The sequence below is a fragment of the Danio aesculapii genome, chromosome 4 (genome assembly GCF_903798145.1).
Source record: "Danio aesculapii chromosome 4, fDanAes4.1, whole genome shotgun sequence".
In the NCBI taxonomy this organism is placed as follows: domain Eukaryota; kingdom Metazoa; phylum Chordata; class Actinopteri; order Cypriniformes; family Danionidae; genus Danio; species Danio aesculapii.
Genome location: NC_079438.1, coordinates 53162920 through 53235008, shown reverse-complemented (window position 1 = coordinate 53235008; position 72089 = coordinate 53162920). Strand labels below are relative to the sequence as shown.

General features: G+C 37.5%; 1 protein-coding gene across 1 annotated transcript; it reads left to right on the top strand.

Moving 5' to 3' along the window:
• The first annotated feature begins 20636 nt into the window (after positions 1-20636).
• Positions 20637-33071, top strand: LOC130223278 (leucine-rich repeat neuronal protein 3). Its single transcript, XM_056456061.1, has 2 exons — positions 20637-20931; positions 29471-33071. The coding sequence occupies exon 2, from the start codon at positions 29813-29815 to the stop codon at positions 31931-31933; it is 2121 nt and encodes a 706-aa protein (XP_056312036.1). The 5' UTR covers positions 20637-20931; positions 29471-29812; the 3' UTR covers positions 31934-33071.
• The last annotated feature ends 39018 nt before the right edge of the window (positions 33072-72089 follow it).

Sequence of the window (72089 nt, the reverse complement as noted above, 5' to 3'; positions counted from 1 at the left end):
TTACGTCTACTGGCAAAAACGACTGGCACACACGTGTACGCTCCAACACACTTTAGTTTTTTTGAATTGTAGGTACATTACATAGGTCTCCACTTTTTTATACTGTACAAACTGTACATACCATTTGCTTCAGTCAAAAAAACGAGTATTGCCTGCTGATTAAATATTAAAATATCTAAACCTAGATATTCACAGAGCTAATGATAAACATTAGGTTGTTTCTTCATGCAAAAAAATAAAATAGATTTGTAGATTGAATTCAAATTTATCTGCTGTATTTTAAAGGTTTACTGAATGTGGGTCACACAAAAAGGGAATGGTTTACACAGAATGCTAAGACAACAGGAGGGTTGATATAGATTCCTGCTCATATTGGCCCTCATTACACCTAGTAGTGATCCAATTACAAGTGGTCAGCCAACCGACGCATTACCATCACCTATTAACCTGTCATAGTCATTTCTTTTGTGACCACATGTATTCCAATATTGTCAAAACCACTTTGTCTCATTTTGTCACAATTCTGAGAGAGCGCTCAATGCAAAAAACACAGTGTATGAAGTTTATAGTAGAGCATAATGATATTTTATAGTTAGCATTTTCACATGGCGTTAGTTATTTTAATCTAGCAATGGTGTATGAAATCCTACATCCTCCACTATGTATGTTAATGTATGTTGATGTATGCACTATGTATGCTAATGTAATGTATGTTAAACCTACAATATGCATTAAATGTCCAACATTTCACACTTTTTTAGTTAAAGGGGACCTATTATGCAAAAATCAATTTTATAAGGGGTTTAAACACAGTTGTGTGACAACGATCTGTGAATATAACCAGCTTTTAATGGTAGAAATGTGTTAAACAGTCTGCAGAAACACTTTGATTGACATTCTCCCTTTGTATGTGTTATCAGAGGGGGAAAGCCCCACCCATTAGTGACGATCTCTCCCCCATTAGCATAGGCCATTAGTCTTGTTTTTGAATCTGCCACTATGCTGACACACAAGCATTTGTAGCTCCGCCCTCTTTTGAAAAAGAGCACCATCTCTATTGAATTTAAAGCGACAGTCACCAAAGTGGCACAATTAGGATTAAAGCCTTAAAGGGGGAGATTCAGAGTTATAAAACATTATCTGAGTGGTATTTTGAGCTGAAACTTCACACACACACACACACACACACACACTCTTGGGACATCAGAAACGTATTGTACATCTTGTAAAAAGCAGCATAAAAGGTATATCACTCAAGTATTTAAAGTGCAGATTTTCTTTTAGGACCCGAACACATTGTTTACATTATTTATTCTACAAAATGGGACCGCATTCTGCATAAGTGCATCAATTGGTATGTATGCTGTGGATTTTACATGCAGCATGAAGCTGTGTGCTCTTCTACAGTAGATGCCATGACGTCAGTATCAGTTGTGTGGGTGTCAAATGCATGATGAGTGCCGTTTTTGACGCTTGAGTGGCTGTCAATGAAGTTGGTGGCTGTGAAGATCATCTCTTACCAGTCACTGATAAGTTTCCATTACTGCGGACAGCTGCTCATGGAGGCGGCGGAATGTGATTCAGCTCACTGGAGTCTGCATTGATGATTGGGAATAGATTCCATATTACACTCTGGGTTATTCGCCGATGATTCACTAGAGGATGAAAAAAAGAAAAGATGTCAATCACTGTTTTGAAATTACCCGCAAACACAAAACTGAAAACAATTTATTCAGTCAATTTGGTTGTCCTCAAAGAGGAAATCGAATTTTTATGTGCTGTTATTTATAAACAGCATCTGCTAGACATATTTAAATAGAGGGTGTATTTAGGAACGTTTCGTTGCAGATGTGTGAACAGCATGTAATGCAACTTTAAATAAAAGTTCTACTTTTATGTGAGGGATCAGGGACGTTTCAGCTTAGACAAGATGCTTTCTTAATTGCTTTTTTCGCTGCTGAAACCATTATTTTAATCAACATATACTTTACATTAAAATATAGTGTAAATTTTCATATTCATTCTAAGGGATGTTTTATAAACAAATTTCGGGAGAAGCACAAGCAGTTTTTGACGAGGCTAATTCAGCATTGACAATCATTCTATTATCCAATCACCTCAAGACCAAACCCCTATAAATAGTACAACACGTCATACTTCTGTTTTCTCTTGATTTCAACATCCCTCCACCACCCCAACTCCACACTATTAAACCCGATACCTACTGTACTTAAATCTGAGGAGGGAGCGTTCTGGTGCGAGGCTAGACACTGCACTCTGACCCTATCTCTCTCTATTCTGATAAGAGGAATGACATGTCTTTCTGATCTCAGAGCCCTCTCCTTGGACAGCACACCAAATACGCATTTTCTATTCAGTCAAATATCTGTAAGTGTGAAATACTACTACAAGTATGATAAATGATATAATATTTAATTGTAATGTTGGGGCTTAGGTACACTTGACAACAATGCAAACATGTTTCATTTGCTTGGAGACAAATTACTGCTAAAATGATGCCTAGTTAATGATGAAATGAATGACTAAAATATGAAATGTCAATTTGTAAAGAAACAAATATGCTCTAATTTTGATTGCTTGTCATAGTTTTCCCCCAAAAAGCCTTCTTTTTTTTAGTTTACACAGGAATGATAACTTTGAAACCTGTTCGAATACCATCAAAACACACAAAAAGCTATCCAAATTTAGCTAGAAATGGTGTTGTGTTAAATAACTGTAACTGCCAGCCCTTGTGACGACTTCCCTCAATCGCACTAGATTATTACTTTTTATTTTGAAGACATTTGATATTCAGTGTAAATGTTATCTTACACCTCCTTACACGCATATTCGCACAATTAAAAGTAAAAAATAAAATGGCTTGTGCAAAACAAATGCTGCATGAATAAATAATTTTTTGGCATAAAAAAATGTCATGCAAAGGAACAACCAAAACAATTTTAAGTTAGAAACAGTGCTGTTTTATTTACAGTAACTCACAGCCCTCTGTGACTACGTCCATCAAATACACCCAATTATTCCTTTTTATAACACATTTGATATTCAGAGTAAATGTTACCTTACACCTCCTCTCATACTCACACAATAAAAAGTAAAAAATGAAGTAACACTTTATTTTGATGGTCCATTTGAGTATTAGTAGACTGTCTGCTTAACATCTGTTAATACTGCTCCTTCAACAGACATTTAACTTACTATAAGAAACTTTGCAAGTACATTTCAACTTACACTAAACCCTAACCTCAAACCTAGAATTAGTTGGCATGTAGATGCAATGTAACTTAAATGGACCCTCAAAATAAAGTGTGATCAAAAATAAAGTTGGAGTGTGCAAACAATGCAAATGCTGCATCCAAAACACACAAATAGCTATCAATTTTTAGTCAGAAACGGTGTTGTGTTTAATCTACTGTATTACTGTAATTTACATCCCTGAAATACACTAAATTAGGACTTAAATTTGCACTGATATTCAGTGTAAATGTTATCTTACAAATCCTCTCATATTCACAGAATAAAAGTAAATAAATAAATAAAAATAGCGTGTACAATGCCAATTCTGCATGAATAATATATATATATATATATATATATATATATATATATATATATATATATATATATATATATATATATATATATATATATATATATATATAATGCTCAAAAATGCTCTGGGGTCTGGGCTTGTTGTGATTTGAGGGTGAGTCTTCTGCAAATGTCGTATTCATTTGGATGGCCTCATGCATTCGTTAGAAAGAACTTTGGTGCAGATATTGCGCTGTGGCTGGGTCATTCTTTGCTTTGTGGAAATGGAATAAAACCATAGTTCAGTTTGAATTATAAATTTGTCCAATTTTTTTGGTCAGCCAGGGGATAAAATGAACTAAGACAACATGATCGTTCTCCTAATTGTCCACTGCTAAAATTTTTTTTAAAAATATGACGTGACTGCCCACAGATCTCGCTGAGGCCCCCTTGTGGGATGGGACCCCCCTGTTTCATGGCAGAAATTTCCCAAGACTATTACTTTTTTAAACAATAATAAAAAGTAATAAAACAAAAGTAGAGTGTTCAAACAATGCAAATTCTGCATGAATAAATAAATAAATAAAAAACAGCCAAAAGACAAATCAATTCCCAAAATGACGGCTTGTGCAAATATGCCTGTCTAGTGGAGCTCCATCTCTGAGCTGATGGATTAATGATAACTAAACCCGCTGTTGGAGAATCAGCGCGGTGTAATTGCGTGGCAACACAATCTGCTTTCAGGGATGACGTTAATGGGCAAAGAGCCTCGGTCGGGCTTTTATTTGGCTGTCAGCGTGTAAAAGGCTCCCTACGGCGCGGACCCCTCTTTGAAAACCCGTCACCACCATGCCACACGGACAGACGATGGAGTTTCACCATTTTAACAGCCTCGTGAGTCGCCAATGATTCAGATCAATCTCTGGAAGCGTTTTACCGGAGTGAAGCGTGGGTGTCATTTCTCACATCTCACATACAGTGTCTCCGTCCTAATCCAACATCTCGAGTTGCTCCCGCAGGACTCGCAAAAAAAGAAACGGCCTGATTTTATTATCATTGATTCCAACATTATGCTGTGGATCTTTGGGAGATTATTGCATTAAGAGGAGCATGTGATTCAATTAAAAATGCAGGGCTGAGGAACGCGCAATGTCATAATCCCATTTGATATGCGATCAGATGCAAGAGCTGCAGCATAAGACTCTGGCCGTCTGCCCGTGAGCTATGAACTCTGCTGACTGCCCCGACAAATGCACTTTTATTTTCCTGAGGGAGCTGCTTTTCAGGACATGATTTATGTGAGCATGTTCTCCGCAGAGACCCGCGTGTGTGCGTTTCTAGAAGGCCTCGCGCCGTCATATCTTGTCACCCGGCGCAAATCTGCGGCTATTGTTTTCCACGAACAATGGGGGGATATTTTTAACCTAAAGTTTGGTCTGCAAAAAAACCCAACTTCAATTTCCGACAGGCGGTGTTCGGGTAGGTGTGCCACATTAGCACTGCGGCACTGGAGTCAAGGCTAAATACAGAGGGCAGAAGCCAATTTCGAGAGCTTCCAATTTAGCACCATTGTAGCTTCTCCTCCTATTGACCTGCATTACGGTAGTTTGGAGACAAACTGACTTACTGCATTCTGCAAATAGAAAGGGAGAGCTGTGCTGCCCCTGTTAACCCAGTGACAGCGGTTTGGCCCTCTGTTTTCACATTTTCAGGCTGGATTGTTTTAACACTGGCATCGCAGTATGAGAGAGGCTTTACTCAATAAGCAGCAGACATCCTTCAGTGACATGGATAATGATCTACTGCTGGTCTTTCTGACAGACTCTAGACTAGATATCACAGCAAGTGTCCAAGGGGACATTTATACTAAAAAATTGAACTTTCCGTCCACTTGCGGAATTCGTTTACATGCCATTTTGGAGACCTGAACATGCAAACTTCAGGACCTTTGTAAAGTTTATAAAACCATACTGTTAGTATCAGTGTACAAGATTCGCTTTAATGTCATACAACTATATGTGTGGACAGAAATGTCGTGTCTCGCAGGACCACGGTGCTACATACATAAACATAATCATAAATATAAAAACAACACTGGATGTAAGAGCTATTTTAAACCTATACATAAATAAAATACTAGTAATTTAACTATACTAACTATAAATACTTAACAATACACATAACCTAAGACAGACTATACTAGTACAACCCAAAATTAGAAAAAGTTAGGCCAGTACCTGTGTGCAAAAACCTGTCCAACATAATGCTAATTTATAATCAGCCAATCACATGGCAACTCAATGCATTTAGGCATGTAGACATGGTCAAGATGATCTGCTGCAGTTCAAACAGAGCATCAGAATGGGGTGGAAAGGTGATTTAGGTGACTTTGAACATGGCATGGTTGTTGGCGCCAGGTGGGCTACATTTACATTACATTACATTTAGTCATTTAGCAGACGCTTTTATCCAAATCGACTTACAAATGAGGACAAGGAAGCAATTTACACAACTATAAGAGCAGCAGTGAGCAAGTGCTATAGACAAGTTTCAGGTGTGAGCTGGTCTGAGTATTTCAGAAACTGCTGATCGACCGGGATTTTCACAAACAACCATGCCTGGTCTGATAAGTCTCGTTTTCTGCTGCGACATTCGGATGGTAGGGTAAGAATTTGGCATCAACGACATGAAAGCTTGGATCCAGCCTGCCTAGTATCAATGGTTCAGGCAGCTGGTTGTGGTGTAATGGTGTGGGGCATATTTTCTTGGCACACTATGGACCCATTAGTACCAACTGAGCATCCTGTCAAGGTCACAATCTAAATCTTCTGATGGCTACTTCCAGCAGGATAACGCGCCATGCTATAAAGCACAAATCCTCTCAGACTGGTTTCTTGAACATGACAATGAGTTCACTGTACTAAAATGGCCTCCACAGTAACCACATCAATCCAATAGAACACCTTTAATATGTGGTGGAATGGGAGATTCGCATCAGCCGACAAATCTGCAGCAACTGCATGATGCTATCATGCCAATATGGACAAAAATCTCTGAGGAATATTTCCAGTACCTTGTTAAATCTATGCCATGAAGGATTAAGGCAGTCTGAATGCAAAAGGGGGTCCAACCCAGTACTAGTAAGGTGTACCTAATAAAGTGGCCGGTGAGTGTATCTTCCAACTATCACAGTGGAGAAAGTAATATACAGTTAAATTGAATTTAACATTTTTGCCATTATTTTGAATATTATAAACATTTGAGGAACTCTTAACAGCAACATTTAGTTTCTTTTACATATATACAAAATATATCTACAGATTTTAACAGCTAGAAAGCCAGAAAATGTCTCATATAAGCTGTTCAAACATTGCCAATGAAAAGCAATAAACACATGGCAAATTATTACATATAGCCGCTTTAATAAACTAACCGATTATTGAAATAACTATAATAATTAGCTGCAGGCTAAAAATATTGTATTCAATGCAGGCTGAAGAAACATACAGCAACATGTTATTTCAAACCAGTGAATGGACTTCCATTGATTAGAGAGAATATGTCTGGAAATCTATCAATACAGCACATAAAGAGACCGTATTCATTTCCCAGTAGCTGCTCTAAAGCTGTTCACACTTTTTTTCTTATAGTGTCTCTATGGTAGATGGAGAGTTTTTCTCCCCCCTAAAGCCTAACCACAACTGTGATAATTACCCATGCTTCTTTCCTCTGGCTCATTTGCATAATCAGCACCAGTCATTCACTGTGGCGGCACAAAGGAATATAATGAAACAAAAGGGTAACAAGGGAGATTTCAGATGCCGGCACAATGCTGCCACATCTCTGCGTTCGTTTGTTCTTACGGTCCCCAAACGTCATAAAGCGTTCATTTCACAATGGCATTCGCACAGAAACTTCAGGATGTTCCCACACATGTTTAACAGTTTTATTGTTATCCTTTTTCGTCTGTTATTTAGGTAAGCGTCTGTCATAAATGGACGGTCTGAGTGGCGTTTTTCCAACACATTCAGTACTGAAGTGTACTAAACAAATCTGAAGGTCGTTGCCATGTCCATGCACTTCAGAATCGGCCGTTTTTCTCCCGTAGACAAAAACAGAAAGAATAGTTGTTGTTTCCAGCACATCAAAGAGAATGGAGACAGCATTGATCTGCAGTGTTTCAACATCTGGTCCGAGTGCCATACACAATTTTCACGCAGCTATTGAGCAAACTGACCTACGTGCTGAAGCCAGACAGGGAAAACATACTGTATAATAGTCTCTATTGTCCTAAATGCACTGCATTCTGCACTCATGCTTTCAGATATAAACATAAATGACCATTTATACAACATACTGCATATCTCTAGTAAAATGTAGAAAACTACTGTCGCTAATCAAGCTGTTTAAGACAAAAAGGTTACACTGATATGCATCGCCAGAAAGGGTGATGGCTTTTATAATAGTAATTTTCAATAATTTTCAATAATTTGTTGAACAAAAACCTGTTAAATGAATTTCTTTTTGAGTGCATCATTGAATCATTCACTTAACCAATTCATTTAAATATTAAAATAATACAACAAATTTATTTGTTAAAATTGAAGTATACATGCATTTTTATGATTATTATTATTATACAACTATTATTCTAAAAATTTAACTGAAAAACAAACAAAACTTAAAAATTACCTGAAAAACAATGCAAAGACACAACTGAAGTAATATTCTAAGACTTTTGCATGAATATTAATTATGACAGTTCTATAGAATACAAAAAAATATATGTTTTACAGAATTATCTGTTGTCTTAGACCTGACTAATGGCCGAGAATTAATATTATGAAGTCTTAGTTACCTCCCTGACTCATTATTCCTCCTTTCTGCTTCATAGTCATGCTTAGTCAAAGTATCATCATCATATCATATAAACTAGTTTTGTCGACGCATATCAGCGTGTAAACAACCGGGATCAGGAGCAGCGCGTGTTGAGGCATGTGGGAATGGCTTCCGGTGCACATGCGTCAATTTGTTTTCACCAGCGTTGTTTCGCATAAAGAATAATTCAATTCAATTCAATTCACCTTTATTTGTATAGCGCTTTTACAATGTAGATTGTGTCAAAGCAGCTTCACATAAAAGGTCATAGTAAATAGGAACAGTGTAGTTCAGTTTGTAGTGTTTAAATTCAGTTCAGTTTAGCTCAGTTCAGTGTGGTTTAATAATCACTACTGAGAGTTCAAACACTGAAGAGCAAAACCAACGATGCGCAGCTCTACAGATCCCGAACCATGCAAGCCTGTGGCGACAGCGGAGAGGGAAAAAAAACTTCACTAATGGCGGAAGTGAAGAAAAAAAACCTTGAGAGAAACCAGGCTCAGTTGGGCACGACCATTTTAATTTCTCCGCTGGCCAAACGTCTTGTGCAGATCTGCAGTCTCAGCGGCGGAGGCTGAATAACAAACTTACATGTGCAAAAGACGCCAAATGAATGGCCCCTAATGTCTGATGTCTTAACGTCATTATTTTTGGATAACCACTGTGTACACTTGCATAAAGTAAATCTTATCTCAAAGCATTTACTGGGGCACTTTTTTGTCACCCATATTGCCCATGCCTAAATCCGTCAATGCTAAGCAACATAACGATCTGTTTTCAAGGAAGTGGTATGTCCCAAAGCTTGCAAACTCTACTGTTACACACCCAAAAGTATATACGTTTACTTCACAAAGAAAAAGTACATACTTTTAGGGCGCAGTACGATATGCTAATAAATTTGGGGGAAACAAACTGCATTAAGGAATACTTAAAATTTACTTAATAAACTAAACAATGTGTTATAAAATAAATGAATTAGCAAACAAATAAATAACTAAATAAACCTGTATGCTGACAACTCTGCTTATGAATTAATCAAGAAATCTCAATAAATACATAAAGAATAATATACAATTACGTTTGATTCAGCAGAAACGAGACTACGTTACAAAATAAGATCAAATATACGAAACATAAAAGAACTGAGAGAACAGAGTTAACAGTATAGCAGAAATACAGAATTAATCAAAAAGATGATGTCCGTCAAGAGATAAAAGAGCTGACAAAAGCACACTGCAAAAAGAGTAATACTGAATGATATTCAATTTCACATAAGTGCACACTGGATTTGAACTTATCAAAGCACATTTCAACATGCAGTATCCCATCAGGCTGTATCTCTGCAATACAAATGATATAAGAATAAGCAGTAAAGGCCCCAGAATTTCAAGCTGGAAATCCTAGGATTCAATTTCAGGATCATTCTGCTTCTACTGCACATGCACCATGAAAAGGGTATTCAACAATGGACAGCCAAAGCCAGTCAAGAATTTGTTATTGAGCGTTTGAAGTCTATGCATGCAATGAGATCTGACTTCAGCTCAATGCACTCTGTTGCCACACTTGGGCCAGCTCCAACACAAAGCTTGTTCTATTCCTTTTTCTGTCTTATCCAGTTTTTAATGTATATCCAAGAGATGCAACAATCACCAAAATGTTTTTGGTCCAAACGTGCCATTGGCAGCCACCTGTTTTTCATTCTAACTTCACTGACACTGTTCTGCAAAATAATGCAAACAAACTACACTAGAAAACAACAGATATTATACATACAGTTGAAGTCAGAATTATTAGCCCCACTGAATTATTAGCCCGTATGTTTATTTTTTTTCTCCAATTTCTGTTTAACGGAGAGAAGATTTTTTCAACACACTTCTAAACATAATAGTTTTAATAGCTCATTTCTAATAACTGATTTATTTTATCTTTGCCATGATGACAGTAAATAATATTTGACTAGAAATTTTTCAAGACACTTCTACACAGCTTAAGGTGACATTTAAAGGCTTAACTAGGTTAATTAGGTTAACTAGGCAAGTTAAAAAAATTCGGAAAAAAATGTTTAAAGGGGCTAATAATTTTGACCTTAAAATGGGGTTTAAAAAAATTATAACTGCTTTTATTCTAGCCGAAATAAAACAATTAGACTTTCTCAAGAAGAAAAAATATTATCGGACATACTGTGAAAATTTCCTTGCTCTGTTAAACATCATTTTGGAAATAATTAAAAAAAGAAAAAAATTAAAAGGGGGCTAATAATTTTGACTTCAACTGTATGCAGGGCATGACATTAACACCTGCCATCCCGCCAAATGCGGGTAGATTTCAGCAGGTTAAAGAGCCGCTCCACACTAGCCACTTCGGCCGGTTGAAAATAATTTTTCAATTGCAGATCATCGAAAAGCAGCACGGCTGACAAAATAACTGTTCTCGTGAGCAAAAGAAAGCAGGTGAATACCGAATGAGAGGATGATCATGCACATGGTGAGATGCAGGCTTTACTTCACTTTGTATCGCGCGTATGGCTAATGTGACGCGCACGAGAGTTTAGCTTGCGCATTTCTATTTGCTTGCGCGAAGCAAACGTGTCTGCAAACGCAACCTGTGCTATCAGTTCTCTTTGAAATAGACCTGACAAAAAGTGATGCTCGTGCACTCACAGTCCTGCTGCTTTCAAAAGCTTCAGATTCTTTTTTAAAAATGTATTTTTGTAAGCAGCAGCAGTTGCAGCTTTCGCTTTTTACCATTCCTTGAACAGATTATTAATGTGTGCACGTGGATATACTTTTATTACCGCAGAAGGTGTGTTTTTCACCTGCTTTTTTTGCTTACAGTTACTTTTTTATTTATAGTTTAAATGTCATCCTTTGCAATAACATTGATTTAATAGGAAATTCACTTCCCATTTATGTATAGTTAACTGGTGATCTGGGACCATTAGCCTGGACAGACTACTGTGCACAGTTTTAGATACATGAAAATAGTTATTTTAAAATCTACTTTTTTAAAGAAAGGTTTTGTTGAATAAATAGTGCACGTATACAGCTATATTTAGCTTGTTTTTAATTAGTTAAAATTTGTAGCTAAGAAATAATTAGTTATTTGTTTATTTATTTTCATCATGCGCAATTAGAACTAATTCCAATGGAACACAGTGAAACCACAGCCCATTTGCTCATGCTCATTTAGCAAGGACATACACGACACACACAATGTTAAATGAATGAGGCATGTGGACATAACACAAAATGTTAATTAAATAATTTTAGCATGCCTAAGTCAAATTTATGAAGCTAAATATACTTTCCAAACAACAAAATTGTGGCTAGTGAAAATGCAGAGTGGCTAGTAACATTAGAAAACTACTAGTCACAGTGGCCAGTGATCAAAAAAGTTCATGTCAAGCCCTGTACATATGTAATAAATATTCACATTCATTTCAGATTTTTTTTGCTTGATCAGTTTACATTATAGCTCATGTTTATGCAAGAGCTATGACTTTTGTATGTTCCAAAAAGTAAAAAAAATAAAATAAAATTATAGGGATATTTGTAAATCTCATTAACCTTTATAAACTGTAAACAAAACAGTACACTCTCTCAGAGTGTTAAAAAACAACAACACTGGGACTGTGTCCGAAATTGCATCAACAGACAGACAGACAGACAGACAGACAGACAGACAGACAGACAGACAGACAGACAGATAGACAGATAGATAGATAGATAGATAGATAGATAGATAGATAGATAGATAGATAGATAGATAGATAGATAGATAGATAGATAGATAGATAGATGCATCTCTAGTATATCCTGATGCTGAAATCCTTTTTGACTGGGACAGCAGTCATTGCTCTCTCCTGGAGTTTGGCTCTTTATTATTGGCTGAGGCAAGACAGATTTACCTATACACTCAGCCAGAGCAGGCAGGAAAGACAACAAAACTCCTTGGAGAGCCCCTTGAACATCCCACAGTTAAAACCGCAACCTCGATCTGCTTTTTTGAACAGAACAAAAAAGAAATCCATCCTTTTATCAGTCATCTTTTGTAGCATTCAGAGCAAAACTTGAAGAGATGCTGTTACACAGGTGCTGGTGGTGAGAATACTAATAGTGTTGACTTTAAATGAAGTAAAAGCTGAATGTGTATGATGACTGGCTCTCATGGTCGTTTGCACTTTTAACAAGGACGTTTAAAGAGCATAGAATGCAAGATTGGAAATACATAAACTAATCCGCAGTGCTAGCCAGTGTGCTGACACAAGCTTCTAATCACCGGCTAATAAATCTCCCCTTTCTCACTCTTTTACTTACAAATTATGCAGGCTTTAATAGGTGGAATAAATCCTGCACTGCACCTGGCCTGAAAGAAAGAAAGAAAGAGAGAAAGAAAGAAAGAAAGAAAGAAAGAAAGAAAGAAAGAAAGAAAGAAAGAAAGACTGTAGTAAAGTCACTGATCCTGCCAGGGGCGCCACTGGGGGCACATATATATATACACACACACATAGATATACACTATATATATATATATATATATATATATATATATATATATATATATATATATATATATATATATATACACATACATATTTACATATATATTTACATATATATATATATATATATATATATATATATATATATATATATATATATATATATATATATATATATATATATATACACACTCTCACACACACACACATCTTTTTTTATTCTGCAAAGTAGCTTGAGAATAATGGTAGTGTGGAGGCCTAATGAGCAGAGTGAGATGTTTGTGTGTGGCTGTTGGCTGATGGTCTCTACATCAGTCTTAACTAAACAAACCCCCACCTGGGCAGCCAGTTAACTGCACTGCAGGCACCGACAGCCCCACACTGCAAAACCCACTACAGCTGGAGAGGCGGATTCCCAAACAGCTCATATGTCTCTGCAGGGACCCCACTGTCATACTACGTCACTTGTCCAGCTAATCTACAACTCTGATGCTGATGCTGATGCTGTGAATATTGAGAAATGGGATTGTGTATATCTACAGCTACAGGGTCCACCGTTAATATTTACATTTATTCATTTACCAGACACATTTATCCAAAGCGACTTACAATGAGGATAAAGGAAGCATGTCAAATCATCAGAGAGTAGAAATATATAAATGCTAAGTTAGTTTTCTTCCTCACTGTAAGCAAATAGAAAAGAGAGAGTGGCTGTTTCTTAATACCAAGACTGCAAAGAAGTTGTTGTACAAAAGCCTTACAATGATTCTGTGCATGATAGAAATAAAACTGCTGTGACCTTCAGCAAATAAATACCTTTAACACCTTGCATGTGTTTATGCCTTCATTTTTTTTTCCATGTGAATGTTTACCAACACATCTGATTTAGAAAAACTCCTGAGATAAACTAGTTATATGTCTGAACTGTAAATAATACTGAATATAAATCATCCTGTATTTAGCCGCTATGACTTCTGGGACTTCAAGCGAGTGCTTTGCATACATATTCAATTCATCCTCAATATCAAGAACACATCCGGGATTCTTTAACGCATCCTCTAGTCTTGATTATTCTAGGTTTATTGAAATTTGGTGGTCAATGATGATGAGAACACAAGGACGCAAGATTGCTTAAGAACATATATTGAGAAACAGCTATTGTGTCATCTGCAGGTGGTTTGTCAAGCCCACTCATCTGTGTGGACCGCACTTGGAATTGCACAATATTTTTCTTATATGAATGTGTCTGGTGCATATGGAGGGGAAATATGTTTCCTACAGGTGGTTTTTCAAGCCTACTCACCAGCATGAAGCACACTGAGAATTGTAGGGTGTTTTTCAGAAATATCAGTTGATAAAAAAGTGTGTGGTGCATATAAAAAGGAAAATAGTGTGTCCTACAGGTGGTTTGTCAAGCCCGCTCACCTGCGTGGAGTACACTCAGAATTGCACAATATTTTCCAATATGTATGGCGTGCTTATAAAAATGTGTCTGGTGCATATGGAAAGGAAAAGAATGTGTCGCCTACAGGTGGTTTGTCAAGACCACTAACCTGGAGGAAGCACATGAAGAACTGCACTATATTTTCAGAAACATGGGGGTATAAAATAATAAAATACACTTCATATAAAATTATGTTAATATTAAATATGAGTTTCAAAAATGTCTTTATTGTTTAACCATTTGTGTTTCCTCATATTTAAACCACTGTGAAACTTCTGTTTACTCACCCAAGTCTACTACAAAAATGTACAACAGCAGTGCACTGTAAAACCCAACAGTCAACTTTATCACATGAAATGAGTGTAGTTAACTCTAAATTTATTGAAAGTTAATTCTACTCATGTGAAAAGAGTTTTGAACTCAGTGTTGAAGGTAGTAATAAGTTAATTAAATACCTGATTACTTCAACTTAAACGGAGTTAGTTCACAGTACTCATATAGATTAGTTTTTTAACTCAAACGGTTTGAAGCAATCGGTTTCCTCAAACCGTTTGAGTTGCCTTAATTTATTGGGCTTTACAGTACTCAAATTGCTTTGTTTACTCAAATGGATTAGGTTCACAGTACTCATTAGGATTAGTTTTTGAACTTAAATGGGTTGTTGCAATCGGTTTCTTCAAATGGTTTGGGTTACCTTAACTTTTTGGGTTTTACAGTGGGGGAAATCAAGTTATATACTTTATAATTTGCTTATAAGAATTCATAGGAGGTGCCAATAATTGTGGCGCACAAATATTTAACAAAGATATCCGCTTTTTGATAAAACTGCTGTTAGCTCTGGATGAGAGTTTTTTGTTCATATTTTCAGCTAAATATCAATAGGTTAAACAATGAAAAAATTTTCAAGACACTTTTATACAGCTTAAAGTGACATTTAAAGGCTTAACTAGGTTAATTAGGCAGGTTAGGGTAATTAGGCAAGTTATTGTATAACGATGGTTTGTTCTGTAGACTATCGAAAAAAAAAAAAAAATAGCTTAAAGGGGTAATAATTGTGACCTTAAAATGGTTTTTAAAAGATTAATAACTGCTTTTATTCTAACCGAAATAAAAACAAAAAAGACTTTCTCTAGAAGAAAAAATATTATCAGACATACTGTGAAAATTTCCTTGCTCTGTTGAACATCATTTGGGAAATATTTAAAAAACAAAACAAAATTCAAAGGGGGTTTAATAAATCTGATTTCATCTATCTATCTATCTATCTATCTATCTATCTATCTATCTATCTATCTATCTATCTATCTATCTATCTATCTATCTATCTATCTATCTATCTATCTATCTATCTATCTATCTATCTATCTATCTATCTATCTATCTATCTATCTATCTATCTATCTCTCTCTCTCTCTCTCTCTCTCTCTCTCTCTCTCTCTATATATATATATATATATATATATATATAAAGCAGGAAAAGTTCAGCGAGCATACAGTTAAGGCGAGCAAACAGTTAAATATATTAACATTAATAATCTGAATAATATAGAAGACCTAAAGTTCATGCCTTCTTTATTTTGATTTATTTTTCCTCACAAGAAAACATGTCACTCACAGTTTCTGTGTTCAGCCGCAAGTCATTTAATCTGCATCTGTCAAACATCATTCAGTACCATACGACTGGGCTGGCAATGAATTTGACCACATGTTCACAGTCACCACAATGTCTGTGGCGATAAAGTTGTAGCTCCCTTTGGAAACGGTCTATCAATGACAGACATAGAACTGTTTCAGCTTGGATGAGTCCTCGACCAAAGTAAAAATGAATTTGCTCATCCGTGATGTATACAACTTTTGTCACCTCTAAACCAAAAGGGCTTGAAAAAAACAAAACAAGCAAAAACAACTCGGGATTTCGAGGAAACAACTGACATTTCGAGGACATGAAATTGTGGTCATAAAAAAAAAAAAAAAACATGAAATAATATATAATGAATCATCTCTTATTCTGCTTTTATAGAATATTAATTGCCAAAATATGTATAGTTCATTAACCAATTTTTGGATGACAAGCAAAGAAACTATTTGACTTTAAAATATTAACAGAAATTAAATCAACGCATTTGATAATACTAACAGGGCCTAAAACAAACAAAAAAATTACTATAATTAATGCATATTTCTCCAGTCACTATTTTCAAGTATTAATTAGAACATTTTTACATTTGTTATTATTTATTAGTGTTAATCACATAGAAATAATTAAACTACATAGTAAAATATTTCATACTAAAAATGTAACGTTAATATTATTAATATATTTATGGTTGTTTTTCATTTGCTTTCAAATGCTTTGATGCTTGTTCAAGCTATACTTATTTAAAATGAGCTGAAACAACACAATTCTTGAGTTTTCTGGGGGACAACTTAATTGTTTTATGTTCAATCCACTTAAATTTGCAAAAACTAATAAGTTAACTTAATTCCTTCATGTTGTCTCATTTTTACTCTATTGTAGTAGAGCTTATATTTTGGCACAAGTGACCAAGTAAACTTTTTTGAACTGCTACTCTTGTATTGACCGATGATGGGGAAAATGCTTCACAACTTGCAGAGATGTTGGCCACATGTTGCATTTTCAAATGATAAGCTCAGATAAAACTTGCATACATTGTCTGCTGATCTGAGAGAACAAACCACATTGTGTACTCAGTCATGAATAAAACTATTAAAAACATTATTGGCCAATTGATTTCATAATCTCGCCAACACAGATTTCAACTCACATTTGGTGCTTGTTCATTTTTAAGGCACTGCTTACAGCTGTGTACAGTAAGTGCATATAAACCGGCCATAATCAATTAACAAAGGCTTCACAATCAATAGACGTGCAGTTTTAAAATACTTTTTCGTTCAACAACCTTTGTCTCTGTCAGCGGCTGTTAATGTATCTTCTCTAAGTTTCTTGTAAAAACATTTATAACTGTGAAACTCTAGTCAATAAACTGCACTGCCCTCCAAGGCTCCGGCTGTCAGAAAACAGATGCTGCAAAAAATGCCATAACGAAACCACCACACAACATCCGGATTCCCCTTTAAATTTTTCATAAAAAGGGGCATGGATTGATGAAAACCCCTGTAGTTGCTGACATCAACCAAAACCCAGATTTATGCTTTCATAGTACATGCACATTTTTCTTTGGCAGAGAAGTCTCCTGATGCCAGATGTAAAAAAAAAATGGACCAGCGTCCGACCCTATTGGGAGTTTTATTATGAGTTATATACCTGTTTTCTCAAGGTGTGTTCAGTCCCGTGGGTGAGCTGTGAAGGACCTGGACATGGGCTGTAAAGCAAGACAGGTCCGTTTCATGAAAACACCTTCACAGTGAATTCATCCCTGAAAACAGGGTCAACTCACAGCAAAGAGAACGTGTTCTGTCAGAGCATATGAAAAGATCCACATGTATTGGATACATGGAAAGCTTACAGTACTGTACCTTCTGTTGCTGATTAGCTTTTATCAATACTGCTGTTTTAGGGGAGAGCAGGGCACAATGTAACACTTTTTGGTTTTGATCAAATAATGAACAGAATAATAGGGTTAGACAAACCATATTTTTTTACCAACAACACACAAGCCTCTCCTACAAATGAACACTGAAATTATGATCGCCGGACCTATGATTTCTGTGCAGTATTGCCAAAGGCGCCAGGAGTAAAAATGTTACTATTTTACCCCACCTGTGGGGCAAGTTGTAACAGACAGAGAGTTAATTGTTACACATGTTTATAAAGGCAGATTCGCACAATTAATTTAAATTCAGTTTACTTTAAATACACTGAAAAAAATTATTCAAAGATGATTCCTTGGATTTACTCAATTTTTTTACGTTAAGTGGTTGTAAACAATTTATTTGGGCTGAATTTAAACAAACAAATTAAGTTGAACATTGCTCAATTTAATTTGTTTGTTTAAATTCAACACAAATAAATTGTTTGCAACAGTTTTGCATGAAACACTTTTTTCAGTGTAGGAGCTAGATTTCCTTAGTATTTGGCTCATTTCTTTTTTATTCTACAGAGCACAGTAAGTTTATTTATGTATTTGTTTATTGGATAAACACGTTTGAATTTATTTGCATTATTATCCATTTATCCATTATTATACAATGCATTTATTTGCATTATGAGCAATAAAATATTTTTTTCTAATAAAAAAAATTCTATTAAAAAACATTTTTATTTAAAAAGTTCTCAACATTACACTTAAAATTCATGAAAATATTTTGTTAGTTTAGTCGGTGTCCAACAGTGTGTGGCTTAATTGTAACACCCTGTTACAACCAACCTCACAGTGTTGTGTTTTCCTCAAAACTGGCTAGCAGTCACTGTGTGTTTTTTACATCTTTCAAAATGGTTTTATCTTTTAGCCTAGAAGACGGTGATCACAACAATAAAAAATTTTACGTACATACCTTCAGATTTTTTTTTTAAATAAAAAAATATTGACTAAAATTAAAAATACTTTTATGCTGCAAAAAAGGTTTCTCCTGTGTTTCTCATCCAAATTTTGCCAAACTTTTTCCATAAATGGCAGGAAGACGTCTTCCGACACTGTGGTGAAAACCTCGAAAGCATGCCATGGTTAACCCTGAGCAAATATCTTAAAACTTTGTGCCCCGCGGTCCCCTAACACATCTATAACAGGATTATTACAAATGAAAGTGGAAACGAAACAAGAAAGTAGAAAAGAAACAAACAAACAGACATAGAAAATAAAAGTTATTATCCCCAGAGCAGTTTACATTGAGTTGCTACAGCTATTTTCCAATCCCCAGAGGCACTAGGCTTTGACTTAAGAGGACCTCAACTCAGTAATCAGTCCCCAGCCTAAGAAATACTGCATATGAAAAGAACCACATGTATTGGACACATGGAAAGCTTACTGTACAGTCCTGTACCTTCCGTTCCTGATTAGTTTTTATTTCCATCCCAGAAACCTGATTGCTGGGCAGTTCTTGTCCTAAAATCAGCACAGACATAAATATATAAGAACAGTAATTTATTATCTAAAGCAGGGGTGCCCGATATCAGTCCTGGAGAGTTTAGCTCCAACCTGCCTCGACATAATTATCTGTAATCTTCTAGTATGCCCAGTAAGAGATTGATTAGCTAGTTCAGGTGTGTCTAATTAGGGCTGGAGCTAAACGCTGCAGAACACTGGACCTCCAGGACAGACTTCAGACACCCCTGACTTAAAAAAGTAAGATTAAAAGACAAAAAATATCAATTTTGATGTCAATTTACTCACCCTCAGGTTATCCAACATGAAGGTATTTTATTTTCTTCAGTCCAACACTACAGAAGCTTGTGCTCCAGGACCAACACTCTCAGGACTAATTGTCCAAGCTGTGGATTTAAGGTAATGTTGTAAATACTGTTCAGTTTCTTGACCAGACCTGTTCTGTAATACTACAATTTGTGAGTATTAATTTTATTTTGCCTGTATATGGGTTTTTTGACCCTCAAAGCTTTGCTGAATTGTGTTTTATAGATCACGTGGACCATGGTTTAAGCTAAAAAAATATAGATATTCTTAAGAAATAATCACCAACATTGTGTTTGCCTTCAATAAGAGTAAATTAACAGCAAACATTCTTTTTTTTTGCAATGAAATATTCCTACTGTATAAACAATATTGCATGTGAGTGCTGTTTTTAATGTATATCAACATTACTAGTTTAATTCACCAAGTTTTCACATCTTTTAAATGTTTTAAATGTTTCTGTTTGCAGAATGATTTGTCTTATCTGAATTATTTCATTGTAACTTTGTTTCAGCGTAAATGCTAATCTTTGGTAAGACTTGTAAAGTATGTACTAATACATAATATAACAAACAACCTCACCTTCTCCAATGTGACAATGAACTCAGCCTCTCATAACTGTAAATATTATTTCAGAAACCACACACACTAGGCTATATAATCGCTAACACACTCTAAAGTAACATTTATATACAGTATCTAAAAAACAACAACCCCAAAACACGACGCAATCACTTACAATACTAACAAATATCCATTTCTTCAGCCTCCTATTACTTCTCCAACGCATTTGTTCTGACAGACGTGGCAGTTTAGCCAATCAGGTGCGGAAATGTGTCTCCGCCCCGCCGCTATTGGTTGATCTCTGGAGACTCGGGGGCTGTTCCGATATTAATGACCGCTGGGCAGACAGAGGCATGTCAATGTGACAACCGAACGAGCGGCTGCAGATGCGCCTCGGAACGCGGAGGACGGAGGAGGTTGACAGTGTAAGGGACTCTTAAAAAGCTTCCCGACGGCTTTCACCTGCTGGATTTTGCCTCATTCGCAAGGCAAAACCTAAATTTTTGGACAAGCATCCACGGTTCTTTCTCTATCTGCGTTGGAAAGAAGAAGAACACGCGCGCGTATTTTCTTTTGCGTGGCGCGCGCTTTCCGCTCTCCGGAGCACTGCGCTATAGATGAACGGAATACATATCGCTGTATCGCCCGGAATGACTTGCGTTGAAACGGTAAGTTGAACCATTTCTCGGCTAAACCGAAGGCGATTTGTTCGTAAATATAATTGGTAGTGTCTTTACTGCATGGCCAAGTTGAGAGAATATGCGTCAGAGTGATGAAACGAGCGTTAAGGAGCAGATATGCTGGGAAAATGGATAACAAACACGTAGGTAATTGAATAAAAAGGTTGGAGCACCAAATTCTTGTTGCTGATGTCGCGGACAAACGTTTACATATCAGCAACAGCAACAGGAAATCTGTGCTCCAGCTTGGCATGCGTATTTTTTTGGACACAAGGCACGTCCTGGACGGATAGCCACAGGCAGTCTTGCATCTGGGCTGTTCTCAATCTCCCTTAAATCACCCTGTTGCCGTCCAAGATGTTCTACAGCACCCCTATAGCACATGCATTTCAGATGCAGCTGCATTGAGCATCCGCTGTACTGTAAGTATCGTTAAACGAATGTCCATCGCCTTGAATGGAGGCATTGTGATTCTGATCCATTCATCTGATCTGCATTCATTGCTTAAGTCTAATTTATACCGTCCACAGCACAACACCTCCTATGCAGATGATGACATTATTTTAACCCCAGCTGTTAATCACACAGCCAGCGAGTTTGTCCTCCGACATCTCCTTGTAGAAGGAGGCAGTGAAGAATCGTAGTTTATGAAACAAATTGCATTTATGTGTTTGCATGCATGCATCTTTGCAGTAATTGTTAGGAGTAATTACAAATCAAAGATAAAATGTGACGTTATGTAAAATAAAGTGCATGCATACATATTCGTAAACATCCAAATACTGTATGACTACTAGGGGCAGATACTAATTAGATTATCAGGTTCCAGGAGCAAGTTATGGGGCCTTGAAGAAAAAATATTGAAAGATTGGGCTAATGAGTATGCCTTGTCATAGTGGACCTTAGTGAGACCACCCTGACAGCAGGCCTGCGGGTTCACTGACTCGTTACAAAGCACAAATATCAAGGGACTAAATGGAAAGCAAAACAGTCAATTCAGTTTGTGTCCTTAGGGTCGTTCTCATGACTAACTCTCCAAACTCAAACCCAAGCAGACGGTTGTTAATCACAGATGTAATCACATGGGCCATTTGATGGCTGCACTAATTAACAGACAATAAGTAAAACCCTTGATATTAAGGATCTCTCAGACGCGGCTTCTGTGAACACATTGGAGTGTTTAACTGATTTTAGCAGCTCTTTGTATGACGGGATGCTGGTAAATTGCTTTCTCTGATCTTTACATCATACCAAACAGTTTGAAGCACAAAGCAATGATGGATGTGCGGTTTGAAATGCAATTTTTTTCCCAAGCCTGCATTGTTAGTGTAAAGTGGTGTTGGCTACACACAAAGCAACACAACACATATTAAGTGCAGCGTTGAACACTTTAAAAGCAAGATAAAAATTTTCATGGCAAAACATGGAGTGAGATGTTCTCAAATCTTGTTTGTGTTGTTGGCTATTTAATATAAAACATGCCTAAATTAAAATGTGTGCGTATATATTTCATGCATGTATGAATATGAAAGTATTTAAGACACGGTAAGCTAGCTTAAAGCTAGCCCACACTCTGTCTGTTGAAAAGGTCACCACACTTCACGTTCCCCTCATTGTTTCAAAAGCCTCGATTAGTTCTTCTTCAAAATATAGATTTTAATAAGAGAATATGATAGCAGCATATGCTATCTGTGCTTTCCGGAGTAAACAGTGCAGAACCATCTGAGGAGCACTGCTGTGCTCTCCATCTGTTCTTCTGTTAGACTGATACCTATAGTAGAGGCATCCGGAGCAGTATAGAGCACATACTGGGAGTACTGGGATCTCATTATGGTAAAACTAAGCTAGAGATGCTTAAAATACACTAAACCATGCTATGCAGATAGATTGACTGGTAACAAGCTTTCAATCAATCAGGCCCAATTACAGTGATATGCTGTATTTGTACTCTGGGGGATTTGATTGGTTTTCATAATTAGGTTCTTCATTTATAGTGTAGTTAAGGGATGCCATTGTGCACAGTATCCTTACTTCAGGTTATATTAGGCATAGCATGATAACCATTTTAAAGGTATAGTGCGGTTTGGAAAAGTAAAGGTTTTAAAACTGCCAAACTTATCTGTTATACCGTTCCTAAGGTATATGTAAGATTTATTTATTTATTTATTTATTTATTTATTTATTTATTAGGACAACAGCATCTCCACCAAAAATAAATATCCAAAAATGGCGTTTTAAATTGTAAAGAAATCTCTGTTTTTGAAACTACTTAAGACAGCAGAAGCCAGTGATTTATTGGAATTATTCAGCCTAACATGTTTACTGTAACAAAATATCTTAAATGTTTCTCAAAATAAAATATATTGTGTTCAATGGGAAAAAAGTTTTAGTTTTTTACCCAGACATTTAACAAGAACTTATTTTAAAGCAGTAATCACAATACCATGAAACCGTGATATTTTTATCCAAGGTTATCATACCGTCAGAATCCTATACCGGCCCATGCCTATGTTATATATGTTTTAAGTGCAAACAGTATCACATATTAATGTGGTTGTATTGAAAGAACATGGTTAGGGACGTTAAAAGTCAGAATGCTTGTATAGTGTATTCAGAATGCAAAATGAAACTAGAAATAATGTAGTTAGAGATGAACAACATATTAAATCTGTCTGTCGGATGTGAAAATGATTGTTTTGGCCTTTAAACACTCTGCATTCTAATACATATCAATGCATTTTGAATATTCGTGACCAGACAATCAGTTTATCCTAAATTCAATTCCAGCAGTAATGCCTTCCAAAGAAGACTAGCTTAGAAAGGGCTCAATAATAGGAATGAGAGATAAATGGACACTGTATTGATCCTTGACAGGAGATGTAGCAGCTAAATAGTTTGCCAGCTGGTTTACAAAAAAGGCATTTATGTTTTGTTTAAACCTTAGAATAGAATAGCATGCTTTTGCCTACATTTCAGGGGAAAACTGTTTTAATATTCATCTTTTTATATTCATCATCTTCAAATATAGAATTGAACAAAATTATTAATAGAAATCCAGTCTAGTCTTGAAATATCTGCATGGCAAGTTGTGATTGATCTACTTCTGTAAAATGATTTGCATAAATAAATGTCACTGGTCTTTTTGTTCATAGAATTCCTTGCTTGAAGTCACACTTACACTGTAAAGGCAGTGTTGCATTGAGTGTGTGGCTTCATGCATAACCAACAAAAAAAAGGAAAAAAGATGCATGATGAGTGTCATGACAACAGCAAAGCGCCTCTAATGTAGTATTTCATTTCCACAGAACTGAAGCCTAAAACCTGTGCATCTCCACTAGGGCTGGGCGATATGGCAAAAATGCAATCTTGATAACTATTTTCATTATTGAACGATACTGATATATATTTTCATATAAGTTATTGAACCTTCCAGATATAAAAGAGTATCTCAACAATGACTGAAGCCACAAAAATTCAAGGATCCAACAAATGGCATAACATATTTTTGGACGGAAGATTTTCGGTGGTCAAAAATTTGGTACATCTCTAATATCACATTTTAGCTGCACATTTCTGCTGTGTGTTTGGTTCTCAGATCAATATAGAGTAATAAAGTCCAGAGCTTATCATTGTTATTGACATAAATCTTATTGCGGTTTGATATAATATCATTTATCGGCCCAGCCCTAATCTTCACAGATCTTCGACTTGATATTTCCATCAGAAAATGCATTTCTAGTTAAATGATATCAGCATGAGTTGGACTGAACAAAACAATTGGTCACAAAATACAAAAATAGTCTACGTATACTCACACTATACAAGGCAAGCAAACAACAGCTGCTGCAGAAAAGCTGAAACCTGTGGGGTCCATTGGTTAATTTGGAACATTGATTCTGCATTAACCGCCGACTCGGTGCTGATTTTGTTAGCACATAGGAGCAGGTGCAAAGGGAAGCGTTCCTTGAGCATTGCACAGGAAACTTCATTATGCACACACATTGCATAGCAAAGTCTGTTTAATGGACTCTTCCCTTACCTTGAAAATAGTGTAATGGCAAATCAATGAAGTAAAGGGCAGGGGGAGGAGCAGCAAAACAGACCATACCACCTACTGCGAGGCCTATGCAAACCGGTTGGCAGCTAGGCCCTTTGCGTCTTTTCCAAACCTAGTTGAACCGCTTACAGAATGTGAAAAGAGGAGACAAAATGAGAGCTGCAGCAAAATACAAAGAGGAGAGAAAGAGAGAGCATGAGTGTAAGAGCAAGGGTGTCTTTCTGTAGACGTTTGTGCGAATGAGTGAGTACATTTCTGGAGCCCATTTGAACATTATTCTCTCTTAACCATCCCTATATCACAAAATGGCTCTTTCTACAGGAAGCAATTTCACCTCTGCCCTACGTTCTGTACATGTGATCTGTAAATGACAGTTTAGCTAGAAATGACAACCTACTGCTATATCTGTATCAGATGTATTTCAATCACCCGTGTAAGCTTACTTGCCATTTATGTGCTGCTTTTATGTTCTTGGCAGGCAAGTTCTAATGAAAACAATTTTAGAATCATAATTGTCACAAATGCTTGTTACAATTATTGGTGTCAACTGATGATCAACAGGAAAAATAACAAATGTTAACTCTTCCCAATAGGGAAAACCACCAACAATCAAAAGTGCATGATTATTATGTGGTGTCATGGTTTTGTAATCAAAAAATGTGGTTATAATGGGAGTCAATGGGGCATAAACAGCCATCAACAGTAAATTAGGGAGAAAAAAAAAATGAAAATAAAAAACTATTTATCAATGGATTGTTTATGACTTTGATAAAAGGTAAAAAAGGTCAAGTTCAGTCCACAATTACTTTATATATTGAAAATGCATCAGTTTGTTTTTTTTCCCCACCAAATCAGTGACATTTATGAATTTTGCAATTAAACAGTTAAAATCCTGTAATTTTCTAAGCAATTCAGTAGTTTTGATCAGGTTGAATAACAGATTTATGCAAAAAATTTAAAATAAATTATCTGATGAATTTTACAGCAGTTTCATTCATTCAGTTGATTAATAATGGATGTTTTCACCCCTAACATGACAAAAGGCCAGTAAACTTGCGCAGAGTGTATTTTTTTATTCTAAGCATTTTATCGAAATATGTGTCAAAATAAGATTTGTCACCAAAAATCATTCGGCTAGCTGAAACAGAAAAAGTTATGGCCAAATTAGGCCACAAAATCATCACCGTGGATGAAAGCATCCCTAAAAGTACATAATGGTTAACACATCTAACAGAATTATTACAAATGAAAGTGGAAATGAATGAAGAAACAAACAGGTGTATAAAATAAAAGTTATTATCCCCAGTGCAGTTTACATTGAGTTGCTACAGCTATTTTCCAATCCCCAGAGGCGCTAGGCATGGACTTAAAGAGGACCTCAAGCTCAGTAATCAGTCCCCAGCCCAAGATTTACTGCCCATCTCAAACAGCTCAGCCCAGAGCAAACACAGGAGCCGGGCTGCCACCGTTCAGCCTGAGTTACTTCCCAGGGTCAGCAGGCCTTCTGCCCACCGGACACATTTATTCAAACATCCCCCTATATTTCACAGACCCAATCAAGATGATGCTAGCTCTGTGATATCAGGTCTGGCAAATAACGGCGGGGAATGATTCTCTGACTCCTCTTCCCTCCAATTTCGTTGACTGACTCTGCAGTACATCAAGATGGTGATTAGAGGCATCCATCTTGAAATTCCATTTTCTCTGGTATTAGTTGCATTTCTCTCTGTCTCTGAATGTGTGCCGCACTATGCAAGGTATTGCCACTTAAGCTTTATGAGCCACAATGTTGTTCCAAGTCCTTACGTTTGTATGTTCTCACCTACACTTAACTGGGTTAAGCCTAATTTCCTTCATTTGTCTTTGACTGGAGTTTTTAGTGGGTGCACCATACTTTTATTGCTGTTACAGAGTTAGTGGAGGTTAATACAGGTTTAGATGTATTAGTGTGCCTCATGGTTTGGGAGTGTCTTTTTTTTTCTTTCCCTCGAACACCTATATGTGTGTGTATGTATGTGTGTGTATATATATATATATATATATATATATATATATATATATATATATATATATATATATATATATATATATATATATATATATATATATATATATATATATATATAGTTGAAGTCAGAATTATTAGCCCTCCTTTGATTTTTTTTTCTTCTTCTTTTTTTTATGTTTTCCAAATGATGTTTACCAGAGCATGTACATTTTCACAGTATGTCTGATAATATTTTTTCTTCTGGAGAAAGTCTTATTTGTTTTATTTCAGCTAGAATAAAAGCAATTTTTAATTTTTTAAGAACCATTTTAAGGTCAAAAGCCCCTTTAAGCTATATTTGTTTTCGATAGTCTACAAAATAAACCATTATTATACTATAACTAGCCTTATTACCTTAATCAGCTTAGTTACCCTAATTAACCTAGTTAAGCCTTTAAATGTCACTTTAAGCTGTATAGAAGTGTCTTGAAAAATATCTAGTCAAATTTTATTTACTGTCATCTCGGCAAAGATAAAATAAATCAGTTATTAGAAATGAGTTGAAGAAATCTCTCTGTTAAACAGAAATTGGGGAAAAAATATATATTATATATATGAATTGATTTAGATTTTTTTCCCTCTTTTCCATATTGTTTTAACTGCCTGTTTAGCTGTAGCTGAATAATCAGTATAATTGCGTTCTTAATGAAATGCGGGCAAACCCAACAGTTACAGATAATGCTGTTGACTAGAGAAGCCTTAGTGTAGCTCACTCACAGCACCAAATTATTCATGCCCCATTGAACTGCGCCTTTATTGTGCATTGTTAAATGGTCCTTTTCACAATGCGAAATCACTGAACACTGAAACTCTGGCCCTGCATCAAAAACATAACCTTGTCTAAAAGGACAAGATAATAAAACAATCCTGCAAAACAAAACAAAAAGAGTGCAAAGAAGCCTGAAAAATATGCCATGTCAAGTTCTTATTATGCATTACTAAAACCTTCTATACTTAAATTAAATGAAGAAAAAATTACCACAATTTAGAAGAAACTAGAAAGATAAGTAGAACTAACTGCAGTTTTATTAACGTTATGCTTTCAGCCGACAAGCATGCCTATTCAGTGCACTAGTAGTGAAACAGCACTACTAGAAAGAACATGTAGGTACTGTAGGAGCAGTGCTCCATTTAACATGTCAGGAAAATAGGCCATTCGTGTCAGTCAGGAAAACTAGATGCATTTTCCAGTATTTATGGCTGACAAGGGTATTGTCAAGCATCCATTTTCCCAACAACTCTGACAGTAGCTCCACATCTGAGGTGTAATAAACACCCAAATTTAAAAGCACTCATTACCTGCCAGGCTTATTAATAATTTGACTGCATCTATAGGAGGAAACAGTATAGTTCCAAGCTTACAACACAAGTGCACTTCAGTGATGTAGAGACCTCAGATGCAACTGTTTCCCTACTTGCCAAAAAAAATCTGCTGTATTCATGTTTATCAATCAGTTTTTTAACTGACAATTATACTTATTCCAAATGGGTTTTCCTGTAATGTAATAGCCACCATGGAGGTCTCTGTATTAAAGCTTTAAAATATATATATTATTGGCTTAATCAAGAATCTTGTTGCCTTGGACAAAAAATAAATAAATAAAAAATCACACATTTCGCCCCCTCAATTACTCTGTTAAATCTCCACAGGACTTTAAAGGATGAATCTGGGTTTCTTCATGTCTGTGAAACTTGCTGCAGACTTTCAGTGCTATCCTCACTACCTTGTCCCCTTCCTTGAAGTTAAAAAGGACGGATGATGGTACTGTATGATCTTGGAATCTTAGTCTTTGTTTTTGTCTTGTTCAGCATCTTTCTAGCTATGGAACTTTTCATGGTAACCCTGGCCATGAGGAGAGTGCTCACAGACCTGCTGTTGAATTTTAGCAGGGTTCTTCTGCATAGCTCAAGTCATTTAATGGCTTTAAAAAGGTGAAAAATAACTTTTATTTGGTAATCCTGATAATACCAATCCTAGCATATGAAGATAAAAGTCCTTGATATATGTTGTTTATAGCCCAGTTGTATTGTTTTCACTAAAGGGGAGTGTAATGAGAATGCTTTATTTATATAGCTAAAGCATTTCATCATGGTAAGTTGCATCTGGGGAATTTACCCTTTTGAAAACTAAGGAGCATTAATAATGCCTACAACAATTCAAACACACTAAGCTTCGTAGTTCCCACATTTTAGGGAACCCCGACTTCAGAATCTCAAAATAATATCTGGGGTGAAGGACATCCATATCCATACGTCAAAGGCTTAGCATGCAAGGTACTGCTGAATAAAATGTCAGCAGACATCAGAGTGCTTTAATGTGGCTTTTGTAAATGTCAGCATGCCTCTGTCTTGCCTTAGAGATGCCCTTGAATTTTTCCAGTAATTATATGCTAATGTTTTTCATCTCTTCTTATTTTCCTTAGGTGGAAGTGGATTAGGCTGATGATGGCATCATCTGTAGTATTAAATGAAATGAACGGCCTTGCTTCTGCCTAGCTGACTTCGCCACTACCTGAGATTTAATGGTGACCTGTTCACCTTTATTTGTCCAGACTGTAAAATTTCATACATTGCCTTCAAACTGAAAAAAGGAGAATTTGCGACGGAACATTGCATCTGTTCACAGCACATCAGTCAAGGCCTACGGAAGGCCTACTGTTGGATTCAACAGTGATCACCACAAATGGTTGATTATTTTTGAAGTGAAGTGCTTTTGCCACAAAATCTTTAAGGACCAACTACTTACTGGTGGGAACCGTGCCAATATGAAGGACATATCATTTATGGATTATTTGCTTGTGGGCCTTGCAATGGCTACTTTTGTTATTGCTGCTGAGGAGAAAAACAGTTGTCCAAAACTTTGTGTATGTGAAATCAGACCCTGGTTTTCCCCTAGCTCTGTCTATATGGAGGCTCCCACGATTGATTGTAATGACCTGGGACTTTTTCAACTACCCATGAGATTGCCATTAGATACACAAGTTGTTTTACTTCAGACCAACAATATTGCTAAAATTGAGCACCCTTTGGATTATCTGCCTAACATCACTGAGATTGATCTCTCACAAAACAACCTGTCATCAATAAATGACATCAATATTGGCTCTCTCCCTCAACTCTTATCCCTACACATGGAAGAAAACTGGATATGTTCCCTACCAGACAACAGCCTTTCTCAACTGACCAACCTTCAGGAGCTCTACCTGAATCACAACCTCATCTCCTTAATTTCTTCTGAGGCTTTCCGTGGCCTTCAGAGCCTCCTGAGACTGCACCTCAACTCAAACCGCCTTCAGAACATAAGAAGTGAATGGTTTGAGCCCCTACCAAATCTGGAAATTCTAATGATTGGGGAAAATCCTGTCCTCTCTATCCAGGATATGAACTTCAAGCCTTTGAGAAACCTGCGCAGCCTGGTTCTTACTAGAATGAACCTGTCCCGGATACCTGATGACTCTTTTCTGGGCCTTGACAATTTAGAGAGCATCTCATTCTATGATAATACATTCCCTAAAGTACCCCATGGTGCTCTCAGGCACCTTAAGAGCCTCAAGTTTTTGGATCTTAATAAGAACCCCATTGGAAGAATTCAAAGAGGTGACTTTGTGGACATGCTGCACCTTAAGGAGCTGGGCATTAACAGTATGCCCGAGTTGGTGTCAATTGATAGTTTTGCCCTCAACAACCTCCCAGAACTGACCAAAATTGAAGCCACTAACAACCCAAAACTGTCCTATATACATCCTAATGCTTTCTATAGGCTACCAAGGCTGGAAACTCTAATGCTGAATGGTAATGCTCTAAGTGCCCTGCACAGGATCACAGTGGAGTCCCTCCCAAACCTTCGTGAGGTTAGCATGCATTCCAACCCCATTCGCTGTGACTGCGTTGTACGGTGGATGAACATGAACAAGACAAACATCCGCTTCATGGAGCCTGACTCCCTCTTCTGTGTGGAACCTCCTGAGTATGAAGGTCAGCATGTGCGTCAGGTTCATTTCAGAGAGATGATGGAGATATGTCTGCCTCTCATCTCTTCAGAGAGCCTCCCCACACAAATCAGCATGGATCGTGGGAGATCGGTGTCCCTGCACTGCCGTGCCTTTGCTGAACCTGAGCCAGACATATATTGGGTAACTCCATCTGGGAGAAGGGTCATCCCAAATGCTGTTTCCGAGAGATTCTACATGCACCCTGAAGGCACACTTGATATTTATGACATCACTGAGAATGAGGCCGGATTGTACACATGTGTGGCACACAATCTTGTTGGGGCAGACCTGAAATCTGTCTCAGTGGAGGTAAACGGATACTTCCCACAACCTGTCAATGACTCGCTCTATGTAAGCATCCAATCTGTACAGACCAATTCTGTGTTGATAACCTGGAAGGCCTCTCATGGTAGCCTGGCGCCAAACATTAAGTGGTATACAATGCCTGGTACAAATTATCCAACTGTGGCATTTACAGCTAGGGTACCATCTGACGTGACACTATACAACCTCACACATCTCAGCCCTGCAACCCAGTACAAAGTGTGTGTGGACATTCATAGTGTCCACCATAAACATGACACCAAGTGTGTCAATGTCCTAACTAAAGGATTAGAACAAATTGTGAATGACTCCGAGAGTTGGGACATGGCACTGATTGCTGCTTTTGGAGTGCTTTTCATTGTGATGTCAGTGGCTTGCTTTCTGATTTATGTCTTTATGAGGAACCACTGCATTTATGGAGAACTGAAGCGATGCCCTTCTAATATGGCACTGATGTCTGAGAACAGCCAGCAATCACCCTTTACAAGGCTTTGGATTTCTGGGAAAGGGATGCCAGCAGCTCTTGAAGTGAAAGCCACAGTCATAAATGTATTGGACAATGCCTTTTAAGCTGCACATGCAGAGGACCACAGGAACTACAAGCAAACTGAGAAAGGCAAGAGCTCGGAGATTACTGTTCCAACTTGCCATTTATCTTTTTGCCTTGACACAGACGTCAAATTCAAATGAAAGGGATGTCTGAAAATCTATAACTAGCTCTATAGCCCCTCATCACGAGCTGTCAGATGTGGCAAGTGGCGATGGAACAGTGGTAACTAGCCAAAAGTAGAGGGACAGACTTGCTGCTAAAATATGCAGTGTGATATTTGTAGGCCATTCACTGAAAACAGATGATATCAATACATCAGGAAGGTGTTGTATCTCATACCTGACTGTTAAATGTGTAATGAGTAGTGGAACAGTCCTTGTGGTCCCAAGCAATACCGTCTGTGCTGTACGACAACCATAGGCGCGTTAGAGACCCAGACTGTTTGTTGAGAAGGAAAACCAGTAGACTAGAAGATTACGGTGATTATGATGTGAACTTTTGATGAAATATGTTGTTTTTCTATTTAAAAGCAGATCTGTCTTTTCATGGCTAAAATTGTTATATATTCTATCCAGAAATGTAACAGGTATCTTCTGTGCAGTAGCCAGGCAGTAAACATGTGTGAGTTACCTACAGTATGAAAGATACAAGTTAAGTAACGAGATCACACATTTGCTGAATAAAACACAAATGTACATCTTAAGGAATATATATATATATATATACATAAATATATCTTATATTTGGTTATATTACTATCAGGACTGGATGTTGTTGAATGCAGACACTTTAAAAGCATCTCTCAGTCATTAACTGCAGATGGTTGATCATGACAGGGTAAGTGCCTACTACTGAATCTTACACCAGAAAAAGAAAGGAAGAAAAAAAACAACAGTTTTGAATGTTTCCGTTTCTTGAGAGATCCCTGGAGAACAGAGCCATGATTCCAGCCTCACATGCAAATTTGTGCAAATACTATATGAGTATTTTTTAGCATAAACATGGTTTAAAAGCATTGCGACCTTGCTTTGAGTGTGAAAAAGCCATTTTTATATTGACTGTGCTGTCTGTTCTACCCTAAGCAAATTAGTCAACAAGACCAATATGCTTAAGGTGATGTAAAAACTAAATAAATGTCAGCATTTTTTTTTCTTCTCATATTGGAATCGGCATGTTTACTCATCTAGTTTTTCAGAAATTATTGTTCCACTATCATTTACAGCACTCACACTCATGCCAATTCAAAACCTGTATGACTTTGTCTTCATCAAAACATCTTTCAATTAGGTTAAATGTGATCAAAACAACATGAGAGTCAAAAAATGACTTTGTTTTCATTGATGGGTACATTTTCCTCCTGGTCCTTAGGAGAGACTTACTGCGTTTACATGGACATTGGTAATCTAATAATTTATGTTAATCTGAATAAGGCAATAATATGATTAAAGTGTTTATATGAGTTGCTTTTAGAATGTTCCTCTTTTACATAGTACATTGATTGACGCTTTCCAATGCTTCCTCCAGAGGTTCACATAATTTTGGGTGTTCATTTTTTATTTTTCGACTTTCAAACTGCAGTTCAGCCATTTCACTTTCATTCCGCAACATTTCATTCATGTCCCAGTGACAAACTCTGAGGGCGCACTCACACTATGCTATTCGAACTGTGCCTAGGTGCATTTCCTGGTAGTTTGACAAGTGTGAGTGCTCTGAATTGGGCCCAGGCACGGTTCAGTTGGCTGGCCCTGGCCCGGTTGGAAATGGTGTGCCAGAGCACAGTTCAGTTGGGCTTTGGTATGATATGCTTGTAGTGTGAGCGCAAAGTGCACCTGAGCCCAAAACTGAAGACGCGACGTCACTTTTAAGGGACTGTTTCATATGGATTTATTAATCATTCTTACTGTTCAATGAACACAAACTGTCGTAGTTTATTAAAGATGCAAACCCCTTACTGCACGTCAGCTGCACCTTCAGCAAACCTCCTAATACGTGCAGCACGAGGACTTTTATGATAATTTATCAGCGTCAAAAGTTGTGGATCTGTTCAGCAAAATACTTATATGTGTGTCACTGCATCCCAAATGACTAAAACAATATTACAAAAGCAATCTCCACTGTGCTGAGCGAGAGCGCTTCTCTTCCTGTTAAACTGAACAGTTGAATCATCGATGACGGAGGTATGCTCAGGTTCAGAAGGCAAAATGCAGTGTAAGTGCAGGCCGTCGGGGGAGAGGGAACGGGGACAATCGTGCTTCGACATGGTTCAAGGCAACTGTACCTAGTGCAAGTATGCCTTGAGGTACTGGATTAGTGGATGAAGTAAGGACTGATAGGAGAGAGTTGTTTTAAAGGAATTTGTTTCCACATGCCAAATGGGGGAAAAAATCTGCATTTCTAGACAGCATTTGTAAAAGTGATGGAGGGTGAGATAAGTCTCCAGGAGTTCACTGTTCATGCACTTGCGCCATTGGAGATGCAGTTGTCTATGACTCGGTAGGTGCGGAGAATACATAGTCAAACAGCCGTGTGTGTATGATCTATCCTGCTGCTAAAATGGTGAAAAGTTTCTACATCACATGTGTACATGTGTCTGTACTGCACATGATGCGACTAAAATAGGAATACTCCACATCCTAATTTGATTTGCAGTTACTACGATTATGATAATAGTCTGACTTTAGTTTACATGGTAGATTCTTAATCAGAGATTTGTCTTAATCACGTTAAAATCAAAGTATTGGTGTTCTTGTAAATGTACTAAATGTCTGATTCAAATCAAAGTCAATGGAGTCAGTTGCAAGGAATCACACTGTATTTGCTCCATTTAAGATCCAGCACAGACTTACAACCCAAAAAATTACAAACATGATGAATGCCCGACAGCCACTGACTGACATGGAGGATTTGTCAGACAGGCATGCTCGTACATCAGCAAGGCTTTCAGCAGAGCAGACAGGCCTTTTAGAGGCCGGCTATCAGTCAAACAAAAGGAGAGCTAAATTATAACTCAAACTCTATGCTGGCACTGTTAAGGCAGACTAGAGTCCACCAGCCTTTGCCCTCTCTTTTCAGTCATATTGCAGGTTGAGCCGCTTCCAAAGCTAGAGACAAGGTCACCATGTACCTGTGCTGCATCAAGTAGAAAAAAGAAATGACATACAGGACTAGCAGAAGTAGTATTCATGTGAAATGGATTGTGGACACTAGATAACACTGCAGAAAGTCAAAAGCATTTCCACAAAAGTCAAAACTTACAAACTAAGGTCCACATTGTAAACATTTTTTACAGATTAGTATAAATTTATTCGTTCTCCTTCGAGGAAGTCTCAGATTTATCAGTATTTCACAGTACTGGTAAACCACCTAATTATTAATATATGAATTAAATACTTCAAAGGATATAATATTATTAAATAATTATTGTCATTATTTTAAGTGTGCCCAAAATTGCACATCATGGTTTTGCCAAGTATGTTGATCCTGGAACATCATTTTTGCTTGAAAATGTAATCTATACCTATTCCCTACCCCTAAACCCAACCATAACTGTAAATTACTCCCTAAATTAGAGGGGAATAATAGTTGGATAACAATCATGTAGAAGTGCGTAAACTTAATCGTAAGCCTAAACTTCTGTATCCCTCCATTCTCATTGGAATATTGATCAAAAATGTATGTCTTGGTAAATCAGGATAGGGGCCCAAACTTATAAAGATTATAATATTGTTTGGATTTGTGTTTATTCTAATCTACAGCCATTCTAAATGCTGACTGGATTTGGATTTTTGCTCTTTCAACATTTTATTAATTGCCATTTTTACAGTTTGTGATGTGTTTATCGCCATTTTTCAGCAAGAACCATACTACAAGCATGTATGTGATACATTCTGACTGAGAGTAGTTGGCAAAACCCCAATTTAATTCCTAAAGAGGACGAAATACAACCAAACGTTATGAATCTTTAAGTACAGTATATTTTGCGGCCCTCCAAGGCCATCTAACATGATGTAGGAATTATTCTATCTGCATTTTAAATAATTTATTAATGACTTTCATTAAGAAGTAAGCAGTAAGACAGATTTTGTCATCACAATTCATAGAAGCTTCAGGGGATTCACAGTGATATCTAAACAATTTGGCTAAACAAATTTTTGTTGAACATGCAGTGTACACTGTGAAACGAATTCAATTCCACAATGCCTAAAAACATGTTTAATACCGCAAGAAATTTTCGCTTGGGTAGTCTCTCACACTAAGGAGAAATTAAATGTCCCATAGTCCTGTTTGTTTATGAGCCATACCCAGCTGGACATCTGAGTTATTGGCCTATTAAAACTACATATTTGTACTTGGGCCTTTTCTTGCTACAGGCCAGCATTGCAATAAAGAGCAAAATGACAACAATCATTTATAATTCTTTCACAAGCACTCCAGCTTTGAGTAATTATAGTACTTATAATCTCCATGAGCTCACCCTGATGTGATCTGGCCCTCAAATTTGGCTGTGCTGCAACCCCCATTAAAATATAAAATAATGCACAATATAGTGCTCACTGTTTCTCTGCAATGACAAAATGAAAATTACGCTACCATCATAAGGTCGAATCAATTACAATTCTGATTAAATACACATTATTTTATGTATAGCCTGCACGCATTTCCCCCCTTGAAAGACGATCATGCATTAAACCAGGCAGCGTTCAATTCTGAGTGGTGACCGTGACCGTAATGAATGCATCTCCTCAAGATACAAAATGTCAGGACAAATATGTTTCTCTTCCATCAGAGCGCCGCAGCCTCCAGACACATTTGTCATGAGGTTAACAAAATGTTTTACTCTCAGATAAGCAAAACACAATAGATCTATGAATGCGCCATTAAATGCTAACAAGCATGACCGAAATATTTACGCGTGCCATTTCTCCACTCATTTTGACAAGCTCTCAAGTTTCACCTCGATAGCATTTATTACACCTAAAACAAATAATATATTCAAAGTCAGGCCTGTTATGGCTCATTAACACTCCTTTGTTTCTAAGTGAAGACCTCTGAGTGAAAACGAGGACAACATCAGAGTCTTTAGGGAGCCCTTTAGCCAGCTGGCACTCAGATTCCTGCATGGATCACTGCTCTCCTGATCATTGATCGATTGCTTTGCCTTTTAGCTCATGTCTTTGGGGGAAAAAGAAGAAAAAATTTCACCAAGGCAGCTGAGAAGCCCAATCAATGGATGGGCTAATGAGTTATTCACACCCATGTCTGAACACAAAGAGAGACGGGCAATAAAAGAGATTCCACACATGCCTAGATGGACAGAAGTGGGTCATGGCTTGGGTCAGAAATTAAATTCGTTATTAAGGTATAATATTTGCCATCATTGATTTTAATTATCTTTTTTTATGTTTATGAGTGCCAATTCATTCAAACCATTTCATGCCTTATGAATTAATGAATTGAAACTTCACAACATCGTCTAAATACCCATCATAGGCAAATATAATAAATAATCCAAGATCCCGTTTTGGTGTCCACATTACATTTACAAAAGTGATTATATAGATAGCAGACCTGTATTAAATGCATGTAAAGTGTCTACTTTAACACTTCATATAGCTTTTCTGAAAATGTATCAAGTACAGATGTATAATGTCATTAGTCATAACAGTTTTTTGTGTGTAAAAATGAAGCTCAGTTGAGGAGGAAATCAGACGTGCATCAGAAGATTTGATCAGTGCATTCAGTCCGACAGTGGCCTGAAATATGCCAATAGTATCTGGATGCAGCCTTTATGATGCAAGCTAAGATTGCATCTCTCAAAGATGCAATATCAGATACAATGCACTCAATGAAGCTAGTGATATCACTGTGAGGGGTAGGGTTAGGTGAGCCCATTTAAAGCATTGCATGCAGCTCAGATTGCACTGCAGCCCTTCTTGAAATATGCCTGCTGCCACGTGCCAATATTAAACAGCAAAATACAGAAAGTGAAATGACCGTTAGACCTGAATGGAGTAATAAAGGCATTGAGCAATTTTTTCTCTATTTAATTAGATGTATTAATCAGATGTGCATGCTTTAACATGTACAAAAACAATTCATATTTGTGTACAGTTCAGATTTTATGCCCTCATGCTATGACAATATTTTCCTGTGGCATCAAAAATGGTATTGAATATTGATATCTTTGATGATTTCATATCAAAGGTAGATAGTACTTTTTTATTGTAACACTGACAAACTATTGTCACACTGAATGACATTTTAGTAAATGTCTTGTAATACATGGAGAAAATGTATAATAGCAATCATTTTTGAATATTAAAAAAATAGAACATTTTAATATGTGAAGAAAAAAAAGCTTAATTTTGTAATTATTATTTTGATTCTTGCAAAACTCCTTTCGACTTTTCGATTGAAAAAAATTGGTGTTTTCTATGTCATTTAATTCCTGACCACAGCCATGTCTCTTTTCCAAGTTTTGTTTGCATCTCATATATTACTTTAAAACAAGCCATAAGCAACAAATGCAAACAGTGACACCCCAATTTAGCCCAGAATCACATAATGGTAACTGCACATTAAGGGAGACTTTGTACAGGGCCCATGTGATTTAAAAATGTATCAGTCCGACAGTGGCCTAAAATATGCAATGGTATCTGGATGCAAAGGCAATTTTTTTAGCAATTCTTTTTCTATTATATTTAATTTCAGATGTATTAATCAGATGTACATGCTTTAACATGTACAAAAACAACTCATATTTGTGTACAGTTCAGAAGTGTCTTGAAAAATATCTAGTCAAATATTATTTACTGTCATCATGGCAAAGATAAAATAAATCAGTTACTAGAAATGAGTTATTAAAACTATTATGTTTAGAAATGTGTTGAAAAAATCTTCTCTCCGTTAAACACAAATTGGGGAAAAATATACAGGGGGGCTAATAAATCAGTGGGGCTAATAATTCTGACTTCAACTGTAGATATTACATTTTTTGTAACTAACAAACTACTGTCACACTGAATGACATTATAGTAAATGTCGTTTAAATCATGGAGAAAATGTATGTTAGCAATATTTTTTTGCATATAAAAAATAAAACATTCTATTATATGAAGAAAACAAACATAATTTAAAGCTTAATTATGTAATTATTATTTTGATACTTGAAAAATCCATTATGTCTGTGACTTTCATTTCATTCCTGGCCACAGCCATGTCTCTTTTCTAAGTTATGCCTGCTTCTTACAGTATATATTATTTTATAACAAGCCATAAGCAACAAACACTTATAGTAACCAGTGACATCCCAATTTAGCCCAGAATCACATAATGGTAACTGCACATTAAGGGAGACTTTGTATAGTGCCCTTGTGATTTAAAAAGGTATACACTGCAAATATCCACACCATTCCATTTTTCAGACTGATGATACACAGCGAAGCTTTTAGGGAGGTGTTGCCAGGCAACACCAGAGAAAATGGCCAACAGTGTAAAACAATTTAGTCAGTACTGAGCCTCTTACAATTACTGTCTGATGCTGAACTTGTTGCATGCATCCCGGCATCATTTTCAAGTACTGACCCCTGAATCACACGCTTAAGAGGATACAACAAGGAGGTCAATAATGGATAACACCAACCATTAAATCAATTCTGCAGTCTTTGTAGCCAATCATTTGTGCTGTGCCATGTGACTAGCTTTGGAGCTGTTGGCACACCTTAGTACATATCAGAGATGTCTATTTTAAAGAAGCAATTTCCATTTTATAGGTTTAACACAGCAAACCCGAACCTTTTCAATGCTCCCTAAGGAATACGCATGCCTGGCTGGAAATCGCTGAATTATGGTATAACCTGGATATCAGAAATACAAAGACCAAACCAGGTGTTAAGAGTTTGTGATCCATAAAATTACTATTGCAGTCAAGATGAGATCCCCTGTCCATGAAAACCACAATGCCAATGTTTCTGATAAAGTCACATTGACGGAATCCACAGCCGATCTGAGCAGAGAGTGTGTAATTAGTGAATGATATCTGTGGGTGAACACTTTTGCATTCTGGTTTGACAACATCAGAGCTGCCTTTCATTTCCATCTCTGAATGTTTAAAGCTTGTGCATTGACACCTTATGCATCTCATATAGTCCTGCTGCTTGTGCCAAACCAGGAGATTAGAAATGCCATATTCCCTCAGTTCATTACACGCTTCCTTGAGAACTACAATAACAATTGCCTGCACTGCAGAAAAAAAAGTATTTGATGTTCATTATCCTTTCTGTTGATTTCCCCCCTTACTCTTCTTTCCTCTCTCGCTGCCTTTCAAGCTGCTTCCATTCATCCCAGATAAAATGAATCCCCCAAATTACTGCAGATCACTGCAAGAAATGCACAGCAATTTTATATTGATGATAATTGCGTTCAACATTAATTATCTATTTAGATTGTTTTGCAATTCTGATGAGGCATGCTGGTAGTTAGGCAGCTCTAACTGGTGACAATCTTTGCCACGTGCTGATCTATGATTGCAAAACAATCAATCCTTCCATTACGATTTGTAAAATGCCCTAGAAATGATTGAAATTATTCATGCAAAAGCTGCCAAACAAAATCTCTTTAAAAGAGTTCATCCAAAACTGAAAAGTATGGTATTAATTACTCACCCTCGTGACGTTCCAAACCCCTGAGACCTTCATTCATCTTCAGAATACAAATTAAGATATTTTAGGTTAAATCTGAGAGCTCCCTACACTCCCTACGCTCTCAGAAATAAAGGTACAGGAGCTGTCACTGGGGCAGTATCATTTCAAAAGGTACATATTTGCACCTGAAGGGTCCGTAATGGTACCTCAAAGGTACTTTTTAGGTACATTTGGGTACTAATATGCATCTTTTAAGTACCACTGTGAACTATTTGGGTACAAATATGTATCTTTTAAAAAGGTTCTGCCACAGTGACAGCTCCTGTACCATTATTTCAGAGAGTGTAGACAGCAAGGTTTCTGACTCATTCAATGTGGTACAATCTGAATTTGGTATTATTCGGTGGTACAATCTGATTTTTTTTGCATGCACATTTAACAAAAACATCAACTTTATTGAACAGTTTCTTCTTCTCAGTGTCAGTATAGGGTGCGCATTCACATATTGTGCTTGGACGCACTTCTGATGTATTACCTTGGACTTGACCGTGCTTTGCTTCAAACAGATGAAGCTACACATTTTACTGACATTGTAATGTAATGTGTATTTTTATAGTGCATTTATTGTGTATGGCCACACACCCAAAGCGCTTTTCAATCATGAGAGGGTCTTTCCACTCCATCATCAGTGTGCAGTATCCACTTGGATGATGCGACGGCAGTCACAGGACAACGGTGCCAGTGTGCTCTTGGTTGCAATAGGTTAAGTGGAGAGACAGTGATAGAGCCAAATCGGCGAATGGGGATGATTGGGAAGCCAAGATGGGTAAGGGCTAAATGGAGGAAATTTGGCCAGGTTACACCCCTACACTTTACCAGAAATGCCATGGGATTTTTAATGACCACAGAGAGTCAGGACCTCGATTTACATCTCATCCGAAAGAGAGTGTCCACTGACACTTCACTTTACCGGGGCATTAGGACTCACACAGACCACAGGTTGAGTGCCCCCCTCCTGGCCTCACTAACACCACTTCCAACAGCAACCTAGTTTTCCCATGTGGTCTCCCATCCAGGTACTGACCAGACTCAGCCCTGCTTAGCTTCAGTGAGTAACCGGTCTTGGGCTGCAGGGTGACACTGTATGACTGTGACTAATAAAATTGACAAGAAGAAACTGTTGAATAAAGTAATCATTTTTGTTTCATGTGCTTACAAAAGTATTCTTGTAGCTTGACAACATTCAGATTGAACCACTGAATCTGTTTGATCTGCTTTGAGAATGTTTTTTGGTTTCTTCCTGGGCTTTGAATGAGTCGGGACTATTGCTAGAGGATCAGGGAGCTCTCAAAGTATCTTGTTTCATAGACAATCGAAGGTCTCAGTGGTTTGGAACAACATGTGGTTGTGTAATTAAAAACATTGTTTTCATTTTTATTTAAACTAACCCAAAAAATTACCCATTCAGAATCAAGCGATCTGTCAAAATGGTACGTATCAGGCAAAATAACCAAAGCCTGTAAGACTCAAAATTCAATCCAGTCTCAATTACACTGAAGGAGAGGCTTGTTGTCAGCTAGGTACTTCACCTCAGGAAGAACATTGGTGATAACGAGACCTGTCCAGCTCTCTCTGAAGTCTTTCAAGCCATTAGTGAGAATCAGAGCAAGTCCAGTTCATCACACACAGATCTCAGTGCTTAAGCCAGCGGTGTCATTAATATCAGACCTGAGCTGACTGCCTTCTAGCCCTTACAGGAGTACATTAATATATGCCATCTCACAGTTAGCCACAGAGATGGAAGAAATGTCTCCAACACAACCTTCACTGTGGGTTTCACTGGATGGAGGCGAGACGTGCTGGGCAACTGGAGCGCGTGAGAGTGTATCCATGCAACTAATGAGGGGAATCAATCAGGAACACTGCCGTCTCTAAAGCCAAAGACTCCCGCTCTGGGGAGACACTGTCAGGATCTGCTGTTCTTGGATTTGTGTTGTTCGAACTGACTGCTACAGTAACAATAGATATCACCACAGGGTAATTTATTCAAATTGAGCCCAAACCACATTATACCTTAAGCTTCATCGATGAATCACATCAATGCATGCTCTGAAAAGGTTTCTTACCTTGCTACGGGTACAAGTTACAGTATTATGCCTTATAACCGCCCAAAATTTAAAGTACTTGGCCTGCTTTTTCTACTCAGACATATTTTATGATGCTGATGCAATGACTAGTATCAGACAAATGACTTGCCACCTGTGACCACATGGATATTCATTCAATTATACCTTAAGATCCATCTATGAATCACATCAATACACAATGTACCAGTTACAGTAGTGTCCTATAAAGCTCCAATTTGTAAAAGTACTTGGCCTACTTTTTCTACTCAGACATATTTTATGATGCTGATGCAATGACTAGTATCAGATATATGACTTGCCACCAGTGTTCAAGTCACAAAAATGCACATGCTTTGAATACCACGACACAGCAGCAAGCCGCAAGCCAATGGAGCGCTGAAGGACTTCAAAACCAATCCCAGTGATCTGGAGTGATGTTACTAGACACTGTGCTTTCTCAGCTGAACAAAGCTAGTGCTGCATTTATGTGGCCCTTTATGCGAGCAATATTGATGGTTGTGAGTGGAAATTAGCTCTGTCGTCAGAACAGAAAGCTGCCAACGACTGTCAAAGTAAAGGAAAATGCATAAAGCAAGCAAAAACACCAAAATAGACTGTGACAGACTAGCAAATTGTTTTAAGTCAGATTTGAAACAAATCAGTTTTGTCTATGGGGGCTGATGGAATTGAGCAGAAACTATCTTTCTAGATACTCAAATGCATTGTCAGCCATGGCTGTAATACTGCAGCATTTTAATATATACAGTTGAAGTCAGAATTATTAGCCCCCCTTTGAATTTTTTTTCTTTTTTAAATATTTCCCAAATAATGTTTAACAGAGCAAGGACATTTTCACAGTATGTCTGATAATATTTTTTCTTCTGGAGAAAGTCTTATTTGTTTTATTTAGGCTAGAATAAAAGCAGCTTTTAATTTTTTAAAACCTATCTTAAGGTCAAAATTATTAGCCCCTTTAAACTATTTTCCCCCCGACAGTCTACAGAACAAACCATAGTTATACAATAACTTGCCTACTTACCATAACCTGTCTAGTTAACCTAATTAAGCCTTCAAATATCACTAAGCTGTATCGAAGTGTCCTGAAAAATATCTAGTCAAACAATATTTACTGTCATCATGGCAAAGATAAAATAAATCAGTTATTAGAGATGAGTTATTAAAACTATTATGTCTAGAAATGTGTTGAAAAAACTTCTTTCCGTTAAACAGAAATTGGTGAAAAAATTAACGGGGGCTAATAATTCTGGGGGCTAATAAATCTGACTTCAACTGTATTTGTTCAAAACAATTACAAAAAATATCTTACAAATAAATGGTACCCCACAAAAAGTTCAACAGCATAGTATTGGTATGGCATTGTGGTATTATCACCATGGTACCACTTGAGTATTTTTTTGTAAGAGATGTTCAAAGAGATGGTAGTACCTTGGTAATTTTTCTACAGCACTATTCATATACAACGCAAAAGTGACAAAATATACATTTGCTATCATGTTTCTGTGGTATTTTTGAAAGAACCATAAATTACCTTAGAAAAAAAAAACAATAGGGGTGTTCAGAGATAGTTACAAAAACTCAGGTAGGAACAATTAAACTAATTATTCCAGTGTAAACATGCTAAAAAACAGACAATTTCACAAGGTGTTCTGAACAGGTTGCTCTGGTGCCCCTAATGACTCATGGGGTTCTTAAGTATCATGTTTTGTTTCAAAATATCATAGCACTGTACTCACAGCACTGGCAAAGGATGTTATTTGCATAGTCCCTCAAATATTACCAAGAATCATATTATATTTTCACCAAAGTATAGTTATCCTTGGTCTTTTATTTACCAGAGCACCTCTTTTTTTAGCTACATCTCTTTGAGCAAGCTTTCAGAAAGCAAAATTACACTGTATTAGACATCACTGGGAGACGTTATGCATCTTCAAATCAGAATCCACTACAATGTGAGTGGGAAAGAAATCCGAAAAGAGATGAAAAACCATAAACAATAGCATTTCATCAGGCAGAATACGCGGGGACTTTTGACTGGCCATCAGATTCAATCATCTTCAACTTTTGCAGACGTTTTCATTTGCACACTTCAGTTGACAGCATAAAATATGTTTTCTTGTTTTCCCTGCACCATGCGGCAGTAATAGCATCTTCATCACCATCTAAACGGCAAGCATGGGCATGATTGACTCTGCTTGTCTGACAGTATTGTGTGTAGGCTTGCAACTTGATTTTTTTTTCTGTAATCACACTCATGGAAGAAATACACCTTTTATCTGTATCATAATATAGCAATCTAAACTCATCACACTCATCCACACACTGGTGACTCCACCCACACCTTTGTATCCACTCTCCATTATTTACCAATCTCTGGTCAATAGGTTCAGACACATCCTTAGGAAGATATGCCAGAGAATAAAAGATTACACAAATTTAACATCCAGAGGACGAAGAAGCAGAAGATTTTCTGCAGTGCCCTGCACCCCGTGACCTTGCTTACTTAATGATGCTTCCCAGAAGCCATAGCATAAACCTATTACAGCGCTGACCTTAGAACCTTTGTGAAGCCGTGATAATCCTCCCAGCGCACCGAACATGAGGATTTTGAAAGAATATCAACCCTGTCCTCCAGCAATGGCAGGTAATCAATCGAAATCTTATTTTGAACAAGCACTACATTATTTCTCTACCCTAAGGGAATTAATCATCAAGGATAACCGTTAGCAAAACAACCCAGTGTTGCTGGAGCTGCGTTGTTCCTAAATAGAATTGAACAAGGTAGTATTCAACATTGAACTAATATTTCATGCAATATGTCATGCTAAATTAGCCCTGTAATCAATAGCCATGCTAGATAATTATACATCCCGGCATGGACCATGTAAGTAATTTAGCGATCCATTACCTAATTCAGTGCAAAAATAACTCAATATCTAGATAGGGGAGCATGCATCTTGTAGGGAATTGTACTAACCATGTTTAAAAACAACAGTAAAAGCTGTGCTAATGCTATTCATATATGCCTCATGCTTAAACGGATTCTGACCTCTACCAACGTCAAATCACACCCTAAACAAGTCAAGCGACTCCAGCACTCCATTTCGCTGCGGATTGGCTGCAATGATGGGCATCTCAGCAGGCCAATGGATGGTGCCAGAACCAAGGCAGTCCAGCACTGGCAGATGGACAAATGAGTGGTCAGGTGCCTTCAGTAGGCTCTTTGAGTGATGATGATGATGAGCCTGTGTTTGGCAGGTCACTCGCACAGATGGTAAGAGCCTCACTTTCCCGCTGCTTCCCAGTCGGCTTTACTTTTTCATTCGACGCCTGACATCAGTATCATGTCTAAGTGAATTGTCTGTTCATGTGGAAGTGGTCGTCGGAGTAGCTTAGAGAAACAACTCTTGTACACACCTGCTCCCTATGGAGAGAGCTAAGTTTAGGCGGCAACGGCGATGTAGCAACCTCTTAGCTAACAAAACATGTGAAATCACTACATACATCTTACCAGCTTGCCACATGTCGCACAGCATGTCCTATAAAGAAACAGAATGCTCGTTTTAAAATTCACTTACTCGCTACATGCAGGAAGTAGCAACGGCGTTAGCTTATACACACATAAACAACCTCTTTATTCCCTCCATCCTAAACTAGAGTTCAAGTCGACTAAATGCCATTATTCTCTGCTGAATAGATGCTCCATCTTGCTCGCATAATGACAGAGGAGCGCGGTCATTGTGCGCATCTTTGGTATGCATCAAATACAGTTCGGTAGGAATGGAGCTGGCAATGACTGGAATAGCAAATGACCTTTGTTGTATTGATTCTGGCGTGGGCCACACAAGGCTGTCAGGCCATCTAAAAAGCGCTGGGGCCCTTTAGGAAACCAAATGAAGCCGTGAGCTGCTAAATGAACACTCTGCGCCATGGAGTTTTGTTGGGAACAGCTTTTAAAGATGCAATAAAGACTTTTATGCACATTTTTACTACATCAATTAAGCTTACGGCCCCTGCGCAATGCTCTATATTGGCATGTTTAACGGAATTATAAATTTATCCTCTACTATGCAAATGTTGAACCTTCAGTCTCTAGGAAACAGATGACATTAGATATTCTTTTTTAAAGTTTGGGAGTAGTTCAGTGCAAAGGCAGATTAATATTAGGACTTACATTAGCTTTCTAAGCCTGATTTTAAGACACTGGTGCTGAAAAGATTTGGTGAGCAGGATCTCCAAGGTCATGGAAAACCTGAATATCTTATAAACTCGAAATGATGATTTCCAGGCATGAAAAGTCAAGGAAAAGCCTAGGAGATTCATAATATCAATGCGTTTCATGCTTTCCATAATGTCAGAGTGCAATTCGTGTGGTAAAACAAGTATATAGTAAGTAGCATATTCACACCCCCGAGTACAATTCAATCAATACACTGCATAAGCTGTAACCCTATGCTTTCATTTAACAGAAGACAACAAAAATACAAGTCCTAATTAAAACTTAGGTGGGAAACAATGATGGGAGTAGATGGCTTGTTTTTGATCCATCTTAAAGCTTGCTTATAAACCTCCGAAAAGAATAATAATAAGACATTTACTTTTATATGGCGCCTTTTAAATTTAATTCTTAAAGCGCTTTACACTGATTCACACTACATGGATAACAGAAAGTACAGTTATCCAGGGGTTATATTATCTAGGGGTTACTTACTCACAGTACTTACTTCCAGGGCCGTTTATATCAAAGTGATATTTAGCCGCACCATGTTGGTGGTTTGTAACATATAAATCTTTACGAGGTGGGTCATTACCCCAGCGCTCAATGCCCAACCTGGAGGACCAGGACATACACTACAGATAATTCAGCGCAGTTCACCTATAGCACATGTCTTTGGACTTATGGTGGAAGCCAGAGCACCCAGAGGAAACCTACGTGAACACTGGTGGAACATGCAAACTCCACACAGAAATGCCAACTGACCCAGCAGGGGCTCAAACCTGTGACCTTCTTGCTGTGAGGTGACATTGCTACCCACTGCGCCAACATGCCACCCATACAAAGCCATAATGAGATAAAAACAAGTCAGAAATATCATAAATGTAAAAACATTACAAAATCTTGCAATTAGGCAAACACTTTAAAAGATACTGCGTGCCAAAGATTATTGGAGATTGAGCTCCAGAGTTTTAGAACAAGGCCCAGTGTATTTTTATTATTATTATTATTATTATTACTGTATATTAGATATAAAGTGATTGCAATGCTGTGTTCACACCATATAATAAATTGTGCGGATAAATTGCGCTATTCGTGCATACATAGACGCATGAACATTTTTAGTTCGCGCATCTAATTCAATGAGCAATAGACGCGGATTCGCGTCATAGGCAAAGCTTCTGTCAGCCGGGTGACCAGCTTCGTTGCTCAATAGCTAACTTGGATTTTATTGAGAGAATAGTGGTGTTGATGTGCTTTAGGAAGGCTGATAAACAGCATCGAGTCATTTGGAGCCGTTTCTGAGTGCACTAGATCCATTTAGAGGTGCACTCAGCTCTGAGTTCATCAACTTCTCCAGAAACTGGATGATGGAAGCTTTCAGCGGTGCTTCCGACTGAGCCAAGCCCAGTTTGATGAAGTGTTGTCGGTGTCTGCAGGAGGATTTCCCCCTGGGACACCAACAACAGGTGCTATGTCATAATGACGCCCCTACAAGAGAAATCTCCTGATTGGTTAATGTGGCACGAATGTCTACTGAAGTTCAGATTTTCCAACTCAAGCAATTCGCGCATTAAGCAACTTGCACCGCGTTATTCGCGCTGCCTCATTCGCTCGTATCATGCCCTAAGCTGTCTATTCAAGTCTCTGCATTGACTTAACATGTAAATCACTCGCACTTGACGCTTCTTCTGCATCTGGTGTGAACGCAGCATTAGAAAGTATCTGGTGCAAATGTGCAAGACTGGTGCAAGTGTCGGATAAAGAGTCAAAGAGATGATCTGTTTTCTACAGGTGGTTTGTCAAGCCCACTCACCTGTGAGGTATACTCAGAATTGTAAATGTTTTGAAATTGCATGTACACAGACACAACGGAAACGTCACAATAAGGCTAATCACTCGGTTGTTTATTAAAATTTGAGACTGCTTTTGATACAAAAAGAATGGAAAGCACCGGCAAAGCAGCAAATTAAGCATCTGCCTGAACAAAGGCATCTTCCTTTGTGAATGTATTATTGATCTTTTGACCGACAGTGCAAAAGACTTGCTCCAAGCTTTAAACACCCCCTCTATTTTCCGTTCAGTCAAGACGTTTGATTCCACCGCCAACAAATCCAATAAGGTTCAACCCATTTATACGCGAGTAGTTCTACAAATCAATGTGGTTTGGGATACAGCATGAGCGTGGTGAAACCCTACAAGGATCAATAGCACAATAACACACCTGGAAGGAGCCCAGGAGTGACACAAAAGCAACATCTGAACGCCAGCTTGTTTATGCCGTCCAAAGAGATGCACGTAGATTACAAAAGAAAAACTGATGAGAACAATGTGGAGCAAAAGGCGCAAGTGAAGGCAATGGTAAACAGGTCTAATACTTAAAAGACAAAAGGGTGCACGTCAGTCCTGGGTGTAGCGGATTATTTACATCCCTGCAAACACAAAACACAATAATTCAAGGTGGACTCTTCACAGCTTGCATGCATGAATTATTTGCGTTTCATAAATTAAAGATTTGTGTCTTTGTTGCTCCCTGTCTTGGCCAAGGCCCCAGTCTTATTCAACAGAGACGTGTTGAAGAAACAGCGAGTGTGGGTCGAGACACTGTTTGTGTGCACATGTGGCAGCAGGTAAACGCTTAGAGAAAACACAAACATGCCTCTGCGTGATCTAATAATTCAAAGAGAAAACCAATAGAAATATCCTATGAAAGTAGGAAGAAACTCATTGGAAATTCTTTTTGAGTGTTAAAGTTTTGGAAGTGTGGGGAGAATCACATATTTATGAATGCAAATATAATTTTTGGAGCATGTTTGTTTGCAGTGATGGATGAACTAAACAAATTAAGCACTTGGGTAAAAGTCATAAGGATAATAATAAGTAATCTTTTTCAGTTTTACTTAAGTCCAAGTACATGATCTTTACATTACTATTGTACTATTTGTCTATTGCAGACTCACTCCAATAGGATCTTTTGAAAAAGTAGCTAATTAACTGTAGGCCTGCAGTAAATGGATTGTCTGAAGCAGTGAGCCCTTAACTGAACACTCGCTCCAACTGGATCATTTGAAAAAAGTAGTTCATTAACTGTAGACTCCTTCTAAACGGATCTTCTGATCCATTGACTGAATTCTCCTGAGACTTTAACTTGAGACTTGAACCGACTGAATCGGTGAGTCTTTAATTGGAGACTCGGTCTGATTGGATCATTTGAAAAAGTAGCTTATTAGCTGTATTCTCACTCTAAATGGATCTTGTGAATCAGTGAGTCTTTAATTGAGGACTTGTTCCGACTGGGTCATTTGAAAAAGTAGTTAATTAACTGTAGACTCACTCTAAATGGATCTTCTGAATTCATGAGTATTTAACTTGAGACTTGATTTGACTGGATCATCTGACTGGATCACTCGCTCTAAATGGATCTTTTGAATCAGTGAGTCTTTACTTGGAGACTCACTTCGACAAGTTCATTTGAAAACGTAGCTCATTCACTGTAGACTTACACTAAATTGATCTTCTGAATCAGTGAGTCTTTAATTGGAGACTCGCTTTGACTGGATTATTTGAAAAAGTAGCTCATTAACTGTAGTCTCGCTCTAAATGGATCTTGTGAATCAGTAAGTCTTTAACTGAGTACTCGTTCTGACTGAATCGTTTGGAAAAAAGTTGCTCATTAAATGGGGACTTGCTCTAAACAGATCTTCCGAATCAGTGAGACTTTAATTGAGGACTCCCTCCGACTGGACCATTTGAAAAAACCTAATAACTGTAGACTTGCTCTAAACAGATCTTCTGAATCAGAGAGTTTTTAATTGGAGACTCGCTTCGACAAGTTAATTTGAAAACATAGCTCATTCACTGTAGACTTGCTCTAAATGAATCTTCCGAATCAGTGAGTCTTTAATTGAGGACTCGCTCCGACTGGATCATTTGAAAAAAAAAAAAACAATAACTGTAGACTTGCTCTAAACTGGATCACTCACTCTAAATAGATCTTCTGAATCAGTGGGTCTTTAATTGGAGACTCACTTCGACAAGTTCATTTGAAAAGGTAGCTCATTCACTGTAGACTTACACTAAATTGATCTTCTGCATCAGCGAGTCTTTAATTGGAGACTCGCTCTGACTAAATCATTTGAAAAAGTAGCTCATTAACTGTAGACTTGCTCTAAACGGATCTTCCGAATCAGTGAGTCTTTACCTGGAGACTCGCTCCCACTGGATCACTGTGTGTTTGTCTGAATAACACAGTTGAGAACCAGGATTAGTAATTGTACTGTGGTGTTAGAAATTGTACTATGGACCAGGTTTTAGGCGACCGCTGCGAATACTCGGATACTATACCAAAGTTGGTGACTCGGGGGTGTTACAGACTGTACCAAAAAGCTGAGGTCCGGGGGCAAGGTAAAATTACGAGCGTTTTCCAGGAGAAGTAGCAAAATGGGAGGGTGGCGGGAGATGCGTCTGAAATACAGGAGACTCCGGGGAAAAAACGTGAGTGTTGGCAGTTATGACACTTGCTCTGGATCATCAGTAATTTATTGACAAATCTGTCCAGTTCATGAATTTACAGCAATTTATGAAAGGGTTAGCCAACCAACTTATGCTTTTTCCATTTTTAAGTAACTTATTATTTTGCCTTATTACTGAAATAGAGTATAAAAAGTACAGCATTTCCTTTTGGGATGTACTGAAAGTTTCTTTAAACAAAAACACAGACAAAAGAACAAATGTTTTTTTATAAATGACTTGTACAATAGTGAAGTAAAAATTCTTGGTTTCTGTCCACCAGTCTTTTGTTTCGTTCATAATCGTCTTTACTTCTGTACAAACAAGCAGTCTCAACAAAGCCAGCTGTATTGATCTTCCTCCTCCTTTCCCATCCCTTGTTCCCGCGAGCCTTCAAAAGAGTGCACGTTGTTCCATGCAGTGTTAATGAATGGGACTGCACCTGCGTGTAGCTCTGTCCCGTGTCTCTTTTCACCCGGCGTGTTTCTTCAGGCTGAGAACGCCTCGCTGTCTCGCGCTTATCTTCCCCAGGCACTCGCCGACACACAGGGACCAACCTTTCATCCGTCTTCTCAACCATCCATGTCAACAACCAAGTCCCTGACTATCCTCTCGCTTAAAATCATCTTGTTATTCTTTATCGTCGAATACAGGCAGCGGAGTTTGGCCTTCAAAGATATCTCACACAGTTACCGAGCGGGGTTTACCTCCCGTAAGAGGCAAACTTTGATTTCTTCTCTCTTTTCATCATGCGACACTATGCAGAATCGGATTGGACAACAGCAGTTTATTTTGTAGCTAATCAGGGGAAGATGCATAATAATTTTTACGCATGATTCAATCCCATGTTGCAACCAATCTGAATTAATGAACACTTTCAAGTTATTCAAGTATTCCGTATTCATATGGTATTTATCAAAGAAAAACAAAATATCACAATGTCAGATTTTTCCAATATCATCAAGCCCTAAATACAAGCTCACTGTGCCAAAGGATTAACTAAATTAAGGTTAATTAGGCAAGTCATTAGACATTGCATATTTTCTTTTGCTAACTGGGGAGGGGAAATTCTTAAGGGGGCTAATAATATTGACCTTAGTTGTCTTTATCTTTTAAATAATACATTTTTGGAGGGTTTACCTCCCATGAGAGGTGGGATTTACCTCTCGTGAGAGGCAAACATTCATTTCTTCTCTCTTATCATCATGCGAGACTATGCAGAATCGGATTGGACAATAGTAGTTTGTTCTGGAGGGGGAGGGGAAGATTCACAATCATTTTTACGCATGTGTTAATCTCATATTGCAATCAATCTGAATTAATAAACACTTTCCAAATAGAGTTATTCAAGTACTCCGTAATCATATCGTAAAATTTATCAAAGAAAAAATATTTCAATGCCAGATTTTTCCAAAATTTCAACCAGCCGTGTCAAAAAGTCCCAGACTATCCTCTCGCTTAAAATCATCTTGTTATTCTTTATCGTCAAATACAGGCAGCGGAGTTTGGCCTTCAAAGATATCTCACATAGTTACGTCAAAAACCGAGTGGAGTTTACCTCCCGTAAGAGGCAAACTTTGATTTCTTCTCTCTTTTCATCATGCGACACTATGCAGAATCTGATTGGAGAACAGTAGTTTATTTTGTAGCTAATCAGGGAAAGATGCACAATAATTTTTACGCATGATTCAATCCCATGTTGCAATTAATCTGAATTAATGAACACTTTACAAGTTATTCAAGTATTCCGTATTCATATGGTATTTATCAAAGAAAAACAAAATATCACAATGTCAAATTTTTCCAATACCATCCAGCCCTAAATACAAGCTCAATGTGCCATTCAAAGGATTAACTAAGTTAAGGTTAATTAGGCAAGTCATTAGACATTGCATATTTTCTGTAGCTAACTGGGGAGGGGAAATTCTTAAGGGGGCTAATAATACTGACCTTAGTTATCTTTATCTTTTAAATAATACATTTTTGGGGGGTTTACCTCCCATGAGAGGTGGGATTTACCTCTCGTGAGAGGCAAACGTTCATTTCTTCTCTCTTATCATCATGCGAGACTATGCAGAATCAGATTGGACAATAGTAGTTTGTTCTGTAGGGGGAGGGGAAGATTTACAATAATTTTTACGCATGATTTAATCTCATATTGCAATCAATCTGAATTAATGAACACTTTCCAAATAGAGTTATTCAAGTACTCCGTAATCATATCGTAATTTATCAAAGAAAAACAAAATATAACAATGCCAGATTTTTCTAATATCGTGCAGCCCTAAATATAAGCTTAAAGTGCAATTCAAAGGATTAAATAAGTTAACTAGGTTAATTAGGCAAGTCATTGGACAACAGAAAGCTAATCGGGGAGGGGAAATTCATAAGGGCGCTAATAATACTGACCTTAGTTGTTTTTATTTTTTTAAATAACACATTTTATTTGGGGTTTACCTCCCGTGAGAGGCAAGTGTTCGTTTCTTCTCTCGTTTCATCATGCGAGATTATGCAGAATCGGATTGGACAACAGTGGTTTGTTCTGTAGCTAATCGAGGGGAAGATGTATAATCATTTATAAGCATGATTCAATCCCTATTGGAATCAATCTAAATAATGAATACTTTGCAAATAGAGTTATTCAATATTCTATATTCATATCGTAATTTATCGAAGAAAAACTAAATATTGCAATACCAGATTTTTCCAATATCCCTTCAAAACAAATATAAACGAAACGTATAATAGGATTTGTTTCTTCAAATAATTCCCAAATGATGTTTAACAGAGCAATACACAGTCACATACAGGCAGTGAAGTTTGGCCTTCGAAGATATCTCACACAGTTACGTCAAAAACCGAACGGGGTTTACCTCCCATGAGAGGGAAACTTTGATTTCTTCTCTCTTTTCATCATGCGAGACTATGCAGAAATGTGATAGAAATGGAAAGGCTAAAAGAGCGGATCAAAGGCAGAGCCCATCAGAAGCCATTTATTTCTTTGCGCAGAAACTCCTCACATTATTCCAAGGCAAAAGATCCATGTGTACTACAGCAGATCACGTAGTTCATCACCCTGAAGCAATATGGCTGCCACACATCAGCAAGGCCACGTGCCCGGTTTCATATCTCCTAATCAATCCGACAGGAATGTTTGAGCGACGCTGCTCTCGGTTGAAGTGCAAGCACATCATCCAGGTCTGATTTGGGCCTCAGGCGTTGCAAGGCGATCTGCTTTCCACATCAGAGCCAAGCGCATTTCGCTTTTCATCTCTATTCATATGTATGCAGAAACACGTGGTCAAGCACATTGGATTTATTCATGGAGTCAAGGGGGAAGAAAACAGACCCAATCTCAATCATATCAGGGGATTTTTATTTTAATCATGTTTGGAGATTTGTGTAGAAAGTTCATGGTGTTAGAAGTCAACATTTAATCAGTATAGAATATAGACTAAGTGTGTTATTAACATTTAGACTGTAGAAGCGTCCCAAATTGCATACTTATGCACTATTCTATGTTGTTTTGTAGTATAAATAGTGCAAGTAGTGCATTCACACTGAAATTCTAAAAAAAATAAGTGCACTTTAAATACCCGGATGATGATTCAACCGTTAAAATGAAGTGTGGAATGTTGGACACTTCACACACATTCAAGGGCCGCTGCTTTGCTCACGTAGCAGAAGGGGCGGAGCTATCAGGCACTGATGTTGGATTATTTATTTTGGATTGTGAAAGCAAAATTCGCCTAGAAGAGTGATTACACCACCTGCTTCCGATTTATGTTTGTAGCTACATGTTTGTTTTTATCCATGACTGTCCCATAATGTTATATAGCACAAAATAGACCGTCCGGGAATGTGATGCTCTTTTTTTTTAAGCACAAGTAAATCTGATAATGAGCCTGATCAAAAGAGATCGCAAGAAGATGGAACTGCGCCCCTGGATCGGGATAGTGGGAGACAGAAGCAAAGCGAGTCACGTCAGCCACAGAACATGATGGAAGAGGTAACTGTGGGCTCTTCTTGTACATTAGACATCAGAAAGTTACTGCTCTTTTTTCACCGTTTAATGACGTCATGACATGGGAAAACTGAAATTGTGTGGTGCATGTCGATCACGGTAATTTTTATTTCCTGGTTTTGTTTTGGAAATGATTCATATACAAATTAAGTACCTGATTTAAACTATTATGAAAATGATTGAAATGTCTGGCCAGAAAGTGCATCAAAAATACTTTATTTCCCCAGTTTGAGCTGCTAAATAAAACTGAGCTAATTTTTTTCTCAATAATCTCACACACTATATGGACCATTAAACACCTAATGTGTCAACTGTAATAACAATGTGAAAACTGACATTTTAACAGTTCATCAATTACAAACTCCTCAGCATTTGACACATTTGCTTGATTTTGCATTCAATTCTGTGATCTCAGAACCGCCAAACCCTGGAGGGCCTGTTCAGATTTGTTAACTCGCTGGTAAACACATCGCACCGATCTGACAAACATCTAATCCATTATCTGAGCAAATCACAGATGCATCAGACTTCTCCAATTGTGAGCAGAGAAATTAAAGTGAGGAAATTGCTATCGATCCATATTCTCTGAAACGCTGCCACATTACGCTCATGATATGTAGCCTTTAGATGTCAATACGGCACATGGATAAAATATGCGGCTGTTCAAATTCAGCAGAGTTTTGGATGTATGCGCATGAAAGCTGAACTCTGTGGAGCGGTTCAGCCTCTTAACAAAACTAATGGGAGAGAGAACAGACAGTGGGGAAGAAAGAGGCAGATCTGCATTATTATACAGTGCCAGGAGCCACTGCTGAGCTCGGGCTGGTTTATAAGCAGATCTCCCAGTCAATTACAGCTGATACACAATGACAGAAGCACATTTCTCCATATGGCCATCATGGCATGACTGTACACATTGTCTCTCTCTCTTTCTCTCACTTGCTCGCACACGTACTTACACTGGCATGTGCTCATCTAGGGTCAATCCTATGAAGAAAGGGTCATCGTTCACAAACAAATAACTAAAGAGGCCGACTAGAAGACAATTAAATCTGCAGATTATTAAAATACACTCTCCTAAACAAACACATGACTCCTCCGCCACCAGATACCATGATGTATACTGTACTTGCCATTAAAAAAGGGCTTAATAGTTTTATTAAGTTTTAGGGCTTCAGCGTCCAGGCTTGATGGAGGGCATGTCTGAAGTTGGGGCTGACGCAATCTTCATAGCAGCATCAGCCAATGAAATTAGTCCGCAGTTATTCACTGTATGAGCTGGGGTATTTGCATAAAACAATCTGATTGGCTAATGCTTCCGTTGGCTCTTAAAGGGTCACAAAACACATTTTTTGAGATGTTGACAGTCAAATATGTGTCCCACATTGCTAAAAACAGTATTAGGACATTATTTTTCACTAAAAACTGAAAATTGGTTGTTTTGCGTTATTTTGAGCGTGGAGATTAGATTCCAACGTGGAGATTGGATGTCTGTACTAGCCAGAACAACGTGCCGTCCTTGAGTTTTCATCAATAATTCATGAGAAAGACTTGGTTCGAACCAATCAGCGCGCTCTGTTGTGAATGAGATGCAACTTTATTAACATGCATGATAGCTTTGAGGACTGTTTTTACCTGTTACAGTGTTCAGGCGGCAGAAAGACGCCCTGTTGTGTTGCCACCGTAATTAAAACAAGTGAAAGAAGAAGAATTGTTCAGAGACATGGGTCGTCAGTGTTGCATTTATAAATGTGGCACAACAAAGGTTTTGTTTGTCCACGATGAGAGCACAGCTGGCGTGAGGACCCACATTTGTGGATTAAAGTGGTCTGCTAACATGCAAGTAAAATATGTTTGTAAGGAACTTTTTTTTTTTTATCAGAGAGATTTTCACGTCTGGAAATGGTGAAATCCAGATTTGCCACTTGTCTTATTTAAAAAAAAAAAAGACACTGTTCCAGTTCATGTTGATAGTCCTGTCTCTACGGATTTGGTAAGTGTGTGATCAGTGTCCATGTTTATGCTTATTCAGATGGCAAAGTTAGTTAGTATCGTCAGCAGTATTCTTTCAGTTTTTAAAGACATACCTTAGTCAACATTATTTAGTTACTACGTTTACAGTACGTTAATCTCACTACAATATTATGGACTGAAAGATCTGCTGTAAATGCTGCTCTCCGAATGAAAATATGTAAACATCTTAATCAAACTATTACCATCATGTAGGATTTTCGCCTTAGGAATACACCCTGCTGAGATGGGAGTTCCATGGCCCTTTAAATAGTCGAGAAATTCGTAACTTCTGCAGTGAGCAGTGTTGCTGAAGTGGCGACAGATCCACAATTCAGTTCGGTAACGCTCAAATGTGAAGTGTTGACGGTGACGCCCCGTGTAAATGAGCCGTTAGATTTGTTTTTTCCTGCATTGCTGCAGTGACAGGGAAAACAATGGTGTACAAATTATTTTAAGTTAGAAATTGCTGGATACTTTTTAAAATATTTATTAAAAGTTAACTAATGGGACACTTAAATCAAATGGTTTTTTAATTTATATATAAAGATTGATATTGTAATGTATATTTTTATTTTTAGCTTTAGAGAATGACAGTATATTCAATTCATGTTTATTTTCATAGCGCTTGTACAATGTAGATTGTGTCAAAGAAGCTTCACATAGACGTTCTTGTAAATTGAAACTGTTTCAGTCCAGTTTTCAGAGTTGAAGTTCAGTTTAGTTCAGTTCAGTGTGGTTTAATTTTTACTGCTGAAAGTCCAAACACTCAAGAGCAAATCCATCAATGCGCAGCTCCACAAGTGCTATATATATCTGGATAAAGTGTAGATGTCCACAGGATAAAGAGCAATTCAAAACTTAGCTTAGTTAAGTAGGTTAACTAAGCTTAAGTCATTGGAAAACAGTGGTTTGATTTGTAGCTAATCATGGAAAAAATTATTTTTAAGACGGCTAAAAAAACGGACTAATTGTTTTTATTTTTTTTAAATAACATTTTATTCGGTTCAAACTAATGTAAATGAAACTTTCTCCAGAAAAAAATAGAATAGGAAATGCTGTGAAATATCTGCTTGCTTTGTAAACAACCACCTGGGAAATACTGACCATTTATTATAAACTGTATGTATGCACAGTTGAGGGCAAAATTATTCACCTTCCTGTGAAATATTCAGTCTTTTAAAAATATTTCTCAAGTTATGTTTAATCAAGCAAGGAAATTTTCACAGTATTTCCAATAATATTTTTTCTACTGGAGAAAGTCTTATTTAGGCTGGAATAAAAGTTCTTGATTTTTATAAAACCATTATAAGGTCAATATTATTAGCCCTCTAAAGCAATATATTGTTTTGGTTGTCTACAAAACAAACAATTGCTATACAATGACTTGCCTAACTAACCTAGTTAAGCCTTTAAATATCACTTTAAGCAGAATACTAGGATCTATAAAAATATCTAGTCAAATATTATTTACTGTCATCATGACAAACATAAAAGAAATCGGTTATTAAAATTAGTTATCGAAACTATTATGTTTACAATGTGTTCTGTCCGTTAAGCAGAAATTGGGTAAATATATACAGGAGGGCTAATAATTTAGAGGTCTAATAATTCTGACATCATCTCTCTCTCTCTCTCTCTCTCTCTCTCTCTCTCTCTCTCTCTCTCTCTCTCTCTCTCTATATATATATATATATATATATATATATATATATATATATATATTTATTTATTTATTATGTAAGCATCTGATGTTCCTTCATGAACGCCTACACTGTGAGCTGTGACTGATGTGCATGAAGGCGGTGAGGAGAGACGCAGGTCACAGGCTGCTGAAGCTGATCTGTGGGGAAACAGCGGCAGCTCATGTGGACACTGAGCTTTAATGGAGAGTCGTTTAGATCACAGGTGACAGACTCAGCAGAGGAGCACAGCGAGACGCAAAATAAAGCTCTTCCACTGAGAAACCACAGGTCAAATGTGGCTGAATACTAAGATCAACACAAACACACACAAACATTCAGGCAAGGTCAGCATCAGGTATTATTAACTCATTAAACTATATATAAAAATAACACACAAATGCATTCATTCAGTTTTTTTTTCTTAAAGTAATATATTTAGTTTATTCATATTTCATAGCTTATTTATTTTAATAAGAGCAGGTCTTTTTATTTTGAATAAATATGTTTTGCTAAATGAAGATGGAACATTATTTCACTAATATTGTGATATATTTGACTTGTTTTTCATAATTGTTTTTCCACTAATATTAAAGTGGATACTCTACATACATTTAATTAGCTTTACATTATGTATACACTTCAAAAATGCTTTTCTAACTCCTATTTTTTGTCTTGTTTCTAGTCCAAATATCGGAAAATTCTAACATCAAGGAGCATTTTCTAGACAGGCAAAAATATTGCCTTGTTTTGAGAAATGACATGTCAAAAATATCAAATAAAGAAAGCCATAAAACAAGCTAAATAATCTGCCATTGAGATAAGCAAAATAATTGTGTTATTCCATTTAACGTACAATTATTATGCTTGTTTTAAAGGGGTGGTCCACTACGACATCATATTTTAAACTTTAGTTGATGTGTAATGTAGCTGTGTGAACATAAACAGTATCTCTGAATGTAATACGCTCAAAGTTCAATGCATGTAAGGCTTTTACAGAGTTAGCTTAGCAAAGCCTACAGCGAACGAATTTGGGGACTACAAAAAAGTACATTTGGGTTAGTGAGATCACAAAGGCTTCTGGTTACAAGCATCCACCTTCAGGTTATGTGCAATTATTACGTGGATACACCACATGCAGCAAAGGGCCATAGCCAGAGGTGCTATGTAATGTTATAGAAAGTAATGTTATAGAAAGCTAAAATGCCGTCCAAACGCTGCTATTTCCACAGAGCTTGTTCTGTTTTTGTATTTGGGTTTCCAAAGGACTCGACACAAAGAGAGAAGTGCTTAAAGTTTCATTTTAATTATGTTCCAGAGAATTATATAAAAATATATAGCTAGCATTTGACAAAGGAGAACTTCCAGAATCGCTCCCAGTTCAGTGCTGGATTAGGCTTAAAAAATCCTTCAACCGATGAAGCTGTGGATTGTGAGCCACAACCTGTAAGTGTTTTTATTTGTGTAAAATTGATCAACTACAGGCACAGTTTCTAGCATTAACGGTATGTTGTAGCGAGGACGTCAACAACGGAAAATGCTGTTGGCACTGCTAACAATTTAGCTACAAATTCATATTTATCCGTCAAACCGCAGTAAACAGCAACAATTTTCATCAACGTGTGCAGTGTCTCTTTCCCTGTGTATATCTCAAATAACAAACTAGCAAAAGATATCTAAATGTTTCATATTCCTGACACATGCTTATTTCGAATATATGTGAAAGACACTTGTCAGATTTTATTTTAGAGAGCAGGCGTGAGGCTCAGCTGTGTGCTCTTCATTTTTCTGTCTGATTCAGGCAGCTATCACTGCTAACAGCTACTCTGACTCAGAGTTTACACATGCGTTTGTAGGGGCGTGACATGGAGCCAATCCACGAATCACAGCACATTTTTTTAGCTGACCAATCAGAGCCTCTTGAGGGCAGGCTTTCAAAAGAACTAGGAAATATGACCGTCGTTTTGATGCTAGCTGAGTAGCTGTATATAATTAAAGTATGATGAAAAAAACAACGTGATTTTCTACAAGTGAAGCATTAGCCAACACTGCTTTGCGTTTTATAAACACACCCAAGCCTTAAAAATACACCGTAGACCACCCCTTTTAAGGTAGAAAACATTTTGTTTTGACATATTATTTCCTAAAACAATACAATATGTTTTGCTTGTGTAGAAAATGCTTTGTGATTTAAGAAGTTTTAGATGTTTAGACTAGAAACAAGACAAAATATCTTTTTTTTTGCAGTGTATAAAATTACTTTTGTACATTTTATTTATCATGGATCAAGAGACAATATTCTAACATAATTTCAAGAGTTCACACTTAGCTGATGATTGTTTTTAAAGCATGTTTGGCATGCTGTCCTGGGAGAGAGCCCTGAGCTCATAAGATCCTTGAGCCCAGGGCTCCCTTCCGTTTGCACAGAGAGAGAGGGGAGTTTGAGCTCAGGTAGGTCTCGAGAATAACCCTGCTGTTTATAGCTAAAGACAAATTAAGGATTGCTATGGAAATATATACTGCTGGCTAAGAGCTCATCTGTGGTGCCAATTTCGATTTAGTCAATTCACCTATGTTGCATGTCTTTGGATGGTGGGACGAAACCAGGGAACCTGGGGGAAACCCATGCAAGCACAGGTAGATCATGTAAACTCCACACAGAAATGTCAACTGACCTGAGTAAGAACTTGAACCAGTGACATTCTTGCTGTGAGGCAATAGTGCAAACCACTGGGCCACTGTGCTGCCCTATCTAGCAAAAGGGGGAGGAGTAGGGGTGGAAGGGGGATTCTTCAAGACAAGGATAACTGAGGTATGAAGCTCTGGTTATTTATAGTGACTTAGGAATGGTCTGATTGGTGAATCATGTGTTAGCTAATGCGGGACTAACCGTGGTCAATCATAAGCACATGATCCTCTTGTAATTAGTTTATAAATAAACTTCACATCATGACATAGAGAGGTAAAATGCAAAGTAAGATTTTTTATTTACCTCTAACATTGTTCATCATTTTGGTAGTTCATTCAGCTGTGCCGAGCTCTGAAATAGAGACTAAGCCAAAGGAAAATGAATTAATTGTTTATTTCATTATGGTAAAGAATACCCAAGGCCAACTCCAGATTTTCAAACACCTACAAAAACAATTTGGATGTAGTTAGTAAAAATCAGATTTCAAGTTTTGTTTTCTTCAGAATAGTTAGGTAATAGCCACTGGCTTATTTTTATTTTAATTTTATTTTTTTCTTATATCTGTCTGCAATTACAGAGTAGGAACCAGCAAATTCTTCCCTTCATTTTCCCAGACATTTATCTGAAGCAACTGCAGCATGTGTGAAATGTAGTGAATGCATTAAAGTCTCATTACACTTAACGAATGCTTACAGGTCAGATTCAGCTCGTGCCTCTATGTCAGGCGCCTGAATGCCTGTCCTGCATGTTTTTGTATTCCAAATTACCACATTATGCAATTTTATGCTCCATAATCAACTCCCGAGGGAGGGTTTTATTCAGTGGAATCCGCTTCTTTTCTTCTCCAATACTTCTCTCTTTACTGTCCTGCCGTAGAGATCTGTAATAATGTGATTCTGTCCAGTTTTGATCACTGATTGCTGTGTGATTTTACCTCTTTTTTTTCCCTCTCCTTCTTCCTTTTGGTCAGATACAGAGGCTTTTCTCCCAGAAGACGGTTTCATTTCTCAGAAAATAATTTCACAGTTGTCTCACAAATCAAAGAGGCTCTCCGATCCATTCGGGGAAATCACTCTCTGGAGACAGACGATTTTACATCTTCCTGTTCCTAGATTGGAAAATAAAACCTTGTGAGATTGGTAACATCACTGGACTTGTTGGATCTAGACCGGATTTTTAACCATTTGCTGCACAGTTTAGTTCATAATAAATCGATGAATTTGTCAGTGAGACAGCCATCGTTTTAATGTGCGCTGTAAAAAATTCGTATATGAGCAGTTTTCTCTATTTTTTGTGATTCTTGGTTTTATTTTTCTCCATTTCTTTATGCTTTTTGAATTGCATTATGGGACTTTGATCTTTCTTCTAATAAATTTTAACAGGGAAAAGTTAGCAAAAGAGACTTTTGAAGAAAACCAAGTACTAACCGTTACAAATGCATCCCAAAAAAAAAGAGTTGGGACAGGAGCAGTTTAGGGCTAGTAAGCAAGTAAATTGGATAAATGATGATGTGATTTGGAACAGGTGAAATCAACAGGTGATTGCAATTAAGATTTGGTACAAAAGCAGCATTTGGGAAAGGTCTAGTCTTTTAGGAGCAAAGATCGGCCAAGGATAGCCAGTTTGCCAACAAATACGTGAGACAATTATTGAAATGTTAAAAAACAAAAGTTCCTCAAAGAAATATAGAATGAAATTTGGATATTTCACCTTCAACAGTGCATAACACAATTAAAATATTCAAGGAACACCAACTAACCAACAAAAATATCTCAACTTTTGTTCAACTTTTCAGCATCAAACCAAAGATCACAGCCCTATAATGCAAATTGACAGCCTAAATAAACCGAAAGCATCAGGCAAATGTGAACTAATAGATGTTATCACAGTGTTCACAACCTAGGCAGCATTCTGCCTCCGAACAGAGGCTAACAGCTCTCCGGGTTTTAAAAGAGTCCTACGATAAACAATCCTGAGGCTGGAGGATGAAACATGCGGCGTCTAAAACGATCACACCCTTGAACATTTCAATTCATTCATCTCCCATACAGAGCAAATTGCAGCGAATGAATAATGTAAAGCATGTGTAACTCCCGGCGCAGGTAACGCACACGGTCAAATCCTTGTGTCCTGCCAGCTTGAATTATCATCATGTGGGTCACTGTTTCTCAAATGAATCCAGCGCCGTTGTCAGAGTAAAGAATATATCTAGCGGTGTGTGTGTGTGAATACTGGCGGATCTCAGGAAGAGGCGACTGGTTTGTATTCTGCTGCCGGGCTGAAAAGAGAGAAGCAAAGTGTCTTCACTCATTCAGGTGGAGGGCAGGAGGGTAGCGAAATGCTGGCAAAATCGCCTAATGAGGCATGAAGGCAGGGCGGACTCTTGCGGAGCAATTACCCATCCCCAGGTAGCAACAGCTGCGAGCTGACTTAATGGAGTTGGTGATCCAGCGGCTGAATTATGATGACAGAGTGATTACCATAGTTGAGCCGCCGTCCACTTTAGGGGCCTCAAGCCTTTAAAAAAAGAAAAAGAAAAAGTAAACCTATAAATGACACCTGCTGGTTTCCTGAGGTGTGCTTTCTTTTTGTAAGTCAAAGGAGTAACAATTTTTCCGTTGTCCATATTGTAAAAAATTGTGGCAGTTGTGTTTGCCAGAAATGTACCGTTGGAAATGACAAGATTTTATGGTGACTTACCATGATTCAGTAATTTACAAGCTAAATCTTTGGTGTCTCCAGAATGTGTCTGTAAAGTTTAAGCTCAAAATACCCATCAGATTTTTTTAATGTAATGGAGAATATGTCCATTTTTAGCTCAGAGCAAAGTGTAGCTGTTTTTGTAGCCCGTGCCTTTAAATGCAAATGAGCTGGTTCTCCCCGCCCACCGTTCCCACATGCTTCTGTTTTTTATGTTACATCAGATAAACGGCAGTCAGTGACAGACAGACTCAGTCAAAAATACCAAGTAAGTTTATCTGATGCATTTGTGGTGAAGTTTATTCTAGACTTTCTGCAACAATGAGTCAACGTTACAAAGTTTGCAATACACACATACGCACACACTGACACTGTGCAGGTGTGGTGATTCCAGCAGTTATAAATTACATAGATTTTACTGTCTTTACCTTTTTACAAACATGCACAGTTCTAAAATTGCACATTCTTGATGTGCAGCTGATCACAGAGAGTTGGAACAGATCTTTTAATACAAGTTTCTTTGCAAATCCTGTTCTGTGGACATGTTTATATGCGCCTGTCAATCAATTCGGTGGCCGGAGAAAACCACACTCCATCACGTTATGTTGGGCCACAAAATCACTGGGATTTGGATCTTAATGTAACATCAAGATATTTTGGAAAGAGACTTATTGTGTTTATATCACTACAATATGACAGTGGGCACACTATACCTACACTATACCTACACACAGTTCTGCCCAAACAGCTTACAAAAGTTGATTTTGCATCATAGGTGCCCTTTTAAAGCTTACTTACACCAAACACGATAACTACAGTATAAAGATAATGATAATGATACTGTTCTAAAAATCATTCACAGTGTTAACAAACAGCAAAGCTCACACCACAACTTTAACAATAAAGATTCTAAGGAATGATACTGTTAGGATAACATTCAGAGCAATTTTTCCCTCAGCTGATGAATGAAAAAAATATTGACATCCCAGGCTAATCTCACAAGGAAATGTAACTATTTTATGCTTTGTCAGTTTAGTGGCTAATTCAGAATTCATATGTATGAATTTTAAAATTAGGCATGGCACCAAAGCCCATCCCTAAACCCAACGTCATTGGGGGATGAGTAAATCTTGATAACATGTACGAATGAGACTGTACAAATTCATATGAATTTGATAATGCATATACATATACACACACACACATATATATATATATATATATATATATATATATATATATATATATATATATATATATATATATATATATATACATACATATACACACACACACATATATATATATATATATTTATCATTTATTTATCGCTATCATCGTTGGTGTGAACGGGCCTTTATACACCATTGTTTTGCCAGATATTAGCAAGTAGTGGACATCCTTTATGTCTCACTGTGTGCTTGATGCATCACCGATGGATGGATGCTATTTAGGAGTGTTTTAGGCCCTCTGTGTTTTTAATCTCAGCACCTGTGATTATGTGATTACTTCACATTCGCTGAAAACAAAAGCCAGAGCATTCTCTTTAGAGGTGATTTCACACCTAATCCTGCCTTCAACGGTCAAGAAACAACTTTAATGATGATAATAGTAGCCATTTGTTACATCAAGTGTTGTCACTCACTCTAGTTGGCTGGCAGAGTTGCTCTCTTCAAAATAAAGGTTGTAGTCAAAATGAAGGTGATGTTTGAATAGCATTCATCGATTTACATTGCACAAAAGATTCTTTAAAGGGTCATGAAACCATCCTCTTTCAGTTCAAGTCTACCTCAGAATTTTTTATGCGAGAAGAGGGAGTAGTGGGTGTGATTTGCAGAGCAGGGGGAAAAAATTAGACCTAAACCGTGAGGAGACGGATGATTTTTATAGTTTACAAAGTTAAATTGTAAAGAAATAAACAGTCAGTAATTTATTGCTCTGCTAGGTTTGTTATTTATAATTTCATATACATATAACCACAATTTCTTATATCATTATAAAGATAATCATGGATAATCAGGGATAACAGTGCAGCAGGTCTCTTGCCCTGTCTATTTCAACCATTAGTCCTGCCGGCAACCTGGAGGATTTAAAAAATATGGTGAGCACAGCAGCACGGATGGGCGATGTGTCTGAATGGTAATGAACTCAACTGATAAAAGACAATGTCCGGCATTCTCGTACAGCTCTCTCGACAAAAATGCTTGCTGCAAACCAACAGCTTTGCTGTATCGACTCTGACAGACTCGCAAGGAAAAACATGCAACAAACCTCGAGGATCATGGAAACAAACACATGCAAGCCTTCATGAACGGCTAAACACTCGTACACAGACATGGTCTCATCCAGTGATTGGGTCTCACAGCTTGGCAGGTCTGGCCTTGCCTTCGGAAAGCACGTGCTCTCATGAATAATTAAGAAGCAAGGTCTTCTCATAGGATAAGAAAACTCAGCTATGAATAATAATGAGAAACCGACATGTCATTATTCCACTAGGAGATTTGCGCTGTGTCATCAATTTTGATTCCGCCCCGAAAATTATTTTAAACCTGGAAGATGAAACTAGCTGACAAAATTTTGCAGTTTTTCCCACAATTAAAGCTGACAGATGCCACACAAATCTGTTAAATTTATTTTTAATTACTCCAGGGTGTCTTGAAGTGACAAAGGGTGATTTAGACTATTTTTTAAATGTTCTTTACACATGCACACACAAGTAAATTTGTATTTAATAGGCATCTAAAAGAATCTAAGCTATGTACAATACATCTAAACATACTGTAGATGTCTTGACAGTTTTCCACGCAACTTCTCCCAGTGAAAGAAAAAAAAATGACATATTAGCTCATACGACAGCAATAAATATCACTGTGTAGCCTGCCTTTAACTGTGAATCACCTCAAGCAAACAGACCTAGACTAGTAACTTAAGTAAAGCATGTTCGATTCCTTTAAGGTTCTGGGTAATCCATGAACTACCACTAATTTGCCCTTCAGCAAACATCTCTATGGGTCTGACCTTGAAACCTGCATCCACAATGCTGGATTTGAAAGTTGTAGAAACAGAAAGTATTTCCCTCAGGCCTAGTCCAGTACAGAGAAGCCGATGACCACTAAACAAGTAAAGACCTTGTGCTCTAGTGCATTTGTAAAAGCATTTGACCTTTCTCAGCCCTGTACTTGTATAACTGCCAACATTCATTTACCATCAGGCTAACCTTCCAAAGCCAGACTACACAAGTCACTTTCAGTACAGAAACACCAAAAGAGTGCCAGATATTTCAACTTATTAGTGGCACAAAATCAAAACCAGCTCAACCAATTAGGAGTTTTTGAGCCAGAATATAAGCTTTCATTTAGAATGGTTCATATTCAAATGAATTTTGCACTGCACAAAAGGGTTTTTAAAGTGGAAGGTCGACATGATTTTGTATGATGTAGATGGACGAACATCTTTACCTGTTCAAAATCTTTACCTTTATTAATCCAAATCCTTAAAACTACACTAAAATGGCAGTGATTTTAACAGTAAACATGCAATAGTAAAAATGATAACCAGGTTAACAGTAACTTTCCTTAATATCCTTAATAATAAGCATAAGTTAATGAAATGGGGATGTTTACAGTAAAATTTAGCAGTGTATTTTATGGTTTCTACCATATTTTTAACAGTGAAACTACAGCAGCCATTTTATTGCCATGTGTTTTTGTTCTTCACAGTGTAACCATAAATTATCTCTAAAATCAAAATGAAATAAGTGAACAAAACCTCTTGTTTTGAGATCAATCTTGATCAAATCCACCAAATCTGATTGCTTGATTGGAATGTTTTTTTTGGTAAAATCATGCTAGCCACAGCAGTCAATGGTTCTTTAGATTGTTTAAATGTTCTTTTGCACTAAAAAGAAATGATTTCTTTTAAGAAATGTCCATTAGAATATTTATTTTTATGTTATCAGGAACCAAATTGGTTCTTCCATAACATTGTTTCAGGAAACCCCTTTTTGGGTCTCTGATTAGTAATGCTGTAAGAAATGAAAGACTTCACCTGTAAATTGATTAAAGTTTTAGGGTGCACTCACAGTATGCTGGTTCATTTGACAAGTGTTCAGTTAACCGGCCATGGCACTGTTGGAAGAGGTGTGCCAATGCATGTTTTGGTTGGGCTTTGGTGTGGTACGCTTGTAAAATGAGAGTAAAGCGCACCTGAATCCAAAACTGAAGACGTGACGTCACTTTTAAGTAATAATTATAATTCCTTACATTTATAAGGCACTTTTCTGGACACTCAAAGCGCTTTACACATTGAGGGGAATCTTCTCATCCACCACCAGTGTGCAGCATCCATCTGGATGACACGACGGCAGCCATATTGCGCCAGACCGCACACCAGCTGATAGGTGGAGAGGAGAGTAAGCCAATTAATGGTTAAGAGGCCATAATGGACAGAGGAAAGTGGGCAAGTTAAACCCCTACTCTTGAAGGATTTTTAACGTCCACAGAGAGTCATGACCTCAGTTTAATGTCCCATCCAAAGGACGGCGCTCACTGAGCAGTATAGATTTCCCTTCACTATACTGGGGCGTTAGGACCCACACAGATTGCAGGTTGAGTGCCCCCTGCTGGCCTCACTAACACCACTTCCAACAGCAACCTAGCTTACCCATGTGGTCTCCCATCCAGGTACTGACCAGGCGCAGCCCTGCTTAGCTTCAGGGGGTGACCATGTGAGAGTTGCAAAGAGCTAGCTGCCAGCCAATTCATATGGATTTTTAATCATTCTTACTTGTCAACGAATGCAAATTGTCATAGTTTATTGAAGACCCAACCACCCTTGCTGCATATCAGCTGAACCTTCAGCAAATTTCCTAATACCTCTAGCACAGTGACTTTTATGATAATTTATGAGCATCAAAAGTTGTGGATCTGTTCGGCAAAATATTTAAAATATGTCACTGCATCCCAAACGACTAAAACGATTTTTAAAACGAGTGTGCTCAGGCCTGGAAGGCCAAATGCAGTGTAAGTGCAGGCCGAGGGGGAGAGGGGAAAGGGCACAAGCCTGCTTTGGCACAGTTCAAGGCAACTGTATCTAGTGTGAGTATGCCCATAGGAACTATCCACCAGGGTTACTTGAAAGCTAATTTCCTCTCAGGTCATTTTCTGGTTGCATTTGCACCATCACTAGGAACTCTAGAGTGATTGTATTCAACAACTGGAGGAGGGACAACTCCGTGAAATAAGCTTTTCATTGTCCGGTATGTTTGATCCTAATGGAGAATGGGATGTGTTACGTACTGTATGTGTTATGTGAATCGATTAAAACAGTATTACTTTCAAGAAATGTTCATTCATTTTTTTTCCAATCAGGAACCAAAATGGTTCTTCAATAACATTGTTTCGAATACCCTATTGGATCCCTTAGTAACATTGTGAGAAATGAAAGACTTCACCTGTAAATTGATTCTAAATCTAAATGCATATCTGCTGCTACCCCTATAGAAATCCATAGGAGAAATCAATAGCGGCAGCACCTCCTCCTCTCCAGGAGAGAGATATTCCCCTCACTTACAGGGTTGAGAGGTTACTCAAATGAGCAGAGAAAATTACATGGCCGCAGAGTGAAAGAGGGCTACCAATACGGGCTCAAAATAGCAGGAAAATGAAGAAGTGGAATCCCAGTGTGTTCTTGCATGCCTCCGTTCTCCACCATACTCCCACAGACTTGAAAATCTAAATCACCATGCGGAGAACCAGCTGGGAGAACAAGTTTCTATTTCCGAACTCCACAGAGGCGCCGAGGCGGAGGAAGAGTCCGCTCACGGTTGCATGGACAGGAAGATCCGCGTGTCTAGCTGACCAGATGCGACCGAGATGTTACGGTTTTCCTTCCTGATAGGATTTTCCGAGCTCTTAACGCACTGTTATGATAAAATGGATCAAATCCTGTTTAAGAAAATAGGTCAGAGATCTGCTTTCGCAAACTGTAATAACTGCGGGGCAGGGGGGAAAATTGGCAACGCTGAATAAATCATATCTCGCAGGTATACATGCGCAGGTCCCACTGGGAGAAATCAGCCTCGGGTATCTGAAGATTTGTGCACTTGGCGAGGCTTCAAATGAGATTTCAAGCCTAAAGCTTCACCTCTATACCTCAAACGGTCCTCAGAGGACGATTCGGAGTGCCAGCGAGATGCATGACCTCTGCAACCTCGCTCTTTAAATCAAACGTGAACTTAGAGGCGTATGGGAAGGGGTGTTAATTACAGTGTTAATGTAAAGAACACTAGAAGGGGGCGGGTGGCATAAAGGCGGTGATAACTCTGGCTATAAAGCCATCAATGTTGCTGTAAAGGTTGACCATATGTCCTTGGAGCCCAGAGCAAGTGTTTGTGTAAGAGAAAAGACTCCAGTGCCGCCCCGCAGGAGGTTGAAGGGGAAAAGAAAGCCTCTCGGATCACGGGGCGGCTAGAAGAAGTCTGAGCTGCCAGGAATGCTGGTTAAATAGATTTATCTAGCAAATTGCACTGAGATTCAGGTTTGGGGTCCCTATTATATCACTTGGTTTAAGTCTTGGGTACATTTGAAGCTTATTCATTTGAATTCTTTTTAATGATTTCCAGAGGGCTGTTTAATGGAGGCACAATTGTTTTCAACACATTTGTAAACATAAGTTTTAATGACTATTTTCGAATAGCTCATTTATTTTGGCTTTGCCATGATGACAGTACATAATATTTATCTTGTTAGTTTGCAAGATACTAGTATTAAAGCTTAAAGTGCAATTTTAATGCTTGACTAGGATAATTAGGCAAGTCATTGGACAACATTGTTCTGTAGCCAGTTATCTAATCATAATTGGTCACACTTTATTTTGATGGTCTGTTTGTTGAATTTAAGTTACTTTGCATCTACATGCCAACTAATTCTCATTAGATTATAAGTAGACTGTTAGGTTGGGGTAAGGGTTGATGTAAGTTGACATGTACTTGCAAAGTTTCTTATTGTCAGTTAAATGTCTGTTGAAGGAGCATATCAATAGATATTAAGCAGACAGGCTACTAATACTCAAATGGACCATCAAAATAAAGTGTTACCTCATAATTACCTTAAAAATTGTCCTAAATTAGTTGTTAGAAACATCCAGTACATTGGTTTATCCGACAGCATCTCCACAAACAAGGAGAGGGAGAAATCACAAGACATAGTCTCAGAAAAATTATCCCAGAAATCTTATTTTGCATGATATTGCCATCAAATTCAAAACATATACTAGTGATACAAGGCTTTTGGCCGTTTTACTTTTCTGTGTTGCTCCAGGACTAATTTTATAAATATTTGTTTTTTAAAAGAATAAAATTTTTAGTGAGGTACAATTTTTTTTTACATTACTTAAGCATCTATAATTTTTTTCGTTTTTGAGCATTATAAACTCTAGATGATGGATAGTAAAGTCTAAAATGTCTTCATTCCAAAGATACATGAACTGTGAATGTAGACCAAATTATTCAGCAACGGTTACTGTTTTAGCTTGGGAAGATCATTTTTGGGAAAATGCCTC

What these genes read in the sequence shown, in the direction of transcription:
- LOC130223278 (XM_056456061.1), top strand. Translation starts at nt 29,813, where the DNA reads ATGAAGGACATATCATTTATGGATTATTTGCTTGTGGGCCTTGCAATG.